Below are 72089 nucleotides of genomic sequence, written 5' to 3'. Positions count from 1 at the left end.
CAACATTCTCAACCTTATGGACCACAAAAAGCTTAACATGACTCTTCAGCTCCGCTATTCTACACATCTCAAGTGCATCTCTGTCTCCCGCAAATAACTTCAGATCCTTCTCTAATCATTCAGAACTTGGGTTCTTATACCACAAAGCTGAAATGTTTTCCTCTGTGTACCCAAACTGTCGCACCTCAACATATGCCTCAAAAACAGGCCAGAAATCATTCTCAACATCTTCAATCATTGTCCTTTGTCCCCTTATATACTCCAATGTCCCATTGTCATATCCAAATCGACCACCATGGTAGACAGTCGGGTTAAAGGTTCCCATCCTCTAAAATGAAAAAACAAAAAACTATAAATCACACCCAACCAGTTTTTGTAAACCAACAAAATCCATCACATATTATTAACTTCATGCTCCAAAAAACCGGAACCAATGCTGCACACATACCTAATTCGAGATGACTACCACGAGAACGAGCTCCTCTCACACTCTTTCCCACACAATCCAAATGTTGTGACGCTACTCCTCAGGCGACCACGAACCTTTGTTAGGGCATCATTGAAGGTGAAAGATCAGTTTCCCAGTGTGTAACGTTATTCAGACAATGAAGCCCTTTCGCGGGAATAAAAAACGAAGAATCAAAGTGTTCAGGGGAAAATTTGACATTAAATTTTGTTTAATGCAGTGGAGGACGATTTTAAAGTATTTTTGAGCGTTCGGGATGATTTTAATAACAAAAAAAGGTCGGGGACGAATTTGATTTTCACCCCAGACCTTAAGGACGAAATTAGTACTTAACCCTAAGTTAACTAGGCTCACAGTCTACTAGTGCAGTTTAACACCAACACTCTCTGATGAATTTAGCAATGTTAATGCCTCATCATATACCTTCAATTCTCATGTTACTAGTATCATCTATGCTAGTAGCTCAGATATTAATCTCTAGATGTGTTATTACTATAGCTTTAGTAATTACACACCTGGGATATTTTACCCAAACTAGCCAATCATAGATCTCCTCTCACCTCCAAGATCCTCCAAGCTGCTTCATTGTTTCCTTTGTGGCCAAGAATATAAAGGAGAAAAGGAGAGAAAAGTTCTTAGTTCTTAATCTTCAAAACTTGATTTCTTCTGAACTAAAACTCAAATCAAAATTTTAAACCGATTAAAGTGATCCTCTCTTATTTCTCTTCAAAAGCATGTGATTTATCAAGACTGGAATTCAGGTGAGATGGCTGCTCTCCCTTCCTCTTTCCTTTGGTTTCAAGAAAACATATATAAACATGTGTTTTTTTTTATATTCTTCCATAGATATCATGTTTAGCTTGACTTGTGGGTCAAAGAACTTTAATTTACAACAAGATTAAGGTGAGGAATCTCATCCTAACATGTGATTGAAAGTTCAGTCAGTTAGGGTTTCATGGATTTAAATTTGATCTTAATGTGATTTAGGAGGAAAAAGTGCCTTAAGAACATTTCAAGGAGCAACCGAATTTGGGGCAGCAAATCAAGGTAGGGTTTGGTGAAATTAATCTTGATTAGTTGTGTTTAAGTTGTGTAATTGTTATGGTTTAGTTTTGCTTGAAATTGATTGCTCATATGAGTGATTCTTGGTAAAAATTTTGATAAAATTTGATGATATTCAAGCTATGAATTTGTGTTCTTGAGTGTAGCTGGAAACTGAAATCCTAGCCCTTTAGTGAATGATGAATATGTGTTGAAATAAAGTGGAAATCATGGGATTATAGTAGCTGCAATTTTATTTTGAATTTTAGAAAAAATTGGTTATCGAAAAGATTGAAAAACATGTCAGAATTAAAGAAAGAATCTGAAGAATTTACGAAGAACACTTTGAGTTTACCAAGAACACTCAATGATGGGTTTGGAAAACTCCAAATTATCTTGATGATGATCAAACATTATTAAAAATAATTAATTAGAAAATTATTAAATTAAAATTGTAATTCAAACTAGCTGATTAATAATTTTGTTTTTGTGTAGATTTTTATTGGGCTACATGAATCATGGTCCAAGTAACTTTCAGTCTTTGATACAAAAATTATTTTATACTTTATGGCTGAATTATTATTTTGTTAGTTGGGCTAGAAAATAATGGAGCAGCCCAAAACCTTGTGTGGAAAGACCAATTTCCTCATGGTCCGAAATTAAAAAAGAAAAGAAAAGGGAGGAGTAGTGCTTGATTTGAGTTCGGTTACCTAACCCCACTAAGGAATGGAATTCAAATTCATTTAACTTGATTTAATGCCTTGGTAAATGGAAAGAGAAAGTTGAAATTGATATGATGGCATTAATTGATTACACGTTACTAGGCATGGGGAGTGTAAACTTAACTCATTTTAATTTCTTCCTTAATTCTATTGAAAGATTTTCTACATTCTCTCTCTTCTCTCTTCAGTTGTCACTTCAGCAGGAAAGAAGGAGATGCAAGCTATCAGTAAAAATTATAGAGAAGCTAGAAGCAAGGAAAGGGCTAAGGTGATGATGTCCTTAGCAAAAAGAAGATCCAAGTTTTGGCGTGGCTGAGATCTTTGCCACTTATGGTAAGATGTGGTGAAGAAGTCTCAGGATCACCACACCTAAAAATGGTGGAAGATCCACTTCGGTCAGAGAAGAAGATTCCTGGGGTATGGCTCGTCTCTACTTTGTACATCTATCACAGGAGGTAGCTACTATAGCTACATGGGAAAAAAGCAGAAGATAGAGCAGATGGAGCTGTCAAAGATCAAGGGTTCATCAAGGGTCAGAAATCCTTCTTGGGGACCAAGTCAAGATGGAAAGCTCAGATCGATGAAGCTTGATGAGATGGGATGAGAGTGAGGTAATTGCATGTTGGATTTTGAATTTGGTTTCCTCTTCTCTCTCTGGCCGAACCGGTTTTGTTGTTGAAGAAGAAGAAGATTAGCTCGGTTGAACCGTTTCAACCTTGGAGGCTTCCCCTTTTATAATAAGGGTGAACAGCCAAGGCTTGAGACAAGGAGAGGAGTGCAAAGCACAGAGGTCTCATAGCTACCCAAGCTAACAGAAGTTCTTCTCTTTCAATATTTTTCATGTTGTATTTTTCTGTTTAGTTTTGTCTGTCTTGAGTTTCATGGTGAAAAAGGCAAATAGTATGAGGTTTGTAAGAAAAAGCCAGTGAGCGAAAAAAGGTAGAGGATACAAAATTAAAAGAAAAAGTCATAGATGTCTTAGAGGTCCTTTGTACATCTGTGTTGTGTATCATGATTCTGTGGGAATCCCTTTGCAAGTTGGGTTAACACTTAGCAGTTGAAAGCTTGGTAGGTGACTAAGTCAAGTTCAGGATTGGGAATAGATTCTGGACTTGTCCCGGATAGGAAGGGTAGTTCCTAGGGAGAATTGGTGTCTGTAATCAAGATGATTATAGTGAAATTCCATCATTGTTGTGATAGAGACTGGATGTAGGCTGCACTGCACTTGGCAGCTGAACCAAGATACTTCTTGGTGTGATTCTCTCTTTCTCTTCTACTCCATTTCTGTTTCTGTTGCTAAGGAGACAAAATTGAAAAATATCTCCTGACTGGGTACGAGACAAAAAGAAAATATCTCGTGTCTGGTCAAGAGACAAAAATCGAAAAAATCTCCTGAAGTTGGTTTGAAAGGCAGTAAGTATTATTCAGCAAAAAGGGACTAAGATTCAACCCCTCTTCTCTTAGCTACTGATTACCATCAATTGGTATCAGAGCTTGGTCTCAAAGAGATCAAGCTTTGCAGCTTGGAGGAAAGATCCTGATGGCAGAAAACAGTGGCTCAAACCTGGTGGCCTACACTCTGACAGAAGGGCAATCAAGCAACAGACCTCCTCTCTTTAATGGAAAGAACTACACGTACCATAAGGAAAGAATGAAGATTTTTGTCCAATCGATAAACTACAGAGTCTGGAAGATAATCCTCGAAGGTCCTCAATTCCCAACCACCACAAGAGCTGATGGTGTGGTCTCTCTCAAGGGTGAAGCTAGCTGGACCGAAGAAGACAGAAAAAAGGTGGAACTCAACGCCAAAGCTATGAACTTGCTTAATTGTGCAATCAGATTCAAAGAATACCGACGGGTATCAAGATGCACAATAGCAAAGGAAATCTGGGACAAATTACAAGTTACTGATGAAGGCACAACCCTAGTGAAGAAGACCAGAATTGACATGCTAAACAGAAAGTATGAAATATTCACAATGAAGGAAGGGGAATCAATTGATGATCTGTTCAAAAGATTCAACATCATCATCAATGGCTTGGATGCTATGGGGATCACGTATCCTAAATCTGTGCTTGTGAGGAGAATTTTGAGAAGTCTCACAAAAGAGTGGGAAACTAAGGCTATAGTGATATGTGAGAGTAGTGGTCTTGATTCTATGACTTATGATGATTTGAGAGAAAATTTACTTGCCTTTGAAAATACATATTTGAAAAAAGATACTAAAAGAAAAGGAATAGCTCTCAAATCTGTTACTGACCCCCTGGATGATCAATCCAGTGATTATTCTTCCGAAAATGAATTTGTTTTGTTTGCAAAAAAATTCAGGAAAATGGTGAAGCTAAAGGAAAGGAGCAAAGGAAGCGGTTCAAGAAAACCAAGGAAAGATTCCAGCAAAGTGATATGCGACAACTGCAAAGAGGCTGGGCACTTCAAATCTGATTGTCCTAAACTGAAGAAGGAGGAGAAGCCAAAGAAGGGAAAGAAGAAAGGACTGATGGCCTCATAGGAAGACTTGGAGAACGATTCTGATGAAGATGAAGAATCAAAAACCAAGTCTCAAACTTGCCTTATGGCTGATCATGTTGAGCAAGTAGTATTTCATAACCCTGACACTGAAGATCTTCATCTCATGATCGATCATCTTTCTGAAAAAATTAGATGCTTCTTGCTTGAAAACCAAAATCTTGAGTCTCAAATCAAAATTCTTAAAGCTGAAAATGGTTTTCTAAAAGAAAATTTGAGAGAAGCTGAAACCGCTGTTGATCTTGTTAAAGAAAATAAGCGGTTGAAAGCAGAAATAAAAGGGTGTGAAAAATAACATTATGTGGCTGCATATCTTAACTGTTTTGAAGAAAATGAGAAGCTACTCAAAGAGGTAAAAAGACTTAAAGAGGACTTAGCCACATTTGCTCAAAGTTCAGAAAATTTAAATCAACTATTGGTTAGTCAAAAACCTCTTTATGACAAAGTTGGGTTGGGATTTCATAAAGCTTCAAAATCGGTTGAAAAACCTTATTTTACAAACATAGCATCATCTTCAAATGATGTAAGGTTTCAAAATCCAACAAGCTTTGTGAAAATAGCTACTCATAGATTTTGTAGATTATGCAACCGAAATGGCCACTTTCCTATTCAATGTTTCTTTGGTGAAAGAATGATTGGAAACAAAGCTTGTAAAATTGTTTTTTATTACAATGGATTGGGACAAAGAAGATGGTTTAATGTGAAATGATCCAAAAATATTTGGATACCTAAGGTCATTTGAGCTCATTTTGTACGTTTGCCTAGCATCCAAGCGAAAGGACAATATGTGGTATATGGATAGTGGATGTTCTAGGCACATGACCGGAAAGGCAACCTTCTTCATTAAGCTTGATGAATATGATAAAGGGTTTGTCACTTTTGGTGATAATGGAAAAGGAAAAATAGTGGCCATTGGAAAAGTTGGTAAAAATTTCTCTTCTTTTATAAATGATATTCTTCTTGTTGATAGTTTGAAACACAATTTACTAACCAATTATGCAATCTTGGGTATGAAGTCATTTTTAGAAAATTAGATTGCTTAGTTATTTGTGAAAAATCTGGTGAAACTTTGTTTCAAGCCAAAAGATGTAACAATGTGTATGGATTGACTTTTGAGGATTTAAAAGATCAAAAAATAACATGCTATACCTCACTTGAATCTGAAAAATGACTATGGCATAAGAAATTAGGTCATGCAAGCATGTACCAAATTTCTAAACTTGTTAAAAAGAACTTGGTGAGAGGAATTCCCAACATTAAATTTGATAAGGATATTACTTGTGATGCTTGTCAACTAGGCAAACAAGTAAAATCTTCTTTTAAACCTAAAGATGGAATTTCTACCAAGAGGCCATTAGAGATGTTGCATATTGATCTTTTTGGTCCAACAAGAACTCAAAGTTTAGGAGGTAAACATTATGGATTGGTGGTAGTGGATGACTACTCTAGATTCGGTTGGGTACTTTTCCTAACTCATAAGAATGATGCTTTCCATGCCTTTTCAACTCTTTGCAAAAGAATTCAAAATGAAAAATATTTGAAAATTGTCCACTTGAGAAGTGATCACGGAAAAGAATTTGAAAATCAAGATTTTGAAAAATTCTGTGATGATTTTAGAATTGCTCATAATTTTTCATGTCCTAGAACACCTCAACAAAATAGGATAGTTGAAAGAAGGAATAGAAGACTTCAAGAAATGACTAGGACTATGCTATGTGAAAATGAGGTTCCAAAATTTCTATGGGCTGAAGCTGTAAATATAGCTTGTTATATTTTGAATAGGACTATCATTAGAAAAGGGTTAAAGAAAACTCCTTATGAGCTATGGAAAGGAATCCCTCCTAATCTTAAGTATTTCCACATTTTTGGATGAAAATGTTTTGTGCTTAATAATAAAGAAAATCTTGGAAAGTTTGATCCAAAATCCTATGAGGGAATGTTTGTTGGATACTCCACCACTAGCAAAGCATATAAAATTTACCTCAAAGAACATAGAACCATAGAGGAATCCATACATGTGTCTTTTTGTGATACTAATTCAATTCCAGTGTTGTGGTAGAAGATGATGCAAGCTGTGAAGATATTGTCAACCAGGAAGTCAATGAAAAAAATCCCAAAACTATCCCTAGTGAAGAACCTGTCCATCCAGAAATGTCTCATCGGGATGGAAGAGACATTACCATTTTGTCTCCTGAGCCAGTAAGAGAAGCCGAAATAGATCAGATTACTGAAGCTCATCAAAGCAGATCCTTACCTCCAAAGCCAAGAGAATGAAAGTTTATGAAGGGTTACCCTCATGACTTTATCATTGGTGACCCTTCCCAAGGCGTGATCACTAGATCCTCAAGCAAGAAGCAAGTTGATCAAAGCAATGTTACTTTCTTATCCCAATTAGAGCCTCTCAATGTAAAGCAAGCCCTAGAAGACCCCTCATGGGTTAAAGCCATGGAAGAGGAGCTTGCTCAATTTGAAAAGAATGAGGTTTCGACACTTGTACCTAATCTGAATGGTAAGAAGGTAACGGGTACTAAGTGGATTTTTAAAAATAAATTGGATGAGGATGGTAGTGTTGTTCGTAACAAGGCTAGATTAGTGGTCCAAGGTTACGATCAAGAGGAAGGTATAGATTTTGATGAGTCTTTTACTCCGGTAGCAAGAATGGAAGTAATTAGGTTGCTCCTTGCCTATGCTGCCCACAAGGGGTTTAAAATGTTCCAAATGGATGTCAAATGTGCTTTCCTTAATGGATTTATAGATAGAGAAGTATTTGTGGCACAACCCCCCGGTTTTGAAAATAAAAAATTTTCAAATCATGTTTTCAAACTTTCAAAGGCTCTTTATGGGCTTAGGCAAGCTCTTAGAGCTTGGTATGAAAGGCTTAGTGCCTTCTTGTTGGAGAATCACTTTCAAAGGGGTACCACCGATACTACTTTATTTATCAAAGAATCTAATGATGATATTCTTCTTGTTCAAGTTTATGTGGATGACATAGTGTTTGGTTCGGCCAATGAATCCTTGTGTGAAGAGTTTGGAAAACTCATGACTAGTGAGTTTGAAATGAGTTTAATGGGAGAACTTTCTTTCTTGGTCTCCAAATTAAACAAACTCCTAGTGGCATTTTTATTCACCAAGGAAAATATGCTAAGGAATTAATCAAGAAATTTAGCCTAGAAAATTCCAAACCTATGGGAACACCAATGCATCCAAATACTAAACTTGAAAAGGATGAAAATGGCAAAGATGTGGATGAAACACGGTATAGAGGAATGATAGGCTCACTTATGTATCTTACGTCCTTTAAGCCTGATATTGTTCAAAGTGTGGGTGTATGTTCAAGGTTTCAATCTCATCCAAAAGAATCCCATCTTTCAGCCGTCAAAAGAATCATTAGATATAATAAGGGAACATGTGATTATGGCTTATGGTATCCTAGATCTAATGACTTTTGTGCAGTAGAGTTTTGTGATGCAGATTATGCGGGAGATCGGGTGGATAGAAGGAGCATTTCCAGAATGTGTTGCTTCCTTGGAAGCTCACTAAACATGTGGTCAAGCAAGAAACAAGTCACAGTAGCTCTATCCACAGCCGAAGCTGAATATATATCTGCCTCTGCATGTTGTTCACAATTAATTTGGTTGAAAACTCAGTTGGAGGATTATAAATTGAAAATCAATAGTATACCTTTGTTTTGTGATAATATGAGTGCAATAAACATCTCTAACAATCTTGTTCTGCACTCTAGAACTAAGCACATTGAGGTTAGATATCATTTCATTAGAGAACATGTGCAAAAAGGTACTATTGATATTCAATTTGTAAAATTCGAAGAACAGCTTGCTGATATTTTCACTAAACCCTTGTGTGAAGATAGATTCTGCTCATTGAGGAACATTTTGGGAATGTTAGAATTGAATTCTGTTGATAAATTGTGATGTTTTTTATTCTGTTTGTTTTTGTCTCGTAGGTAGGGAGGAGACAAATCTGGCTGTGCGGTGAACAAGCCATGAGACAGGGGGAGACTGAACTTGGCGTTAGTGAACATGGGCCCAATGATAAACCATTATTTTATGGTTTATATTATGTTTAATTGTGTGGTTTTATCAAATCTTTACCCACTTATTCATATGATAAGCATGTATCTACAATTCCTTCCCAAAATTACTCCATAGTTGAAAACTTGCTTCCTAAAGACCTTTTAATTATATATTTTTATTCTCCTTTGTACCATTCGATGCCATGATCTGTGTGTTTAGTGTTTCAGGCTTCATAGGGCAGGAACGACTTAGATAATAGAGAGGAAGCTGACCAAAAAGGAAGGAACACAAGAAATTGAGGAGATGACCAGCGAGAAGCGACGCGGACGCATGGACCACGCGACCGCGCGAAATGAAGAAAATCACAGCGACGCGCTCGCGTTCCTGACACGAACGCGTGGATTGGAAGCTGCACAAGTGACGCGAACGCGTGGACGACGCGATCTGCAGAATTTGCAGAAATCGCTGGGGGCGATTTTGGGCCATGTTTTGACCCAGTTTTCGGCCTAGAAACGCAGATTAGAGCCAGGGAACATGCAGAGACCAGAGGGGGAATTCATTGAGGATAATTTTTGAGTTTTTAGATCTGATTTTACTACTCCTCTAGGTTTTCTCTCTACGCATTCATAGTTCTTAGGATTTTGTTTTTATTGCTTTTCGGATTGGGATATTGAGAAGAGTTATTACCTCTGCCAAGACTTTGTTATTCTAGTTTGTTTTCCTTACTTGTCACTTACTCTTTCATATCCTTAATCTGTCCAGAGTTAACATTGGATTATTTTTAGAGTTTATTAATACAAAGACCATTTTTATTTTTAATTGATCTCTTTGATTATTGTTTATCATGTCTCTTTTTATTTATTTTTTTATTTATTGAAGTTTACATTTATGATGATGGAGTAGTTTTCCAACTTGATTGGGAGTTGATTAAAGGAGAACCTTGAGTTGGAATACTCAAGAGTTCAATTGTGATTGGTTCGTTGTTGGTTGGCTTGTTAGTCACTAACTCTAATCCTTCCCAAGGGAGAGGATTAGGACTTGTGAATAGAAGTTGACTTTTAACTTGACTTTCCTTCATTCGTCGAAGGTTAACTAAGTGGAAACAACTACTAATTATTAATTGATCTTGAGAAAATTCCAACAAGGATAGAACTTCCGATTAATCTTCTCCCAGTTAAGATCTTTATTTAAATTACATAAATTCTCTGATTTAATTTCCTGTTTATCAAACTCAAAACTATTTTGGAAAACCTCTGATTAATAAAATAGCACATCTTTCTACAACTCGTTGGGAGACGACCTGAGACTCATACTCCCAGTATTTTAATTCTAATTTTGTGACAACTCTTTTCTAAATTGATAAGCTGATTTTTGTGGGTTAAGAACTGTACTTGCAACGTATCTCTTATATTAATTTCTTAATCTACCAATTTCCGCCACGTCAATTTTTGGCGCCGTTGCCGGGGAGTTGTAATAGAGTGCTAAGTTATTGATTGGAATTTATTTATTTGCATTTTATTTTATTTTGCTACTATGAGCTGCATGTTTCTTTCATTGAATGACGCGTTCACTTCCTGATCCAAGCTTGCCAGTATTTGATCCTGAGATTGAAAGAACTATTTCACGTATAAGGCAAGCTCGGCATCGGTTAGTCCTCTCAGAGGACGAATCTGAAACATCACTTAAGGAAGAAACAAGCTCCCTTTCTACTGATTCAGTTGATTTACGTGCAGGTGACATGGCAGCACCTAGGAGAGTTCCTATCCAGGAGGCTGGAGCCCCTGATTTTACACTGCAACCGTATCAAGCGCATCACCCAGCGGTGGCTACAGATTTTGAAATAAAAACTCCACTACTCAACTTGATGCCTAAGTTTCATGGCTTACCTGCTCAAGAGCCTATCAAGCATCTTAGGGATTTCCAGGCAGCCTGTTCTACTGTCAAGCGTGATGGTACAGATGAAACTTCTATTCTGTTAAAAGCATTCCCGTTCTCTTTTGAGGGAAAGGCGAGAGAGTGGTACTACGCCCAACCTAGAGCAACTGTTGCTAGCTGGGATACGCTTAGAAGGGAATTTTTGGAAAAATTCTTTCCAGCTGAAGTTACTGATAAGCTGAGGAAAGACATTTCCATGATTGTTCAGGACGAATCCGAGACTCTCTACGAATACTGGGAGCACTTCAACAATCTTCTGGAAGCATGCCCCCACCATATAATTGACAAGATAGTGTTGCTCGGCTACTTCACACAGGACATGAAGCCTCAAGATAAGACCACATTGGAAGGTGCTAGCAATGGGTCTATAAAAAAGTATAAGACCACTGATGAAGCATGGCAATTGATCAGCGACTTAGCTGAATCTACTCGGAATCACAGACAGAAACAAAGCCGGTCAAAAGCTGTTGCAGAGGTATCCTCTAGCAAAGAGATTGCTGCTCTAACTCAGAGTATATGTGAAATGACCAACTTACTGAAGCAGATGCAGTTGAGTCAACAACAAGCTCAGCAAGCTCAGCCCTTTCCACCACAGCAAAGCCAACAGTTGGTTCCACAAAGAGTGTGCGAGATCTGTGCTGATTATAGTCATTATACTGATGAATGTCCGCAGCTCCAGCAGGAAGACAACACTGTGGCAGCCACTCATAACTTCTATGACCGCCCCAATCAAGGATACAATCAACAAGGAGGCAACTACAACCAAAGTGGGAACTATAACCAGAGTTGGCAAGACAACTCCAACCATGGCTGGAGAGATAATTCCAACCAAGGCTGGAGGGACAACAATAACAGAGGAGGCAGAGACAATCAGGGAAATCAGAGGTGGAAAAATAACAACAATAGGCAGCAGAACCAGAACCAGCCTTACAGAGAACCTCACCTGAGGCAATCCCAAGGACCACAGCACAACCAACAATAAGTTCCTCAGATCACTTATTCTAATTCCTCTCCGAATGACGAGATGTTTCAATCCATTGCGCAAGGACAAAAGAACATGGAAAGTTCACTTAACGGTCTGACATCCGCTATACAAGCTCTCATCTCTCAGATGGGATCATCCAATACTTCTAACACTCAACATGCAAGCTCCAGTGGAATTCCTTCTCAAACCTTACCCAATCCAAAGTGTGGCATCAATGCCATCACCCTAAGGTCCAAAACCACACTGCAAGAGAGGAATCAGGAGGAGCCAAACCCACCAAAATTGCCCCCAGCTGAAGAGGTAGTGGAGGTGGAAGATGCTAAAGAGGAAGAGGACGTACAAGACATGGTTGAAGAAGAAGAAGCTCAACCACAGAAGGAAGCACCAAAGGATGCAGATGCTGCAGAAAACACCCTTCCTATTCCATTTTCACAAATTGCAAGGAAGCCCAGAAAGCAGATGGAACTTGATCCCAAAATGGTAGAGATATTCAAAAAGGTTGAGGTAACTGTTCCCCTTTTTGATGTTATTCAGCAGGTACCTAAATATGCAAAATTTCTAAAAGATTTATGTATACATAAAGACAAAATTAATGAATTAGAAACTATTCCTTTAGGTAGTTCTATATCTGCTTTAATGAGAAATATACCTGTTCATACCTTGGGTCGAGCTATCCGACCTGGGATGATCGACGACAAAGCGACCAACCTCTTCAGGTCAAGCGGACCGACTTCTTCTTAAAGAACTCGGCCAAGTTGACAGGAAAGCCCATAAAGGGCCCAAGTAGAGAAATACGACCCAAGTCCAAAGGCCGTCCAAGCCTATAAGAAATAAGGGCGGTTCCCTTGAAGATAAGCTGACCTCAACTCAAAGATAAAGATAAGATAAGATAACTAACTTATCTTATCTAGAAAGGTCACTCTACAACTACTATAAATACACTAGAGCACCCAGGTATAACTCATACTCTAATTCTACTAAAAACCTGCTCAATACCCTTGCTAACTTAAGCATCGGAGTCTCTTGCAGGTACCCCCCACCCTTCGGTGACAAAGGATCAGCAGCGCAACCAGTCCAACAAGTCGGGCGCACCAGCTCCGGTCGCCATTCACGAACCGGACACCTCGGTTCCGACCAGCACATAAGATCTCGACCGAGATCGACCTACAAATTCAGGTAACCCTCGGAACATTGGCGCCGTTGCCGGGAAACCTGGAAGTCATCCCATCACCATGGCGGACAACCATGACAACGATCACGATTCAGGTCTGGAGGATCGAACACCGTACAAAAACGCGAACGTCACGCTACAAGACACTCCGGAGACCAACCAAGACAAAGACTCACCAAATTCAGGGGCCATAGAAGCACTCCTAGATCGCCTAAAACAACTGGAAAAATAAACCCACCAACAAAGGGAAATCGGAAGAGATCTACAAAGAGAGATGCGGCGACGTCGGGAGTTGGAAGAAAAACTGCAGCAATTGGAAGCCGATCTCAAATCAAAAGCCCATCGCGCTAATCTCGAGGAGAATTCACACAAAGAGCAAGACCCCTTCACTAGGGAAATCATGAAAACCAAAATTCCAAAAGACTTCAAACTCTCGGATATGGCTCTATATGACGGCACCACGGATCCTAACCACCATCTCAGTAACTTCAGAAGCAGAATGTATCTTACTGACGCCCCAAACGCTGTTCACTGTAAAGCCTTCCCAACAACTCTGACAAAGACAGCTATGTGGTGGTTCGACAACTTACCACCAAAATCCATCTCAAGTTTCGACGACTTAGCTAAGAAATTCTTAGCCAAATTTTCCATTCAAAAGGATAAAGCTAAGCACGCCCCCAGTTTATTAGGAATCAAACAAGGAGATCGGGAGAGCCTTCGCAACTACATGGAAAGATTCAACAAAACATGCATGGACATACAAAGTTTACCCACGGAAGCCGCAATCATGGGACTCATCAACGGCCTACGAGAGGGACCTTTCAGCCAATCTATATCAAAAAAGTACCCGACTACCCTCGACGAAGTTCAGGAGAGAGCAGAAAAATATATCAATATGGAAGAAAACGCTCGTCTAGGAGAGTCCTCGGAATCGGGAGCTTCCTACCGTGACAGAGACAAAGAATCCAAAAGGAAAGACGACAGACAAGGAGAGAAAATTAAGAAGTACCATAACTACACTCCTCTTAGGGCATCACTGGTCGAAATATATAAAGAAGTCTGCCACACGGAAAAAATCCCCCCAGCTCGGCCACTTAAAGGCAAAAAGGGAGGAGGAAACCGAAAAGAGTATTGTGAATATCATCGGGTCCGAGGACACTCCACTAACGAATGCTTCGATTTAAAAAACATCATAGAAAAATTGGTAAGGGAAGGAAAACTAGATCGATTCCTGGCCACCCGAGATGACGAGCAAAGAAAGAGACGAAGGGATGATGATACCGAACAAATGGAACGATCACCTCGGACGCCAGAAAGACATGTCCATATGATACATGGCGGTTTCGCAGCAGGAGGAATCTCCAAATCCTCTCGTAAGAGATACCTCAAAGAGATATACCATGTCGAAGGAGAGGAAGAAGCACTCAACATCCCAGCGATAACATTTACTAAGGAGGATGCAACCGGTATCATTACCGGACACGACGATCCCATGGTTATCACCATCATCTTGGCAAACGCCAACCTACACCGGACATTAATAGACCAAGGGAGTTCTGCCGACATCTTATTCAAAACAGCCTTCGATAAGCTCGGCCTAGAAGAAAAAGAACTTAAAGCATATCCAAACAGTCTGTTCGGGTTAGGAGACACTCCGGTTCGACCACTAGGATACATACCACTGCATACAACCTTTGGAAAAGGAGACCAATCAAGAACTCTCGAAATAGACTACATCGTAGTCAACGTAAGCTCAGCCTACAACGCTCTCATAGGTCGGACCATGCTCAACCAACTCGGTGCAATAGTCTCGACCCCACACCTGTGCATGAAATTCCCAACTCCAAAAGGAATAGCCACAATAAAAGCAGACCAGAGGATGGCACGTCGCTGTTACAACGAGAGCCTCAACCTCAGGGGCAAAGGAGAAGAGTTCCACACAATTGAGCTGGGCGGAGTTCAACGACGAAAGGAGTTCCGTCCCCAACCAGAGGGCGAGATAGAAAAAATTCAGATCGGAGACACCTCAGAAAAAACAACTAATATCGGCACAATCCTCAAAGGAGATCTAAAAGAACTGCTAATACAATTTTTGCGAGATAATGCCGACCTGTTTGCATGGAAAGCCGCAGACATGCCAGGTATAGACCCTAAGCTAATGTGTCACAAGTTGGCAGTCTATCCAGGATCTCGACCAGTACAACAGAGATGAAGAAAGCTCGGGCCAGAGCGATCCCAGGCTGTGGAAGAGCAAGTGCAGGCACTATTGGAAGCTGGATTTATAAGAGAAGTCAAATACCCACTATGGCTAGCCAACGTTGTCTTGGTGAAGAAATCAAACGGGAAGTGGCGAATGTGCACCGATTATACAGATCTCAACAAAGCTTGCCCAAAAGATCCATACCCACTCCCGAGTATCGACGCCCTGGTAGACGCTTCCTCTGGGTATAAATATCTCTCGTTTATGGATGCGTATTCGGGATACAACCAAATCCCCATGTACCCACCAGACCAGGAAAAGACTTCGTTCTTAACGCCAAAGGCAAACTACTGCTACATTGTAATGCCTTTCGGCCTTAAGAACGCAGGAGCCACTTATCAAAGATTGATGAATAAAGTCTTCTCAGAGCACATCGGGAAAATCATGGAAGTTTATGTGGACGACATGCTAATTAAAACGAAAAACGAACAGACACTGTTGACCGACCTAGCCCAAGTGTTCGACACCATCAGGAAACATGGTATGCGACTCAATCCAGCTAAATGCACCTTCGCGGTAGAAGCAGGAAAATTCTTAGGCTTCATGCTCACACAACGGGGATTGAAGCAAACCCAGATAAATGCCAGGCCATATTGAACATGAAGAGCCCAACTTGCGTGAAAGAAGTACAGCAACTCAACGGGAGGTTGGCCGCCCTATCCCGATTCTTAGCAGGAGCTGCAATAAGATCTCTCCCCTTCTATGCAACTTTAAGAAAAGGAAAACAGTTCGAATGGACGACAGAATGCGAACAAGCGTTCCAAGACTTTAAGAAGTTCTTAGGACAACCACCTATCCTATCCCGACCTCAAGAAGGAGAACCACTCATACTATATCTTGTAGTAGGAGAAAAGGCAGTAGCATCAGCATTGGTCCGAGAAAGCGAAAACGGGCAACAACCCATCTACTTCATTAGCAAAATACTACAGGGATCCGAGCTGAACTATCAGAAAATAGAAAAATTTGCCTACACCCTCGTCTTAACATCTCGGCGACTCCGCCCCTACTTCCAGGCCCACACTATCAAAGTTCGAACTAATCAGCCCTTAAAAGGAATACTACAGAAAACGGATTTAGCTGGCAGAATTCTACAATGGGCAGTTGAGCTGTCAGAATTCGACCTCCAATTTGAAGCTCGGACCGCCATCAAATCACAATACCTAGCCGATTTTATCGTCGAGTTCACAGATGCCCTAGAGGCCCCCATAGAGTGGAATTTGTATGTGGATGGATCTTCAAACAAAACAGGAAGTGGCGCAGGAGTGATAATAGAAAGCAACCAGGGAGCCCAAGTTGAGCTTTCCCTCAAGTTCGGATTCCCAGCTTCAAATAACCAGGCGGAATACGAAGCGTTGCTAGCTGGCCTGAAACTGGCTGAAGAAGTGGGAGCGCGAAAACTCAACATCTATAGTGATTCGCAAGTGGCCACATCACAGATAGCAGGGAGCTACCAAGCCAAAGATCCCATCATGAAAAGATACCTGGATAAAACCAAGCAACAGCTCGAACAAATCGGGGAATACAAGATCTGCCACATACCCCGCGAGCAAAATGCTCGAGCTGACGCACTCTCAAAGCTGGCTAGCACCAAACCAGGAGGCAATAATAGAAGCCTCATCCAGGAAATGCTACAAAACCCATCAATCTCGGAAACAGAGAAAGTCCTAAACATAACAGACCAGGACCAAGACTGGATGATCCCCATAATCAACTACCTCAAGTCAGGAACGCTCCCTGCAGAAGAAAAGGAAGCAAAGAAGCTAAAAAGGGAAGCACAATACTACACCATTATAAACAATACCCTATACAAAAGAGGGATATCGGTGCCATTATTAAAGTGCGTGCCGACCTCCCACACCAGGGAAGTGCTAGAAGAGGTACACAGCGGCATCTGCGACAGTCATCTCGGAGCGAGGGCTCTTGCCAAAAAGATACTCCGGGCAGGGTTTTACTGGCCAACTCTACAGAAAGAATCTACAGAATTCGTAAAGACATGTCCACCATGTCAGAAGCATGCCAACTTCCACATTGCCCCACCAGAAGAACTTATCAGTGTAACCGCACCTTGGCCTTTTGCGAAGTGGGGACTCGACCTTCTCGGCCCCTTTCCCCAGGGATCGGGGCAAGTTAAATTCCTCATAGTAGGGGTAGATTACTTCACAAAGTGGATCGAGGCAGAACCCTTAGCCAACGCCACTGCCCAAAGAAGCTGGAAGTTTTTATACAGAAACATTGTCACAAGATTTGGGGTCCCATATTCAATAACCACAGACAATGGCACCCAATTCACAGATGCCGGCTTCAGAAAACTAGTATCCGACTTGAATATAAAGCACCAGTTTACCTCTGTCGAACACCCTCAAGCCAACGGACAGGCCGAAGCCGCCAATAAAGTCATATTAGCAGGGTTAAAACGAAGACTACAAGATGCAAAGGGAGCTTGGGCAGAGGAGCTTCCACAAGTCCTATGGGCCTATCGAACGACGCCACATTCTACCACAAAGGAATCCCCATTTCGGTTAACATACGGAACGGAGGCAATGATTCCAGTAGAAATTGAGGAAGGATCGCACAGGGCAGTCCATTATAATGAGGGAGCAAACCCCCAACTTCAGAGGGAAGAACTCGACCTACTACCTGAGATCCAGGAAAGAGCTCGGATCAGGGAAGAAGCGCTAAAACGTCGAATGGCTTCCAGATATAACCAAAGGGTAGTACCAAGGAGTTTCGCTGAGAACGATCTCATCTTAATCCGAAACGACATAGGAACAACTCGACCCGGAGAGGGAAAACTGGCAGCCAATTGGAAAGGACCATACCGGGTCACAGAAGTACTCGGGAAGGGCTACTACAGAATATCCGAACTCGACAGACGGGAGCTTCCAAGGTCATGGCATGCCTACAACCTAAGAAGGTACTACAGTTAGAAAGGGTAAAGGATCTCACCAGTGGATGCGCTCTTTTTCCTGAAAAGGTTTTTTAATGAGGCACCAGGTCGAGACCCAGACCCAACTTAAGAGGATGAGAAAAATCCCACATGTATATATTTGCATTTTTCTTTGAATAAAATATTACCTAGGTATTCTACAAAGATTTCAAAACGCATTATTCTGAAGCATTCATCGTCCGATTATAAAGCTATAGGTCGGCAAAAAGTGAAAAACAATTTCACTGCACGACCACGATAAAGACAAATCGTCTAATAAAGGTGTAAACGCGATTCACCCAAAGGACGAGCTCGATATGCCAACCACTTTCTACAAATCGGCAAAAATGAACACAGAATAATGTAAGAAGTTATCGAAAGCAATCTAAAAAGAACCTGACGAGGTCTTACGGATAGCTAATATAAATAACTTAAAGAGACTGGCCGATATCAAAAATTCGGACCAAGTCAACCCAAGTTATCAGCGAATCCCTGGAAAGAGGTCTGGCCAACCCTATTAAAGAGGAATTGCTATAACTTAGAAGAGATCGACCTAACGAAGTCGGTCCCCTACAAAAACAAGTTATAAAAGTAATCCCTGAAAGAGACCTAACAAGGGTCCAAGAAAGAGGATTACGAAATAACTTAGAAGAGATCGACCTAACGAAGTTGACCTCCTACAAAAACAAGTTATAAAAGTAATCCCTGAAAGAGACCTAACAAGGGTCCAAGAAAGAGGATTACGAAATAACTTAGAAGAGATCGACCTAACGAAGTCGACCTCCTACAAAAACAAGTTATAAAAGTAATCCCTGAAAGAGACCTAACAAGGGTCCAAGAAAGAGGATTACGAAATAACTTAGAAGAGATCGACCTAACGAAGTCGACCTCCTACAAAAGACAAGTTATAAAAGTAATCCCTGAAAGAGACCTAACAAAGGTCCAAGAAAGAGGATTACGAAATAACTTAGAAGAGATCGACCTAACGAAGTCGACCTCCTACAAAGACAAGTTATAAAAATAATCCCTGAAAGAGACCTAACAAAGGTCCAAGAAAGAGGATTACGAAATAACTTAGAAGAAATCGACCCAACGAAGTCGATCCACTACAAAAATCCAAGCAATCCCTAAAAGAGACCTCACGAAGGTCCAAGAAAGAGGATTACAAAAAGGAGTCTATCAGGGGACCAACGCAAAGAAGTCGGTCACAAGGCACTAAAAAACACACGCAAAGCAAGAAAACCAAATTGGACCCCTACAGCTACAAAGAGTCAAAAACTCAAGAAGTTCGAATTGGGAGAGTTCAACATCAGCAGGTTTTATATAAAATTATAAAGGTCTCGAAGGACCACCAACACTTACTACCCAAAGGGTAGCAAGCTACTTGTCTGTTTCTAAAAGTAATAAAAGTTGCTAGGAAAGCAACTAAGAAGAGTCAACATCTAAATAAAGAGTTCAAAAGGCCAAAAAATCGGGCCATCTACACAAAAGTTATAAAAAGTTTGCACAAAACGCCCACAAGCCGGGCCAACTACAAATCAACAGGCATCAGAAGTTTTCTCGGCACCATCAGGAGCTTTCTTCGTGGCATCAAGACCAGGGGAAGGAGGGCAAGCTTGAATCGGCACCGCATCAACAGTCCCATCCTCCCGATTCAGGATCTGGCAATCCAAGTCAGGCACAGCAGGAGGAGCGGAAGAAGTCGGCGCCTTGGTGGAAGACACGAGGGGAGGAACAACTTCATCATCATCACCCTCATCATCAAGGACAATTTTGCCATCTCGGACAACATTATCCAAACTGAAAAGGGTGAGATCGGCCTCAGGAGCAATGATCCGGACTTGTTCTTTCAAGTTCTCGTAAGCAGCAGTTACGCTACCAACAAGATGACCCTGGAGGTCGACATAATCCTCCCGGGCGTTGTCCAGCTCTTCCCTCAAGTGCATCCCCTCCCTATAGGATGTCACATAGCTTTCCTTGTGCATCATGGCTGCATCCTCAGCCAACCTCAAGGAAGCAGCCAGCGACTCAGAGCTCGCCTTCTCATTCTCGAGGTCCTTTTCCAACTTGGCCACCTTCACCTCGAGCTCCTCCTTCAACCCCTTCATCCGGTCGAACTCCCGTTTCGCCTCCTCCATAAATGCCTTAGTAGCATGAAGAGGAAGGTTCTGGGCAGTTCGATGAATCGCAGCCGCCATATAGGCCATCCTCACATGATTCTGAGCCATAAACTCCAAATGATGAAGAATGGACACATCATCCATGGGAATGGTACCATATGGCCCAATCTGTTGATCTATAAATTCAATAGCGTTGAAGTTAGGAGCATTGAGATCAAAGGGCTCGGAAGTCTTTTGCTTTTTACTTGGAGGAACAATGGGTGGAACAGCAGAAGAAGAAGGAGGATCCACCAAACGGACCCGAGGTATCGGGATCGTCTTCTTCACCCCGGGAGAGCTCGGCACGGCCGGCTTCTCACGAGGCTGAGAAGACCCCTCCCCAGCAGCCCTGGCCGCAACATTCCTGGCAGCAGTCGCCTTCTGTGCCCTTTTAAAAGCTTTCATAGACTCATTGTTCTTCATTGCCTCTGCAAAATAAAATAGAAATCAAGCTACAAATCAAACAAGTCGAAAATACAGCTACAAGCATCATAAGACAAACAGCAAAGGAAACACAAGATACCCAGTTCAGATTGAAGAAGAGAAGGATTGGTTAGAAATTTCTTTGTGTCAAGATGGGGAGGCTGACCCCAACGCTCCTCTAAAACAGTCACAAAGGCTCGCTCAGCCTCATCCAACATGTCCCAAGAGTACCTAGAGACCCTAACATCCTTCTGCCACTCTAGGGAAAAGGCGGGCTCATCATTTTCATCCAAGAAAAAGGGCCGAGATCCTTCAACAGCTCGGACCTTGAAGAAATAGTTTTTAAAATCCCGAAACGATTCGTCAAACATGGAAAAAACTTTCTTTCCTTGGGTAGAACGGAAGGAGACCCAAGCTGACTTCTTTTTCACCACATCAGGCTTAGTCAAGACAAACAAATAGAAAAAGAGAGATTGGAAAGCAGGAATACCAAAACTATTACACAACAATTGGAAGATTTTAATAAAACCCCAGGAGTTGGGGTGAAGTTGAGAAGGGGCAACATTACAAGACCATAACAGGTCGATTTCAAATGGAGTAAAGGGAAGAGTAACTCCGAGTTGACCAAAGAAAAAATCGTAAGCATAAAAGAAAGGCCGATTGTCAACAACTCGAGTCGAGAAACAGACTCTCTCGTCAGAGGAAGGAGGAACAAGCTCATAATTCTTCTCATCACCAGAGTTACTACAGACGCTGTGAAACTGCCTAAGCTGAGAACAAAACTCAGAATCAACCAGCGAGACACACATGAGAACCACGGAGTCCACCCAATCGGCCATACCCGCAGGGACCTGGGAAGGTGTCGCTACGACGTTATTTCGGGAAGACATGAGGTCAACTAAGATCCTACAAAAGAAAAGAAGAGCGGATTACTCAAAAAACATCTCGGGCACGGGTCAAAACATCTCGACGGGCGGATAAACAAAAGGAAAACCCCAAGACTAAAGCCAAAAAGTCCTGGGGCATCCTTTGGAGGCAATAACAAAGCAAGATTTCTAGGAAAAACCTACACCCCAGTATCTCTCAAAACAAGGAAAGAAGACCTAAAGCAGCAAGCATTTCGTCCATCAACTTAAAAAACGCAAAGTCATCAAAGCAACTATCTTTCTACAGTCTACCAGCGAAAGCACTGTCAACGTCAACAATGCCAAACAGAAAACCATCAAAAGCAGAGAAACAGCAAAGATGCAAACTTTTTCGAAATTAAGCAAAAAATCATCAGCAGAGAACAAGCACCAACATCGAACACTCCCAAAATTGTCAAAGGAGCAACCTTTTTCAGAATCAAATAAAGTCATCATTCCAAAGCTTCAAATACAAAAGCATTCACAAAACATGCAAAGTTCTTAAAGTATCAAGCAACAGAGGGAGAAACTACAAGACACACAATGATCAGCAAAAAGATAGAAAAACCCAAACTTTCTCAAAACAGACACAAAATGGCATAGAGAAAGGTAGAAAGAAAAATCGAACCTAGAGAAATAGAAGAAAGACTGTAAAAGAAAGCCGAAGAGCAGAAGCAAAACCACCCCCTTGAAGCAGAAATTACGAAGATAGAAGGAGAAATCTGGAAATCGCCCCTTTCCCACAGAAAGTAGTAACAAAACAGACGTTGCAGGAGAAATTGCGAAAGAAACAGAAAATGAGATAGTAAAGGGAGAAGTTACGAAGAGGAGCAAAGAAGAGAAACCGTTTTTTGATTGAGAATTTCAAAATAAAAGCCAAGAGAGAACGAGGGCAATTAATAACCAATTAATGAAAGCATTAAACCCTCTCACGTTCCCAAGAACAAAGCGCTGATATAAAAGCGCGCGTTTTTAGAGGAAAACGTGCTACATTCAAAAGCTCTACGTAGAAAGGAATCGACAAAAGTGCTCGAGTTCGGCTTCGCTGTAAAAAAGTTCGAAGTCAAAAAACTCGACTTTAAAGCAGAAGACCGAGCTCAAGCAGGGGCACTGTTCATACCCTGGGTCGAGCTATCCGACCTGGGATGATCGACGACAAAGCGACCGACCTCTTCAGGTCAAGCGGACCGACTTCTTCTTAAAGAACTCGGCCAAGTTGACAGGAAAGCCCATAAAGGGCCCAAGTAGAGGAATACGACCCAAGTCCAAAGGCCGTCCAAGCCTATAAGAAATAAGGACGGTTCCCTTGAAGATAAGCTGACCTCAACTCAAAGATAAAGATAAGATAACTAACTTATCTTATCTAGAAAGGTCACTCTACAACTACTATAAATACGCTGGAGCACCCAGGTATAACTCATACTCTGATTCTACTAAAAACCTGCTCAATACCCTTGCTAACTTAAGCATCGGAGTCTCTTGCAGGTACCCTCCACCCTTCGGTGACAAAGGATCAGCAGCGCAACCAGTCCAACAAGTCGGGCGCACCAGCTCCGGTCGCCATTCACGAACCGGACACCTCGGTTCCGACCAGCACATAAGATCTCGACCGAGATCGACCTACAAATTCAGGTAACCCTCGGAACAATACCTGAAAAGTGTAGTGATCCAGGTCCATGTATGGTTAACTGTACCATTGGAGGTGTGATATTTTCCGACTGCATGTGTGATTTAGGAGCGTGTGTTAGTATAATGCCTTTGTCTATATATGATACTTTGAGGCTCCCTCCCTTAAAAAGGTCGGCAGCTCATTTTGTGTTAGCAGATAAAAGCATTATTACAGTGGTTGGAATTGTTGAAGATGTATTAGTGAGCATTAAGGGGCTCACATTTTCCATTGACTTCTATATCCTGGAAATGCCCCCTAATGACTCAGGAAGGCCATCATCAATCCTACTTGGAAGACCATTCCTGAAAACTTCAAAGTTCAAGCTGGATGCCTTTTTGGAAACCTATTCTTTTGAGGTAGATGGCAGAACAGTGAGCTTTAATCTGGATGAAGCTATGAAGCATCCCCCAGAAGATCACTCCATATTCCAATATGACATCATTGATGAGATTATAGCTGCAACTCACCAGGAAGAAATGGAAGAGAGTCACATGGAGCAAGATCCAAGTGTGGGGACACCTTCTGAACATACTGAAGATCCGTTACCATTTACACCAGCCCCAGATGATCTAGAGCCAAACCATGAGCAGAAAATAGAATTAAAGCCCCTTCCTCCACACCTCAAGTATGCTTACCTTGAGGACAAGCAGAAGTTTCCAGTTATCATTGCAAGGGAGCTCACTTCCCAACAAGAAGAACAATTGCTTAGTGTATTGAGGACGCATAAGAAAGCAATTGGATGGAGCTTGGCGGATATAGTAGGGATTAGCTCTCAAGTTTGTGAACACAGAATATTCTTAGAAGAATGAGCAAAGCCTGTCCGTCAACCTCAGAGAAGATTGAATCCAACCATCTTAGAATTTGTCAAGAAAGAAGTGACCAGACTGCTTGAAGCAGATATCATTTATCCCATCTCAGATAGCGAATGGGTTAGTCTAGTACAAGTGGTGCCCAAGAAGTCTGGAATGAGTGGAATCACAACAGTAAGAAATGAGCATGGAGAGCTTCTGACAACTAGAGTGCAGAATTCATGGAGAGTTTGCATTGACTACAGGCGTCTCAACCAAGCCACTGGCAAGGATTATTACCCCTTGCCATTCATTGATCAGATGCTTGATTGCCTATCAGGTAAATCTTATTACTGCTTTTTAGACGGTTATACAGGTTACTTTCAAATCCATATAGCTCCTGAAGATCAGGAAAAGACTACTTTTACATGTCCTTTTGGGACTTATGCTTATAAGATAATGCCCTTTGGCTTATGCAATGCACCAGCTACTTTCCAAAGGTGTATGATGAGTCTTTTCTCTGACCTTATTGAGAACTGTATGGAGGTTTTTATGGATGATTTTAGCGTTTATGGTTATTCATTTAGCCTTTGCTTGGATAGTTTATCTAGAGTGTTAGATAGATGTGTTAGTACAAACCTTGTATTGAATTTTGAAAAATGTCACTTTATGGTAAAACAAGGGATTGTACTAGGACATGTTGTGTCTAATACAGGCATTTCTGTAGATCCAGCAAAGGTGGATGTTATTTCTAGTTTACCTTACCCCTACTCTGTGAGGGAAGTCCATTCGTTCCTTGGCTATTCAGGTTTTTACAGGAGATTCATTAAGGACTTCAGTAAGGTAGCACTACCCTTATCCAGACTACTGTAGAAAGATATTGAGTTCGAGTTCAGTGAGGATTGCAAACAAGCGTTTGATAAGCTGAAGACCGCCCTGACTCAAGCTCCGATTGTGAGAGGACCAGACTGGAGTCAACCATTTGAAATTATGTGTGATGCCTCCAATCATGCAGTAGAAGCAACACTAGCTCAGCATAAAGGTAACAATCCTTTTGTAATTGCTTATGCATCTAAGACTTTAGATGCTGCTCAATTTAATTACACTACTACTGAAAAAGAGCTTCTAGCTATTATTTTTTCTCTGGATAAATTCCAAGCCTATTTACTTGGTACTAAGGTAGTAGTGTACTCAGACCATATAGCTCTAAAATATTTATTAGCAAAAAAAGAGTCTAAACCAAGGCTAATACGTTGGATGCTACTGCTGCAAGAATTTGATTTGGAAATTAAAGATAGGAGTGGTAACCAAAATTTAGTGGCAGACCACTTGAGTCGCCTTGAGCACATTAAAGATGACTCCATTCCTATCAATGATAATTTCCCATTTGATAGCTTACAGGCAGTATCTGATGTAGCTTCTTGGTATGCACCTGTAGCTAATTATCTAGTTAGCCACACTTTTCCTCCCGATTTTACTAAGCATCAGAGAGACAAGCTGAAAAGCGAGTCCAAATATTATGTATGGGATGACCCATATCTATGGAGGTGTGGTGCTGACCAGGTAATTAGACGGTGTGTACCTCAATCAAAATTCCAGTCCATTTTAGAGGCCTGTCACTCATCTGAGAGTGGAGGACATTTTGGTCCTCAAAGAACAGCAAGAAAAATTTTAGACTGGGGATTCTGGTGGCCTACTATTTTTAGAGACGCTGCTGAATTTTGTAAATCTTGTTCCCCATGCCAAAGGTTTGGTAATATATCCAAGAGGGATGAGATGCCTCAACAGATTATGCTTTTTTGTGAAATTTTTTATGTTTGGGGCATTGACTTCATGGGTCCATTTCCAAATTCTAATGGTCATTGTTATATATTGTTAGCTGTAGATTACGTTTCTAAATGGGTGGAAGCAATTCTTACCCGCACTGATGATGCTAACACTGTTGTTTCCTTTGTTAGAAACCATATTATTTGTCGCTTTGGATCACCACGAGCAATCGTGAGCGATCAAGGCACTCACTTTTGTAACAGAAGACTAACAGGATTACTGAAGAGGCATGGGATAATTCATAAAGTATCAACAGCCTATCACCCCCAGACTAATGGGCAAGTCGAGGTGTCTAACAGAGAGATAAAGCGCATACTGCAAAAGATAGTCAAGCCTCATAGAAAGGACTGGAGCACCAAGCTCCAAGATGCGCTTTGGGCATATCGGACAGCATACAAAACACCAATTGGGATGAGTCCTTTCCGCTTAGTTTATGGAAAGGCCTGTCATCTCCCAATTGAGTTAGAACACAAAGCCTTCTGGGCGGTGAAGGAGTGCAACATGGACTATGAGAAAGCCGGAGCTGGACGGAGCTTGCAACTACAAGAATTAGAGACCCTTCGCCTAGAAGCTTATGAAAACTCCAGGCTATATAAAGAGAAGGCGAAAGCTGTGCATGATAAGCACATCAAGAGGGGAGAGTTCCAATCGGGGGACTTAGTCCTCCTTTACAACTCCAGAATGCGGCTCATGCCAGGCAAGCTGAGATCCAGATGGGATGGTCCCTATCGAGTAGAGAAGGCGTAGCCATACGGAGTCTTTCACTTGAGCCATCCTTCAAGCCCTGAACTTATAAAGGTCAATGGACATCGCTTGAAGTTATTTCATGGCAAAAAGATGACGAAAAACCAGGAGCTAGAGATCTTCCTCTTGGAGGATCCACCCACAGCAGCAGACTGAGCTAGTGGAGCATCCAACTTAAGGACGTTAAAGCAAAGTGCTGGGTGGGAGACAACCCACCATGGTACGATCGTTCCTTTCTCTTTTATTAGTTTTCTTTTTCAATCATTCTTCTCATTATTAGCACATATAGTTTGCATCTTCATTTGCATAAAAAAAAAAATTCGCACGCGACGCAACAGCATCGACGACGCGTCCGCGTCACAGGTGCGTGAGGAAGTAAAAGAAATCGAACAGAGAGTCATGCAAAAGCGTGGCTGGAGGCGTGCCTTTGCACAGATTGATCCACGTGATCGCGTCGATGATGCGTCCGCGTCACCCACGCAAACGCGTGACCTGAAATCGACGTAAAAAAGGGGTGTAAGGCAGTAAGTTGGGCTGGAATGGGGATGGACCCGTGCTAAAAGCACCAGCCCTATCACACGACCGCGTAACCCACGCGTCCGCGTTAGTTTTCAAAGTCTGGCGATTCACGCGATCACGTCACCCACGCGACCGCGTCACCCAAAAATTTGGCAAAATGAGTTTCAAACAGAGAGTTGCGCGAACGCGAGGCTGCACTCGCGCCAATCGCACAAATTAGGTCACGTGAACGCATGACCCACGCGCCCGCGTCACCTGACCCTATCGCACGCCACGCGACTGCGTCACTCACGCATCCGCGTCGCCTGCACCGCACAGCTTATCCAGATCAGCCAGATATCATATCTTTTCTTCCCAAATCCTAATTTTTCTTTTCCCTTCTTCTTTCTTTCTCCCCCTTCCTCCTTCTTCCTTCTCTCTCACTTTCTACCCCCTCCATTCTTTTTCACATTCATCATCAAGGTTCTTTTCTTTTCCCTCTTCCCTCCTTACTTTTCTATTCTTCTTTTTATTTTTATGTTTTCTTCTTCCTTTCTTTTTCTTTTTATTTTTATTATCCATGTTTTCTTTTTCTTTTTAAATTTTTTTTATTGATGTTGGAAATTTATTTGGGTCATTATTTCTTATATTTTGCTTGCGGATTGTTGAGGATTTGTTTGATAATTATATATTATTTTTATAGGGTTGCTTGCATGTTCAATTTAATACTCTCTATACCTTATTTACCATGCATGCTATGTGTTTGTGAAAACGCCCATATGGTATTGTGCACTATTTTTAGATTTCTTTTAATCTACTACTCTACATGCTTGCTTTTCACAAAAACCCTTTTTATATTTTATTCATTAAATATAATTGTTATTACAAACAGACTGTTAGTTTTGAAGACTTGGTAATCAAATTGGACATTGAATGCTTAATCTATGCTACTCATGTCCTTGCCGGCATGCCAATAAACATCTTGCATTTAATTGCCATCACATGCACTTGCTATATTTCCATTGATGGACTTTTCACATGTAGTAGCAACCATGTGTTAACGATATTCTTCTTTACCGTGCACTGATTATCAACTGTTATGTTCCATTCCTTGCTCTAACCCTTAAATTTCACAAGTACTCTCCTTTTCCCTTTTCAGGATGGCCACCAAGAAGGGTAAAGAGAAAGCTACTCCCAAACCACCAGCAAGGAGAGGAACAAAAAGAGCATTAGTGGCAGAGCCATCTTCAACAGTAGTAAAGCCCTCAACAAAGAGAATCAAGAGGATCATCAAGGTCGACGAAAAGGAAAAAGCTTTCCCAGCAAAGGACACTGCGCAGTTTCCTAACCGCTACTGTGAGCAGATGTTCCCTATCCTGGCAGAGAGAAATTACAACAATGAACACCTTCTTATCCTCTCGACCAACATTGCTACCTTTGTTGAGGCACAAATTGAACGAAGACAATGGGGATTCCTACGGAGACAGTCACGGCAGGTTAATCTTTCTTGGGTAGTTGAATTCTACTCCAATTTTCACATGCCATCCATGCAGTCTGTCTATGTCCGTCAGAAACAAGTCTCCATTACAGAAGAGGCCATTCAACAAGCCTTAGATCTTCCCCCTGCTCCAGAAGGATTGGACGCATTTCAAGAAGCCGCACTCAAGCGCCAGATGTACCAATTTGACTGGGACGCCGTTCTCAGAGTTATCGCACAACCTGGCAGCAGATGGATCTACGGGTACCATCGATCCCGACCTAAGGGAATATCGGCTTCAGCACTTACCTTGGAGGCTCGAGTATGGGCACAGATTATGTCCCATTATGTCTTTTCGAGCACTCACGAGTCCTCTTTCACTGCAGACATGGCTGTTCTACTATGGTGTATCCTTACAGACCAGCACCTAAACTTACCAAGACACATCCGAAATGCAATGGGACACGTAAAAATTGCGAGCAACTTACCTTTTTCCGCCTTGGTTTCAGATCTCGTCTCAGCAGCCGGAGTCTCCTACAGAGCTGGGGACACCAAAGCCATGCTTCCACGGGATGATCAGTACATCCCTAATGGAAAATATATCAGACCTCTAGCAGCCACTATAAGCCAGCCTACTAAACCGGCTGAAGACATTCCTCCTTCAACACCACAAGCACCTTCAACAAGTCAGCTGCTCCATCAAATACTGGAGAGGTTAGACCGGCAAGAACAGAAGGCGAAGCTACGAGAGCGCCGCAACCAGCACCGATTCCTATACCTCAAGGAGCTACTCACAGGCAACCACAGACCTGACAAAGACCCAAGCACTCCGGACTCCACTTTATTTACTAGCACAGGGAGCCATGACGGTCCCGATGGTGGAGATACTGCTACCAGCCCCCCTCTGTTCCTGACAGATGGCACCGAGAACGGTGTAAATCCTTAAGTGTGGGGAGGTCGGTCAGTACCTAACCCCCGGAGGTAATTTCTCTCCCTTAACACCAATAAAATAGGATATTTAGTTAGTTTTTCTTTTGTAGAATAGGATAAATTGCATAGTAATAGGTTAATTGCATGCATGTTCTACTTGATTGAAAAACTAATAAGTTTCTTCTAAGACCCTATTTTTTTGAACAAAATTTCACTAATTTTAATCAAAACTTTTATGTTAAATTTGCTTGAAGTTGTATTTGGAACATAGTTTAAAAAGCTAAGAACACACAACCCGTATGATTTGAGCTTAATTACATGGTTACATTATTTAACCATAAATATTTTATTTTTGTGTGTTTACTTCTCTATGATTGTAATCTATATTTTGTTTCATCCTATATGTCCAATGTTTAATATATTTATATGCTTGCATATGATTGAGGCCATTATTTGTTTAGCTCACTTATCCCAATTAAGCCTACCCCTTAAGTTACCTTTGTTAGCCACTTTGAGCCTGTAAATCCCATTTGTTCTGTATTTTACCACATTACTAGCCTTAAGCGGAAAAACAATTATATATCCCAGTTGAATCTTTGGTTAGCTTAAGATAGAATTGTGTGTTAATTAAGTATGGGAAGATTGTGGGAACAAAAGATAATAAGGGAATCTGTCGTGATAATATAATGGGAAATTGGGTACCTACTCATGTGAAACTATAAAAACTAAAAATCCATGTGCATTGATAAGCTATGTTTATTTTTCATGTTTAAAAAAAATTCAATAAATAAGTAAATAAATAAGGGGACAAAATTATCCCAATGTTAAGTTAAAGGAAAATCAATGCATATGTGATAAAATTAATAGAAAAGTTGATACATGAGTATGGGAATCATACAAAAGTGGGAAAGATGGGTAGCTAGGCATGAATTTAAAAGTATATAGAGTATATGTATGTTAGGTGAGAGCTTAGGTTAGTCAAAGATTAAATTTATAAGCTTACTTAGCCATATATGTACCCTTACCCTTACCTTAGCCCCATTACAACCTTGAAAAGACCTCATGATGTTTGCATTGGTACATTAAATGTTGCTGATTCGTTAGGTGTAGAACAAAATTTTAGAAAGCATGATTAGAGAAGAGTAGAGTGATTACCCTATACACTTGAGAGACTAGAGTGTACATACATCATCAGTGAGGGTTCAATGCTTAAACTCTATGTTCCCTGCTTTCATGAGCTGCTTTCTTGCATTTTTATCTGCTCTTACTGTATAAGGATTGAATTAGTGGAATTTGATTTGTGATTGTCTTGAAGAGCTTATTTACTTTTAACCAAGTGGACAAGAATTATATAGTTGCATTTATATATATAGGTTGCATTGCATTGCATTGCATGAGTTTCACATGTTCCTAATCATTTATTTTGTCTCCTTCAACTAAGCATGAGGACATGCTAATGTTTAAGTGTAGGGAGGTTGATAAACCATTATTTTATGGTTTATATTGTGTTTAATTGTGTGGTTTTATCAAATCTTTACCCACTTATTCATATGATAAGCATGTATCTACAATTCCTTCCCAAAATTACTCCATAGTTGAAAACATGCTTCCTAAAGACCTTTTAATTATATATTTTTATTCTCCTTTATACCATTCGATGCCGTGATCTGTGTGTTCAGTGTTTCAGGCTTCATAGGGCAGGAACGGCTTAGAAAATGGAGAGGAAGCTGACAAAAACGGAAGGAACACAAGAAATTGAGGAGATGACCAGCGAGAAGCGACGCAGACGCATGGACCACGCGACCGCGCGAAATGAAGAAAATCACAGCGACGCGCTCGCGTGCCTAACGCGAACGCGTGGATTGAAAGCTGCATAAGTGACGCGAACGTGTGGACGACGCGATCGCGTGACGTGCGCGATCTGCAGAATTTGCAGAAATCGCTGGGGGCGATTTTGGGCCATGTTTTGACCCAGTTTTCGGCCCAGAAACGCAGATTAGAGCCAGGAAACATGCAGAGACCAGAGGAGGAATTCATTGAGGATAATTTTTTAGTTTTTAGATCTGATTTTACTACTCCTCTAGGTTTTCTCTCTACGCATTCATAGTTCTTAGGATTTTGTTTTTATTTCTTTTTGGATTGGGATATTGAGAAGAGTTATTACCTCCGCCAAGACTTCGTCATTCTAGTTTGTTTTCCTTACTTGTCACTTACTCTTTCATATCCTTAATCTGTCCAGAGTTAACATTGGATTATTTTTAGAGTTTATTAATACAAAGACCATTTTTATTTTTAATTGATCTCTTTGATTATTGTTTATCATATCTCTTTTTATTTCTTTTTTTTATGTATTGAAGTTTACATTTATGATGATGGAGTAGTTTTCCAACTTGATTGGGAGTTGATTAAAGGAGAACCTTGAGTTGGAATATCAAGAGTTCAATTGTGATTGGTTCGCTGTTGGTTGGCTTGTTAGTCACTAACTCTAATCCTTCCCAAGGGAGAGGATTAGGACTTGTGAATAGAAGTTGACTTTTAACTTGACTTTCCTTCATTCGTCGAAGGTTAACTAAGTGGAAACAACTACTAATTATTAATTGATCTTGAAAAAATTCCAACAAGGATAGAACTTCCGATTAATCTTCTCCCGATCAAGATCTTTATTTAAATTACATAAATTCTCTGATTTAATTTCCTGTTTATCAAACTCAAAACTATTTTGGAAAACCTCTGATTAATAAAATAGCACATCTTTCTGCAACTCGTTGGGAGACGACCTGGGACTCCTACTCCCAGTATTTTAATTCTAATTTTGTAACAACTCTTTTCTAAATTGATAAGTGGATTTTTGTGGGTTAAGAACTGTACTTGCAACGTATCTCTTATATTAATTTCTTAATCTGCCAATTTCCGCCACGTCACCCAACCAATTCTTCTTGACCCACTCCTTGACTCTGAACAGATTGAGATTTTTTTTAATTAATTCTTTTTTGGTAGTTGTCACATCATATCTGGTTAGGAGGAGTTCTTGTCACATCATAATCTTTTCCCATACCTTCTTCCCTTGATTCAAGGAAAAGAACCTTCAGTTACTTGCTTATTTTCTTAAAAAAAATTTCTTGTTGATAACCGCACCACTAAATGCTCATTAAATCTAATTAACCTCTCTCTACTCAACATTTATTGCAGCCTCTCCCTCTCTCCACTCTAACCCATTCGGCCATCTCTTTAGATTCTCACCATCCAATTCTTCTTCTCTCATTATGAAAAAGAAGGTAGCGCCTAGGAGAAGCAACCGAACCCCACATACCAAAGTTCCTCCATCTTTCTCTACTCCTCACACTCACACGCATATCCATATCCACTCTGCTTCATCTTCTTCAGCTTCTTCTCAGTCAACCGAAGCCATGAGGAGAAAAAGTCATTGCCAGAAAACCTCTTCTAGTAAGAAGATTGGAAAGGAAAAGGAACCTGTAATAGAAGAAGAAGAGTCGCAATCCTCTCCACCACCATCACCACCAAAGAAATCCACTCCACATGCTTCCGGCCGCAGTTCCCAGCGTGGAAAGGGTTATGTTCTTCGTAACACAAGAGAACCTCCAAACTTGGACTCTCTTGATTTCAAAAACAAGTTCAACAAGGGTCATTCTCACTTCGATCCGGCCAGATTCAACTCATGTGCTGCCTATGAGTTCCACAATCAAGTTCTAGCTAAACGTCACTTGTGTGCCTTTCACATAGTGAATCTGGAGACACTGACTGCAAAAGGCATAAACTTTTCTACTCTGTTTGATAATCTGAAGTGGACTCCATTGTTCAACATTCAAAAGCCTGTTTATCCATCCCTGGTTCGCGAGTTCTATGCGAACATGATGTACTATGACGGAGCAATTCACTCCTATGTCAAGAAGGTTCACTTAACTCTGAATAGAGAAATCATCAGCGCTGCATTAGGATATACTGATGAAGGAGCAATTGCATACATGACTGGAAAGTGGGATTTTCAAGTTGGGATCTCCTATCATATTGCTCTAACTCAAACTTGTGAAAATTTCTCTGCACTTGATGGGACGATTCTGACGCATAAGACTCTTGGTCCTGTAAGAGCGCTACTTCACCAAATTATCAATCATATTTTGATGCCTCAGAGTGGTTCCTATCAAAGAGTAACTATTTGTGATACCTTAGTCCTTTTTGCTATTATTACTTCTTCTCCTATTTCATTTGCTTACTTAATGGTGCGTCACATGTGAGAATGTGTACGCAGTGATAAGAAGGCAAATCTGCCTTATGGCATTTTTCTTACATGCATATTTGAACATTTTCATGTTGATTTAATAAATGAGCATGTAGAAAATAAGGTTTTCACCATCAAAGGAGGAGGAGTTTCTACACCCATGAAAAGTAACAAAGGAAAGAGCTCAATGCCCTCTATATCTTCAGATAGTGATCTTGAGAGCCATCCTTCTGAGCCATCAAAGCTTGCTGAATCCATCAAGGACGTTTTAACCGAATTCTCAAATATGTCAAATCTGATGGTACGTTCATACAAGGAAGATCGCAAGCAGGCATATGAAAATGAGAAAGCTTAGATTAAATGTAATGAAAGAGTTAACCTGCTGCTCAAGAGCTTTGAAAATGATATGGCTCATTCTGATGATCTTCTTGACTCTGATGAAAATTTGTCTGATGCTTAGACTATCTGCTGCCCTCTTATGACTGAACAATTTTTAATTTTCTGTCCTTTTGGTTTGAGTATTTTGTATAACTGTTAGTTAGCTGTTCTTGGATACTCTGAACCGTTGTGTTTTGGTGAAAAATAAATATTCTGCCTTTTGCTAGTTGCTCTCATTTGTTTTGCAGGACTCCCATTAATGACAAAAGGGGGAGGAAAGTTAAGAAAAATTGAAAAAAGGGGCCTGATCCAACAAATGAATTGAAAATTGAAAAACAGGGGATGAAATCTGAATGATTAATGATTACCACTATGCTTGTGCTTCAATTGTTTACTTTTCTCTATGATGTATGCTCTGATTTCTGGTTTATGCTCTGAATTACGTGTTATCATGATATGAATTTGCTTGTACTCTGATATCTTTCTGATGTATTTTTCTGCCAATTTTTATTTTTGCTTGATTGAATAGTTTGGCAGGAATCCTATTAACAGGAATTGTTTGTACATGTTAATTTAAAGTATGTTAAGTCTTGGTTATATGTTGAAATATACTCTGAAGGTACTCAAGCATGCTTTAATTTGGTTGTTTTATTGAGCAGAAAATCATTTAGATGATAACAAATCAAGTTTTGATTATCATATTTCATCTGCTCAGAAATCAAGCTGTTCAACATTTATTTAATATTCCATATGTTGAAGACATTGTGGCTGTAAGTTTGGTTTTAAGAATATTACAGGTAAAGCTTCCTTTAATAAAATGGCACATATTAAGGGGGAGCTATGTAACAGATGGAAAGGGGGAGGATTCCAAACCTTCAAAAGGGATTACTCTTAAACCTTACCCTTTTTCAATTCAATTTTTAGTAATGTTTGTCATTAAAGAGGAGATTGATGAGTTTGAAAAACTCCAAATTATCTTGATGATGATCAAAATATTATTAAAAATAATTAATTGTAAAATTATTAAATTAAAATTGTAATTCAAACTAGCTGATTAATAATTTTATTTTTGTGTAGATTTTTATTGGGCTAAATGAATTATGGTCCAAGTAACTTTCAGTCTTTGATACAAAAATTGTTTTATACTTTATGGCTGAATTATTATTTTGTTAGTTGGGCCAGAAAATAATGGAGCAGCCCAAAATCTTGTGTGGAAAGACCAATTTTCTCATTGTCCGAAATTAAAAAAAAAAAGAAAAGGAAGGAGTAGTGCTTGATTTGAGTTCGGTTACCTAACCCCACTAAGGAATGAAATTCAAATTCATTTAACTTGATTTAATGCCTTGGTAAATAGAAAGAGAAAGTTGAAATTGATATGATGGCATTAATTGATTACACGTTACTAGGCATGGGGAGTGTAAACTTAACTCATTTTAATTTCTTCCTTAATTCCATTGAAAGCTTTTCTGCATTCTCTCTCTTCTCTCTTTGGTTGTCACTTCAGTGGGAAAGAAGGAGATGCAAGCTATTAGTAAAAATTACAGAGAAGCTAGAAGTAAGGAAATGGCTAAGGTGATGATGTCCTTAGCAAAAAGAAGATCCAAGTTTTGGCGTGTCTGAGATCTTTGCCACTTATGGTAAGATGTGGTGAAGAAGTCTCAAGACCACCATGCCTAAAAATGGTGGAAAATCCACTTCGGTCAGAGAAGAAGATCCCTGGGATATGGCTCATCTCTACTTTGTACATCCATCACAGGAGGTAGCTACTGTAGCTACGTGGGGAAGAAGCAGAAGATAGAGCAGATGGAGCTGTCAAAGATCAAGGGTTCATTAAGGGTCAGAAATCCTTCTTGGGGACTAAGTCAAGATGAAAGGCTCAGATCGATGAAGCTTGATGAGATGGGATGAGAGTAAGGTAATTACATGTTGGATTTTACATTCGGTTTCCTCCTCTCTCTCTCTCTGGCCGAACCGGTTTTGTTGTTGAAGAAAAAGAAGATTAGCTCGGTTGAATCGTTTCAACCTTGGAGGCTTTTCCTTCTATAATAAGGGTGAACATCCAAGGCTTGAGATAAGGAGAGGAGTGCAAAGCACAGAGTTCTCATAGCTACCCAAGCTAACAGAAGTTCTTCTCCTTCAATATTTTTTATGTTGTATTTTTCTGTTTAGTTTTGTCTGTCTTGAGTCTCATGGTGAAAAAGGCAAACAGTGTGAGGTTTGTAAGAAAAAACCAGTGAGCGGAAAAAGGCAGAGGATACAAAATTAAAAGAAAAAGCCATAGATGTCTTAGAGGTCCTTTGTACATCTGTGTTGTGTATCATGATTCTGTGGGAATCCCCTTGCAAGTTGGGTTAACACTTAGCAGTTGAAAGCTTGGTAGGTGACCAAGTCAAGTTCAGGATTGGGAATAGATTCTGGACTTGTCCCGGATAGGAAGGGTAGTTCCTAGGGAGAATTGGTGTCTGTAATCAAGATGATTATAGTGAAATTCCATCATTGTTGTGATAGAGACTGGATGTAGGCTGTATTGCACTTGGCAGCTGAACCAGGATACTTCTTGGTGTGATTCTCTCTTTCTCTTCTACTCCATTTCTGTTTCTGTTGCTAAGGAGACAAAATTAAAAAATATCTCCTGACTGGGTACGAGACAAAAAGAAAATATCTCATGTCTGGTCAAGAGTCAAAAATCGAAAAAATCTCCTGAAGTTGGTTTGAAAGGCAGCAAGTATTATTCAGCAAAAAGGGGCTAAGATTCAATCCCCCCCTCCTCTTCTCTTAGCCACTGATTACCATCACTCAAGAATAGCTCTTGATCCATTTTGGGGTCAAAGTGTAAATATTATTATGTTTTGTAAAAAAGGACAAATACTAAAAGTTTAGGGGATTAAAGTATAAATATCAAAAGTTAAGAGGGTTAAAATATATTTTTTATAAAATTTTGGAGGTCAAACTATAATTTTCGAAAATTTGAATAAAATATTATTAAAAATATTTAATAATAAAATATTAAATAATATTATTTTATAAAAAATAAAATAATGACAAAAAGGCAATTTTTCTTAAAATTCTTAGGAAAATAACTTCAAGCTCGGAATATCATAATTACCTTTATAAAATATCTAGGAAGTGATAAGAACATGTTAAGGAGACAAAGATGAAAGAAAGATAAAATATTAAAGAAAAGACAAACGTCAAAGAAAAAGAAAGTAAAACTCTAAAGTAAAGATGAAAATCACTTAGAAAAGTGAACTAGAGGCAGTATAGTTACAGTTTAGCATTGCGTTTAGGGTTAAGCAAAGAATGAAAAGTTAAACTGGTTCAGTATAAACTTAATGAACTTATGCTTGGAACAGGTTGATTATTCATACCAAAACTGAAACAATTCACAAAGTAAAAGTCAAAGAGACAAAGAAAGAAAGAATAAAGAAGTAAAGGAGTAAAGAGGAACAGAAAAAGAAAAGAGGCAATAATCAAGAATATGAAAATAATGATGATAACGAGAATGATTATGTGATGATCTGCTGCAAGGAGGCAGTCAGATAGATGGTGGTACAACTAACAAGAATGCTTTCCTGTGATACCTAGCTATAATGCTATTCTGTAAGACAAAAGTTGCTTACAGAGGTATTGAGATATGCACAGTTAAAGTATACTCCTATAAGACAAAGGTTGCTTGCAGTAAGTGTGTTGGGCATATATAGGCTAACAAGTACCGCACTGCAAGACAAAGGTTATTTGCAGTGGGTATTGCCAATAGGAAAGCCTTATTTAGACAAAAGTTGCTGGGTAACGTCAGGAGTGGGTTAGTAACTGACAGATGAACTCATTACCTATACTAGGACTAGACATGCATCATTCTTGTGTGCGCATCATTTTCTATTGTATATTCTCTGTGTTGTGCTTTATTTTTTGTATTTCTTTGTTTGTATTCTGTTATTTATTTTCTCTATTTTCTCTGTTTATTGTATGAATATGCCTTGAAATATTTTACTGTCTGACACAATAGCGGAAGCGATTAACATGACTAATTAGCCCGACTCTACTAAGAACTTCTTAGTTCTTACCCCTTCTCTCCCCCTTCATATGGAAGCAGGAGTACCCTTCCGTAATCTGCTGATGATCGTTCCGCAAAGAAGATTCTGCTCTAAGTAGTCTTCAGAGTCTAGGGTAAATTTCATTATCTGTTTATATGTATATACCATAAGACCCGCCAATGTCTACACCCTATCTATTTACGAACTTTATCCTAGATCCTTCGTATGAGGTTCCTGTTATGTGGGTACTTAATAAAACATCAGAGAGTTGCTCTTTAACGTCGTATGATCGTCCAGAGGAGTAGTAGATGATATTCCGCCTTTTGATGATGTTTCACCTAACTCGAGTTTTGAAGACTTAAAATGTACTTTTTCTCGCTTTTGTAGTTTAGAGGGATTAGGTGAGTATAGAGTCTAGGCTAGTATGGGCGCCAACTTAGGGACTTTTTGAACAGGTCAGGGTCTGAGATGTCGTATGTATATATATGTATATAGTTATTATCTAGCAAATTTTAGGGGTGTTCTAACTGAGATCTATACTCTAATAAAGGCTGGATGACTGTATGTTGTTAACTGCTTGAGATATATATAAAGATGGTTGTTTATAACTATTTTATCTATTAGTATTCGTACATTTATCTGTGTATGTGCTACTTGTTATACCAAACGTTTTCAAAAAAAGTTTACTCGTAAAAACGACAACGCTCTAACAAGGCACATGCTCATATAATAAATAATAGATAATAATTAAGAAGATAAGTTGATAGCACTCAGTTTCCGGTATAATCTACACATACTGAAAATTGGGTCGTTACATTCTCCGACACTCAAGTCAGTAATAATTCAAAGAAGAGAGTGAGAGTGACTTAAGTGAGTATAGGCTTTTAGCCTCCTTTTACCTTGACCTAATGTTGCCTAATATAGACTGAAAAGAGACTAAGCACTTTGAATATACTCGGTTAGCGAATCATAAGCTATGATTATGGTGAGAATTGCAATGTACCGTGATATTCCCAATATGTATTTTAACTATTTTATTGAGTTGTTGGTGATGATGTATCATCATGTTTTTGAGTTATGGGTCGAGTTATAATTTCTTTGGGTCGAGGTATAGGTTTTATTAGCCAAGTTATAGGTAATGGATCAAAACTTGTTTTTTCAGTAATATGTGACAATTATCGAATAATACGGAATTAACTAGATTGTAACGGCCGAATTATAGATATAACGATCGAGTTATGTGTTAGTAATTTATGAGTCATAAAAATTCTAATATTCTTTTGACCTAATCTCCAAATTATAGCTTGTAGTTGTCGAGTTATAATGTCCAAATCAAAATCTATTGCAAGAAATTAATGAGGTAGTAAGTGATTGTGTACCAAAAATCTAAATTTTTTGTACATAAATAATTTTAAAATGACCCAAAAATATGGTAAAAAATAATCAAGTTTCTCCTAAAGGTGTTGGGTAAAATGATGGAACCAAAGGAATATTTTGAGGAGTTGAATTTCTCTTTAGTGAGAACTAAATTGGTGGAAGTGGATTGGTAGAATTTGGAGTGTAGAGTGTCATCTAGTTAAAAGAAAATCAAACTAGATGTCCCTTCACTAATGTCACATGTCGTGAACACTCCTTTTACCCATATACCTCCTTGTCATTGACACCCTGCAGAACTTTAGTTTAACTTGTAAGAATCAACTTCCTCTATTTCTAGTTAAAAAGATTTGAAGTAATGAAAACACCTAAAAATATTTTCTGTTAACTACCTTATTCAGTAACAAATTTTGGGATAAAAGAAGTAGACAAAATATCATATTGTAACCATTGGATAATGGACTCCTTCTCAAAATGGTCTTACACTATAAAAAAACCTCAAACTATCTCTTTAAAAGACCCTTTTTTCTGATACTTAGAAACTCATGTTCATCTTTTTTTTTTCTCAAATTTTTCTCATTATTCTTCATTTTATTCATCAATTTTACAAGTAAAATTGGCATTCGGATGTTCCACCAGAACACTCGACAACAAGATTAATTAATCCTTGTCCAATCTAACAAAGTTTATTCATTTTCATCATTAGTTTTTGTATTACTTATTTGTCATTAATAAAAATATTTTTTTTATAAATTTATTTATCTTAAATCTCTCGTCTTAATCAATTTTTATTTAATCTATTTTTCATAAAACTCACCCGAAATCAGTAAGTTTATTTGAAAGCCGTGGATCAACAAGCCAATAATGTGCCTTCCAAAGATAGAAAACACCTGTTTCAACCATGTAGGATATAAGATCGTAATTTTAGATATTATTACTCGAGGAATAATCCCCATTTTCAAACCCGTAATCTATGTTGCCTTGTTGAGCATCAAGTCACCAACACCAATAAAATAATGACGCTTTCCGATCCGCTCCTCCAACCACCCCACGGTCTCTCTTTCTATTTAAGAATTCATCAGATAGTAATAAGTTATCAAGTGCATTACATAATATATATCTTCACATATTTATTTTTCCTCGAACAAAACTATATAATATGTATTATTATTACGAAACACCATGCTAACTAAATTAGCACTATTATATACCACCGGATAAATGAAGCCTAATCCATTGAAAACTTACCGCAAATGAGTAAAACAAATAGTTCCATAAAACTTGTTAAGGGAGAAGAAGTCAGAAACTTGGGTAACAAGTTACCTGGAGTTAGTTAGAATTCTGTTATGAGAAGAATTCTATTAGAGGCTGTTACAGCTAGTTAGAGGTTGTTAGTGGAGCTTCTGTTATGCTATGAATAAAAGTTAGTTGGGTGCTTTTGTGTTAACACACTAATAACACTTTCTCTCTTCTCTTTGCATTCTCAATCATTCTCGATCATTACTTTCTCTCTTCTCTTTGCATTGTTGTTCTTTTCAATTGGTGCAAGATCACTCATAAAAATATTGTTTCAAATAAAACAGTCTCTCATGTATACTAGGGTCAAAATGATCCAAGATGAGGCGTGAAGTTCACGCACCTATATTAGAAGGTGAAATAAAGAGGACTTGTGAAGCGCACAAACAATGTCCAACCGGTTACGAGGAAAGGAGAAGGAAGACGGTGACGCGCTTTTGTAGGGCTATCACCTACAAATGAGTGTCACAGTGAGTGAGAGGACCCCAAAATTTAAGTAGAGGCGTCAAGTATAATAGAAGATGCATGACATTGCATGTGCACTTCGTATTTGTGGAGCTCAGCTCACTAACTAGAGAAATTATTGAGTATTTTTAACTATTCATATTAAAATAGTAATTTTTTATTTAATAATAAAATATATCTTAAAAATAATATTTATATAAAATATAATACATTTACATAATATTGCATGAATATACAATGGCCAATGAGTAATAACTCGCCAATGAATAATATCTCAAATAACATAGTATTCTCATACTCAATTAAGAGGTTGCGGGTTTGAGTCTTCTATCTTTGGTAATAAATAAAAAAAATGAGTAATAACTCAAATGGCATAGGCTCCCAATACTCAATTAAGAGGTTGCGGATTCGAGTCTCCTATCTTTCCAAATTTTAAGCCAATGAGTAATAGCTCAAATGGCATAGACTCCCCATACTCAATTTACTCAATTAAGAGGTTGCGGGTTCGAGTCTCCTATCTTTCCAAATTTGCCAATGAGTAATAACTCAAATGGCATAGTCTCACTCAATTAAGAGGTTACGGGTTCGAATCTCCTATCTTTGATAAAAAAAATAAAAAAAATACAATGATGTTTAGATAAAATACTTGAGTACGATTTTTTTAGTCAAAAATTAATAAAAAATTTTAAAGTCATACTTATATGATTTATAGTTTTAAGATTTTAAAATTTAGATATTTAAAAATATTCAAAAATTAAATTTAAAATCATATTTTTTTAAATCACACAATTTTTTTACCATGTTTTAAAATAATAAAATAAAAAAGAAAAAGAAAAAAATATTTAATAGAAAGATAAATCATGAGGATGACAAGTGTTTGGATCCATGTCACAGTATTAATCATCCAACCAACATTCAACTTACTACACTATTCTGCATGCATATGTGTCACCTGCCGTCTCCCTCAAGTCTAAATATGAATTTGGTTCAGATGCATCCCAAACAATATAATGTATAATGTACCACTATCTAAATTATGGTAGACAACTTGCATGATTCAAAATTATATTATATAAAATTAAAATATAAATAAATTGATAATGAAATGCTAATAATAATACTAATTATTTATAGTATTATACTCCTTTTAAATAAAAAAATATTATGTTAGATAACTAATGATTTTCTTGAACAACATAAATAACGAATTTTAAAATGACCCAATTTAAATAAAATATACTACACTCTAAAATACTCATCTAAATCTAAATATTAGAATAACCATTCACACACCTAATAAATTGACCATCCGATATATTCATTATTCATATTGTTTAATATTTTTATTATCTACCTATACTTTTTATAAAAAAAATATGGCCAACAATTTTAATAAAAAAATAAAAAATAAATAAATATTATACTTAACGCGATGAGATAAGAGGAGCTAAAAAATTTAGATATGAAAGTAAGATGAGTATTATATTTAACATTGTAATTTTTTGTGTTTTTTAAAACTATGGAAAGTACACAAATTAGATCCTCTGATTTGTGTTTAAAAAATTTTAAAAATTTTGGATACCCTCTGATCTGTGTTTAAAAAATTAAAAAAATTTGGAGTACACAAATCGGATCGTCCGATTTGTGTACTCCAAATTTTTTTTAATTTTTTAAATACAAATAAGACGATCCAAATACAAAAAACGGACCCTTAAAAATCCAGCGATCCAATTTATATTTTATAAATTAAATTATTTCATATTTTAAAAAAAATATCTTAATAGATTATAATTTAAAAAAACATCATTATTAACCTAATATTAAAAATAAAAATGTGGATAGGAGGTGTGGATTGAAAGAACGACCCCTCGTAAGGTTAGAAGCCGGCACAGTATGGAAAAAAAAGCGTGACCGCTTGTCTCGAATTTGCCGCATGACACGTAACCTCCCTTTTAAAACACCGCTATCCTTTTTAGGCGGCGCCTCTTCCCAGTTCTCCACAGTCAAACACTCCCTTCACTTCCCTTCCCTTCCTTTCAGTAGTTATACTACTACTATTATCACATTTGCAGTAATTTTTATATCCTTTTTTTTCATTCTCTGATCTCTAATTTTAATAAATAATTTATTTGCACTTTCCTCCTTCGCCAACTGTGTATATAAACCCAACACAGCTCCAAAACGAACTAGGCACATAACTGAATACAATACACATATCATTGAACGTTGTGGTGTATTTGGATTTGGAAATGCGAAACCCATTATCGTCGATGACTATCAAGAAAAAGCATCCCGCTAGCAAGAAGGAGCCAAACAATAATATTGCCAAGGAGGTTCATTACAGGGGTGTAAGGAAGAGGCCATGGGGTCGTTATGCCGCCGAGATCCGCGATCCTGGAAAGAAGAGTCGCGTCTGGCTCGGAACATTCGACACAGCTGAGGAAGCCGCCATGGCCTACGACGCCGCCGCCAGGCAGTTCCGCGGCGCCAAGGCCAAGACCAATTTCCCTTGCGCTTCCCACCACGAAAACGACGACATCTTCGCCGTCGCCGGCAGAAAATGCGGCATCGTTGAGTCTTATCCGATTGATTCTGCGTCTGAGCGTGACGTGACACGGTGGACAGAAGTAGATCGGTTTTTTCCGTTTGTTCCATACTGTGGCGGTGAGGGCGTAGTTGCACCGGTGGGTCCGGTTTTTTTGCCTGAACCGGTTGGTAGAGTTGAGTTCGTTGGCAAGCAGAGTTGTTGTCCTTTTCGGTTCGAGCCGGTAAGGATGGATGGGTTTAGTGCACGATCTGGAAGTGGGGCCCAGAGTAACTCGGATTCAACATTAGCCGTCGATTGCAAACCAAATGGAGTTCTTAATCTTGATCTGAACCTCGCTCTACCCATTGGCCATTGATGCTTGACCTTCACCTTCGTTTTACATCGTTTTTACCCTACTAATAATACAGGCTTCTTTTTCTTTTTTTATTTTCCAATTTCACTTTCCCTTTTAACATCATGTTGAGGATATAAGGTGCTGATGTAGATATTTTCTTTCTTCTTTTATAGTCTTATTATTGTTGTTATAGTTATATTAATTAATAACAAGCTTAACAAGTTATATTAGTTATCTGGATCGAATATCTCTTATATATGATTTTATGCCAACAAAATTTATTTGATCTAGCATTTTAATTTGGAAAACGTTAAATTTTTTCTAATTATTTTTTTAATAACGAATTAATTTCTTAAACCTATAAAGTTAAGAGAGTTACATCTTGTCAAAAATAAGGGTAAGAATAAACTGGGCGAAAGCAACATGTTTATTAATTTTTTTTTTTGGTGACTACATGTTTATTAATTATACACGTTAAATTAAGTAGTAATAATAAGAAGAAGAAGAAAAAGAAAAAAAAAAAAAACAAGGTAGGATGAGTCAACACTCAACCACAAAGTTAAAACGTTTATTATATCGTCTTGTTTTAGCTCACTTAAATATTATAAGTTTACTGGGTTAGGATATGTAATGGATACCATGTTTATCTATTTTATATTGGATATTCGTACTTTTGTGATCGTATATATAAATGTCCAATTATATATATTTTAACTATTGTTGGAGCAGAAGAGAAAAGTTTGTTTGAATTTTTTTGTCATTTTTATGTTTGGTAAAGTTTTTATTACGTAAATATAGAAATAATTTTTGTTTTCAACCTAGTTTATTAAAAGCTAAAAATTCTAATTTTTTCGTTTACTTTTTCATGTTGGATTGAACTTTATGTTTTATGTATCAATTATGTACTTTATTATTTATATGTTTATTGTTTATTTTTATAATACTTTTTTTTAATACTCTCTCATGCATATTATTATTTTTTATAAAACTTCTGTTTTTTTATATGAGTTCTTCTATTGTTATTGTTTTTTTTTGTGAAATATTTTTTTTTACTTTGTATTATGATTTTATTAATTTTTATTAGAGTACCAAAGAATATTGAGAGTATTTAAAAAATATTAAAATTTATTTAAATATTTAAAATAAATATTATAAGATAACATAAAATAATTATTTAAATTTATGTTTTTTTCTGTAATTTTTCATCTAAAAATGATTTTGAATAATGTAATCTAAACAATATTTAGTTTACTATAGTCCATTTTAAATAAAAATTATCAAACATAAACTACATTAATACTAACTCATTTTTTATCAAAACCAATTTTACAAAATTAATTTTATACAAATATCCAGTTATAAACGATAATCCAAACACACGTTTAACCAATACTTATTTGTTAATTAAAAAGGAACAACAGTGCCAATAATAATGTATAGGAAGGCTTTAGTATTACATTACATACAATCAATCAATTAATTATTAGCCTTTGGTTTTAATAAAGAATGAATCGAACCAACACACACACAAAATAAAATATATAAACACACACATACACACAATAATAATCCTCCTATAATTATTCTATGCCACTTTTAAATTTTACAGTGTATACTTTCTACATGCCAGAAATAATATATATTTGTTAATGAGTTTATCTAACTTATATTCCAAAGATGCATGTTAAGATAATAAATTAAATTTTTTTAAATATAAAAATTTAAATTTTTAATATATTTTTTTATTTATTAAATAAAAATATTTAAAATATTTTATTAATAATAATTTTATTATGTGTTCTTATGATATATGTTAGTTAAACTCTTGTTAAATTATATATATATATATATATATATATATATATATATATATATATATATATGTGTGTGTGTTAATGGCAGTATTAAAAAAAATAGCCAAAATTTAATTTATTTTATAATCATTAATTAGTGTAATAATTAATAAATATTAAATAAAATAAATTTAAATTATTTTAATATTTTCGATACGTTAAATATTCAAATTTTATGAAATTTAGTACACTTAAATGATAATATAACTTAATTCAACAATTGATCCATGCGGTTACGATAATTTAACAGTTGGATCGGATGCAATCGTAAATAAAAGAAAAAATTATTTAATTATATAAGTTAAATAAAAATGGACTCCTCTATGTATGTAATCATTACAAATTTGTAACAATCTAGGACCTCATATAAGAAAAAGAATGTTAAATTCTAGTTGTTGCTATCTCACCCCAACTCTAAAACAAAGGATTTTATGTTTTACAGAGGAACCAATTAAGAATCTTACTATGGAGTATTTATATAATGTGTACAATGAATTATTTATTTAGTTCAATATGAGTTAGAGAATGAATATCTAGAATAAAATATTAATTATTTCTCAAACACAATATATCCATATTATCCAGAATAACCATCCAAATACTATACAGAGATAATAAATATCTAATATCCTATTAAATCGAACATTCCTAAATACACATATACTCTCTATATACTCATTTTGGGTATCAAACTCTTGACCTTTTAGATCTAGAACTCTGATACCATGTCATGATACCACTAATTCTAAAAGTTTCAACTGATGGAAATAGATAACACTAATGATTATATCTAGACATTCATAAACTTCTATTGTATACATTGTACAAATATTCTATTAACTCTCTATACTTTCTCTATAAATATATATAAAATATTATGAAAAATGCAAAGGTATCAGTATAAATGTCCTAATTGATCTATCCTAAATTCCTAATCCACTAGTTAAGTCGAAAAAAAGGTACTAAATTGAATAGTTGATATAGACTTATATCAATAAATTGGGCTGCTATTATAATAATAATAATAATAATAATAATAATAATAATATATTTTATTTAATATTTATTAATTATATTATTAATTATTATAATAATTAATAAATATTAAATAAAATAATTTTTTATTATTTTTTATTAAACATTTTCAATAATAATAATAATGGTTAGTTTGGATTTTGGGGAGTTTAATTTACACTGATGACAAAATCAAAGAAAAAAGAAGAGCAAATGTGACCCACAGAAAGATAAGTGGGTCAAGAATGCAGGATGAGGAGGGAATTGAGGGAATTGTATTTGGGTATGGTAGGGTACAGTGTGGAGGGGTGGAGGTACAGAGTGGAAGGCACGTGTATTGATTTTGCCGTCCAAATAAATAAGTGTTGTAATAATACGTGAATGTGTGCTAGTTTTGGAAATTGGGGGAGGGAAAGAAACAAAGAGAGGGACATGGGATTGAGTGAAGAAGAAGAGAACCTTGTACATGTGGAGTGGTGCCGTCACCTGCCGCTTTCTCTGGTGGGCCTTTACCGCTGTGTGTGCGTCGGCGCGGAATCTGTGGACACTCCATTCCATTCCGCATCACACCACACACAGTTGCTTGTCGCTTTCGCCCTTTGCATTTCTAACCATTTCTTTTGCCAAATTAGCTAAATTATATTCATCACATTAAAATCAACCTAAATTTTAGCTATATTTGGGGGACCATTTTTAATTGCTTAATGAGTACACCTTTTAAAGAGAAAATTATATTAACTATGTTTAAGTAAAATAAAATTTATCAAGACTAATCTAAGTAGATTCGTCAAATAATATCTCAGTTATTTGAGAAATTGATATTATTAAAATGATTAAATTCTAAAATCATATGAATAGAATTTAATTAAATGTTTTTTTTTTTTGAATTTATGTAAATCAAACCAACCAAATTTAATTTACATATCTTTATATAAATAATTAGAAAATTCAATTTATGCAAAAAAAAAACTTCAATCGAATTAACGCAATTGAATTTAGTAGTATAAGAGAGAGTGTTTTAATTTTGTACCACTCAAAATAAATTGAATTAGATAAATTCGATTTACTTAAAATAATTAATTCACAACATACTCACACAATTTTTTTTTTCAAAAATAATAGGTTATATTTAAAATATATAATACAACGAAAATATATTGTCAATACAAGAAGGATGTATCGTATTGTTTTCATAATTTTAAAAAAATACCCTAAAATTTAATAATTGAGTATTATACCAAAATTATATTAATATGTTAAAAAATAAACGCTTTCCTAGGGCTAAAAAAATATATTAGAAAGACGTAAAGTTATTGAGAAAGGCCTGTGATGAAAAATAGAATTTGGCAGCAATGTCAACATCTTCCCTGACCCTTAGCTCTCTCACCCTCATCCATTCTTACTGTCATGTAACACTGCAACTGTTGATTTGGCAATTCCCCTGCTATGGGTCAAGGATCTGTTTAGCCGAAACAAAACATGGAACAATCAGCTTATCAATAGGGTGTTTTCTTAGGACATAGCTCAACGTATCACTGAAGTAAAAACCGAGAATGAAAAATATATATTTATCTAGGCTTATAATAGTGATTAATATAACTATTATTTTAAAAATTTATTAAAAATATAATTATCAATTAATTTTTTTCATTCTTTTTATAGTTAACTTTTTGTTTTACACATAATTTTTATCTATATTATTTTTTTTATTTTATAGAGTACATGTAGTACTCATTTTTTATCTTTCTTTCACTTAATTAAAAAAAATAATGATAAAGATGTGTATGAAAAATGATAAAAAATAATAAAAATAAAAAATTTAAAAAATAATAAAATTAAAGATGATTTAAGATATTAAATATAAAAATAAAAATAAAATATTTTTAGTAAGTAAAATTAAGCGAGAAAAAAGAGTTTCTTAAATTTAAATTTTTATATCTACTTTAAATTAAATAAGATTGAAAAAATAAATAAATTCAAAAATATTTATAAATTTTTATTTTGATTATTACATATGGTAACAACCTAATGATTTTAGTATTATATTTAAATTAATTCACATTTCATTATTCTATACATTAAAAAAATTAAATAACTTATAAAATTTTTATTTTTATTTTTATTTATTAATAATTTATTATTTATTAAAATTTTATTTAATAAATAACCAGAAAACTACGGAGTATAGTTCCGTAAATTTATTTATTTATTCATTGAAAAAATAATTTTTAAAGGATTAAAATAATAAAAAATAGTTTAAAAGATTTGTATAATATGATAAAAATTTAATATTAACTATATATATTTTAAAACATTTTAAAGATGAAATTTTTATGCGACTGTTTGATAGTATAATTGGAAAAAAAATAGTTTTCATCTTTAAAATTTTATAATTTTACATTAATTTTTTTGTTTTTATATTTTTTTGTAAATGACAAAAAAATTAAAAAGAGTTTAGACATTGAATTTTATTCTAATATTTTGCATGGATCTTTTAAATAATTATCTAAATTCTTACCAAAATTTAGAGTAAATTTATAATTTATTGATTAAATATAAAATAATTTAAAATTTTGCTATTCTATACCGTAATGAGTAATAGCTCAAATGGCATAGTCTCCCATACTCAATTAAGAGGTTGCGGGTTCGAGATCAATTAAATCTCAATACAAGTCTACGTAATCTGCATGGCTGAGACAACGAGGGATGAAGATCGGATCGAGAAAGACAACCTGAAAGGAGGTAGGAATATGATTTTACTGGAAGAGGCAGACATATCAGTGACAAAGGGGATAATTCCTTCAAATTCTTTTTTAATAAAGAAGTGGATGTCTTGCGTGTTGAACGTGGTTCTCCATGGCTATTCAAAGATTATGTGCTCCATGTCAAGAGATGGAAGGAAGATCAGATCTGTGATGAAGAGATTATTTCCAATTTTCCAGTTTGGGTTCAATTTTGGGGTTTGCCAGAATCGTTTAAAACCCTCGAAGTTGGACGTAAATTGGGAGAGAATCTGGGCACAGTGTTGGAGGTAGGTAAATTTCAGATGCGAGGCAGAGAAACTAGGATTGTGAAAAGCCAAAATCAATATCGATGCTACCAGGCAAGTGAGAGATCAGTTAATAGTGGCAGGACCTAATAAAAAGGAGGTAGAAGTGGCACTGCGCTACGAGAGACTTGGAAAGTTCTGTACCTATTGCGCAAAATTGGGGCACGAGGTGAAAAACTGCCATGATCTGCTGAAGGACACAGAGAGTGAGATGGTAAAAGAGGATGACATTGGCGAATGGGTTAAAGCTAGCCAAGTGGGAACGCGAATCTACTCTGAAGGAGAAAGAACATTCAACAACTCAACCCAAAACCAGAATAAGGCCACTCAACGTAAGAAAAAACCGGTTTTAAACTGCTTATTGAAAGAATTTGCAGGGATGTCAATGCAAGAAGGGAAACAAAGTTTGAAACCACAAGACACTGGTAACAGGGCAGCACCTGAGTCACCTCAATCAGCCAATTCTAGAACAGAATGCATGGAGGTTATCATAGCTGGTCAGTCCAATACCAAGGAGGATGAAGGGCAGCTTATGCAATTCGCTATTGGGGAGTGTCTCACCACAGAAAAAGGTAGGAAGTGGAAAAGGTTAGCAAGACAAGGTGCTGCAGAGTCAGATACTAAAAGTGAACCCAAAAAAAGGTTGATGAGTGGTATAGCTGAAGTAACTACAAAGAAAGCAAGAACAGAGGATGAAAATGCAGTTGAACATATGGTGGAGGGTGCCAGCCTACAAATGGCACCCAAGGCGCCATAAGAACTATAGTTTGGAATTGTCGGGGTTTGGGGAGACCCCTGACAATTCACACCTTAAAAGGGATCTGTAAATCCCACTCCCCCGAGATTGTGTTTATAAGTGAAACAAAGAACCAATCTCGACAGGTGGAAGTAAAACTTCGGGTATGCGGCTACGAAAACTGGCATATTGTTAACCCGGCAGGAGTGGCAGGAGGACTTGTGCTAGCTTGGAAGGACAGCATCAATGTTCAAATTATTAGCAGTGGAGAATTTTTTGTGGCAGCCGAAATTAAGGAAGTCGGAAGCAGTGAGGTATGGGCGTTCATTGGTGTCCATTTGAGTTGTTCAGAACAAATTCGATCCTTACAGTTTGAGGAGCTTATAACAATGAGCCAACACATGGAAGGAAAAGTGGTAATAGCAGGCGATTTTAATGCTATAACAAGCCAAGCGAAAAAGGAGGGTGGAGGCCAAAAATCAGCAACCACCATTGCAACATTCACTAATTTTATTGACAGTAACGAATTGGTGGATATTGGAATGGTGGGGCACCCTTTCATGTGGACAAATCGAAGACAAGGAGAGGATTTGGTGAAGGAGAGGCTTGACCGCTATTTAGTTGGGATGGAATGGAAGTTGAAGTTTCCGAATGCAGTGGTGCACAGGCTCACAGAGTCAGGCTCGGATCATGCTCCAATTTTGATGGAAACCGAACCTCAATCCTGGCATAGTAAAAGGCGGTTTAAATACCAGGAACGTTGGTGTGGAGAAGAGGATGTCAAGAGAATTGTCAGTGAAGTGTGGAGAATGGAAGTTGTAGGCTCGGCTATGTTCTCCTTGGCCCAAAAGTTGAAAGTTTGTAGACATAGACTAGTTCAATGGCAGAAAACTCACAAAGCAAACTCCCAGAAAGAAATTGAGGACCTTCAAGCTAAACTAGAGGAGTTGCGGGTGGCTGGAATCAATGGGGGAGAGGAGGTTACCAGTTTGGAAGAGAAGTTGGAGCTGGCATATTTGAAAGAAGAGAGCTATTGGCGAGAAAAATCTAGAATCAAGTGGCTAAAAGAAGGAGATCAGAACACTAGATTCTTTCACCAAAAATTTCAATCAAGGATGCGAAGGAACAGAATTTGGAGATTAGTGGGGAGGGACAATGAGATTGCATCGAAACCGGAGGATATTGCAAAGGTAGCTGAGGACTACTTTTGCGATATTTTTACTTCTTCTTGTTCGGCTGATCCGAATCCATACTTAGAGGATTTGGAGTCTAAGGTTACAGCTTCCATGAACCGTAGGCTCCAAAGGCCAGTAACTATGGACGAGGTCAAAAGAGCTACATTTAGTGTTCATGCTCAGAGTGCTCCTGGTGATGACGGGTTTACAGCTAAGTTTTTTCACTTTTTCTGGGATATAGTTGGAGGTGACGTTTTTAAGGCAGTGAGAAGTTTCTTTCACAGTGGCAGAATTTTAAAAAGCTTCAATCATACTCAAATTTGTTTGATTCCAAAGGTGCCAGATGCCAGTGACATGACTCAGGTACGACCGATCAGTTTGTCTTCAGTTATGTATAAAATTATTTCTAAAATTATGGTGCACCGATTACAAGGTATTATGAATAAAATTATAAGTCCAAATCAGAGTGCGTTTCTCAAAGGAAGACTCATTTCAGATAATATTCTAATTGCCCATGAATGTATGCACTATTTGAAAAATAAGAGAAGTGGGGCAGAGCATGAGATGGCTATTAAACTAGACATGAGCAAGGCTTATGATAGGGTTGAATGGCATTTTTTATGGTATATTATGGATAAGCTGGGGTTTGATGCTAAATGGATTAACTGGACTAAGGAATTGGTAACGACTGTTTCTTACTCTGTTGTTGTGGAAGGTCAACCATTTGGCTATTTTAGGCCAAATAGGGGCATCCGACAGGGTGACCCCCTATCTCCATATCTCTTTCTTTTTTGTGCAGAAGGACTTTCCTTCTTGCTACACAAGGCAGAGCAAAACAGATTAATTCAAGGAGTTCAAGTTAATCGGAGATGCCAAACAATTAATCACCTTTTGTTTGCTGATGATTCAATCCTTTTTTGCAAGAGCGCACCTAATACAAGCCAAAGCATTCTAGAATTGCTAGAGACCTATGAGGGTTTTAGTGGGCAAAAAGTCAATTTGAATAAGTCGGCTATCTTTTTCAGTCACAACACTCCTCAGAACACAAGACTAGCAGTTGCTCAGACACTAAATATTGAACATATCGGAGCACAAGACAAATACCTGGGACTGCCCTCTATAGTTCAAAAATCAAAGAAAGCAACCTTTGGAGCTATCAAGGATAAAGTTCAGAAGAGGATTATGGGTTGGAAAAGAAGTATATTGTCATCAGGTGGCAGGCACACGCTATTGAGAGCGGTGGGGGAGGCGATTCCTATTTATACACTCTCTTGTTTCAAGCTCCCGGACACGCTGTTGACTGAGATTCATAGCATGCTCTCGCAATTTTGGTGGGGTCAAAAAGGCGCAGAACGAAGAATGGTTTGGATTAAATGGGACACAATGACGAGACCAAAGAAAGATGGAGGGCTGGGGATCAAGGATCTAAGGGCGCAAAATTTGGCTTTATTGGGCAAGCAATGTTGGCGTCTAATGAAATACCCTAATTCTACTATATCAAGAATGCTCAAAGCTAAATATTTCAGATATACAGATTTCCTACATGCAGAGATAGGAAGCGTACCGTCGTGGGGTTGGAGAAGTGTTCTTGAAGGGCGCAAGGTGATCGAGAAAGGCTTGTTATGGAAAATAGGCTCTGGCACTAATTTTCACATCTTCCATGACCCCTGGCTCCCACCACCAGTGCCCCTTAATGTCCCTCAAAATGCACTCACAATCCCGCCAAATATGCAAGTGTATTACGTTAGTGCATTACTAAATCCTAATAGAAGTTGGAATAAAAATCTGATTGAGTCGATTTTTTCAGTTGATATATGCAATAAAATTTTTTTAATCAAACCAACAGAGGAGGAGGATGAAGTTAATTGGTGCTGGACAAAATCTGGTATATATGAAGTTGGGTCAGGATACAAAATTGCTTATGGATTCTTTCATTCTCCTATTTCATTGAGGTCCCAGAACATACACAACAGAGTCTGGAATAGCATTTGGGAGTTGAAATTACCACATAAAATTAAGATTTTCTATGGAAAAGTCTTCATGAAAAGCTTCCGGTGTTGCAACAAGTTCACAGCCGGTTCGCATCCACTCCTGCCACTTGTCCAAGATGCATGTTGAAGGCTGAATCAATTTCTCATGCTTTGTTCCAATGCCCCCTGTCTTCAATAATATGGAGCCTAAGCTTAATAATCCCTGACCTATGGATGAGAGAAGAAGAAACTTTTTTCAATTGGTGGCAACGAGTCTTATCCTGGGCAGTGGCTCAATTCGACGGTAGACAAAAGACCCTCCTCATAGCGGCGTTGTGTTAGAGCACTTGGAAAGCGAGGAATCGGTGTGTTTTTGAGAAGGTAATAAGCCCAGCACCAGAGATAGTGAAAGAAGCTAGCAATTTAGTGCGTGAACTCGTGAACCATACCTGATAGATGCTACTTTTTCTTTACTCTTACTTTACTCTTCTTTAAGCTCTTAGTCTTTCAGTCACAGCTGATGATAAATGGGAATACCCAATTCTTTTGTACTTCCTTATGGAAACACTTTTATTTTATATTAATAAAATAATATTTATCTTTAAAAAAAAATCTTAAAAAATTAAAAATAATTAAAAATGTTTAAGCTAAAATTGAAAAAATATATTTTTTATCTATTAGAATTATGGATGAAAATAAAGAATATTTTGAATATAAATTTTTAAATTTATTTTTAATTAAATAAAATTAAAAAAATAAATAAATTTAATAATATTTATAAATAACTAATATTTAAATAATATTAATAAATTTTTATATTAATTTTGTTATATATAATAATAATTTAATATTTTTTTAATGTTATTTTTTAATTTAAATTTAAATATTTTATATATTTTAAATTTAAATAATTTAAAATATTTTATCTTTTTATAATTTATTTTTAATTATTAATATTTAATTTATAATTTTAAAATAAAAATATAAAATTAATTTTTTAAACTCAATAAAAAAATGGCTAGACAGACATTATAGTGGCTAGTGAACCGCTTGTTCCTTTAATGAGTTTGGAAATTTTTACTTCATTTACGTGCTTCCAAATTTAGACAGCTGCATCTTTTTTTTTTTTTTTTGTGATGAAATAAATTTTTTTTTAGAAAAAAAAATCGAGTCTCTCCGCTTCGATTTATGAAGAGAATGAAAAAACAAGTGATGGCCAGTTATAATTTTGTGTTTTTGGGATAGAAAAGTGGTTTGAAAAAAGAAGGAAAAAAAATTTCACATATTGATTTAATTTTCGAATTTAGTAATGAGATTCTATGCATAGCTGAAGAAATCAGGAGACAGAAACACACGTTTAAGCCCATAATTTTAAATTCAGAGTTAATTATTTTATTAACAAATTACTATTAATAAAGTATAATAGACTATTAGTAACACTCCTAATAATATTAGTCAAGAATTTTCTTTCAAAAAAGTTGTATTGGGAAAAAAATAAGAATACTCAAAATTTGTTATATAAAAATAATAATTTTAAAAAATTATCTTATTTTAAAAAATTAGTATTTTATTTCTTTCCGAAAAACACATAAAGTTTATTATTTATGTATTTTTAATAAAATATTTTTTTTAATAGAATATCCTTGTAACTAGAATATAAATTGTAGCGGAAATATAATTCTTTTTTATATCTTAAAAAAAATAGAATATTTATTTGCATGCTCTAATTATGAAATAAATCTATCCTATTAAATTTTGTATATATCAATAATCAATTTATCCAAAGTAAAATTGAAGACGACAAAGAACAAATCATGCTCTTATATAAAATGGCGTTAATGTTTTGCTTTTGGTCATTATAGTGGGGTTAATTTTATATAAGTTTATTCTTAAAATACTTAGAAGGCTTTATCGCTTTTGGTTGAATTTTATTCACTGCATTATTAAAATTAAATAGAGTATTGTTCTTGCACATATTTGATAGTACGATAAAGTGGAAGTGTGTTAATTCTCCTGCGAATAGATAATCTATATGAATTGCTTTTTACACTTGTCCTGACATTCTCTTCATAAATCAAAATGGAGAGACTCGATTTATATAGCGATACAAAATATTTTTGGATGATTTATCCTGATAAAGTAAATTGAATTTTTTTTAATTGGATTTATTTTGAAAGGTACAAAATTGAAGTTAAAGCACGCTCTTCTGTATTATCAAATTGAATTGAGTTAATAATTTAATTTATATTAATTAAAATTGTTGTGTATAAATCGAAATTTTTTTATTTGACTTGTGCGAAAATATTCAAATTGAATTTAGCTGATTTAATTTATATAAATTCAAATAGGATAAACATATAACCAAATTTTAATCAGGACATTTGTCTAATTTTAGATTTTAATTATTTTATTAAGATAAATTTTAGTAGTTATTTTTTTATAAAATATTTAATTAGATTTTTATAAAAAATTTAACATTTATGGAAAATCAATGTTAAATTTTAAATATTTATTCTCAACTTTTTATTTATTTTAAATTTAGTTATTGATACATATCAAAATTATTATTAATTAAAAATTTTAATTTTGATTTTAATGAAATATATTTTTCATGAATTTTTAATCAGCAATATATGTCCTGAAATATATGTGTTAATTTTTTTATTATTAATGCCCCTTTCTCTTGCTCTTTTCTTGTTTATGCATGCAAGTTGAATGAACATTGATGACCCTTTTATGGCGTTACTACTTGTCTTTTCTACCCATTTAAGTCATAGCCATACATAAAATGCGCGCGTTGGGGTCTCCCGTGAACAGTGCATTGAAGCAGCTACGCATAATTGTGATTTATGACGTGGTTTGATTGAGAAGTTGTCGCCACTCGCGGTTATTAAATTAAGTGGGAAGTGGGATCTATCAACTCATATATTAGCATGCTATGTGGCTCACTCATGCAAAAATTTTCGATTATTGATTATTGATTAAAATAGGCTACTTCAACCCCAAGTTCCTAATGGATTTTGGCGGCTAATGCTCGAGTAAATAATTCGAATCACGATTTCTTTCTTATAAAATGCCTAAAAGTAGTGGTTAATTAATATTTTTATTCATAATAATATTATGAAAATATAAATTTTTTAAAATTATGATCCACTTTGTTCTAATAATAAAGATTATACATGATATAAAAAATATATAGAATCAAACTTTTTTTACAAAAGAAAAGTCGTAAAATGACAAAAGTCTTTAGACTAAAAAGACTAGGATCTTTGTAGATAAAAAATCAAATAATAAGATTTTTAGTTATTATTTTTATATGAAAAAAGGTCTAATTTTTTTATTAATAATTAATTTTAACATTCGTTATCTAAAATTTACAACAATTTAACGTATATATTTTTATATTTAATTAGGTATTAAGTCTATTGTACAAATAGAAATAATTAATTTTTATATTTATTATTTAAAAATAATATTTTTTCTCTTTTTGTATATAAAAATATAATTAGATATTAACATAAAAAAATTATATTGATAGTTATAAAATTAACTTAAATTTTTTTTTTTTAAACAATTGAATCTTGATTCTAACTTTTAATTATAACATTAGTATTCTTTTCAAATTATATGTAATAAATATTTAAAAGAAAAAAAATAAAAATATAGATTAAAAAGATAAATGGTAAAAATTTAAAACTAAATAGAAAACTAAAAAATATGTATATAATAATAATAATATTTTTTATTTAGATTATATTATTTTGTTAATTTTATGTTCTGTATAACAGAAAGGTAGAAAAAAAATAGAGAATGAAAGAAAAGAGAGAGAAAGATAAAGATGAAGAATGAGAGTGAGAATTTGTTAATTTTGGAAGAAAAAAATTATTTTAATTGTAATTAAAAAATATTGTATGATATATTTTGATTTGTCAAATTACTAATATAAAATATAAATTATACATAGAGTGAAAATGATAGAGAGAAATAAAAAAATGGATAGAAGTAGATGTGAGAATTTAAGAAGGGAGTTTAATAATTTTGGATGAAAATATTTTCTCTCGATTTTAATAAATAAAAGAGCGTTATGTGATACATTTGGTTATTAAATTATACTAATATATGATTTCGTACTCTTTACAGAATAATATATAAAATTATATAAAAATTTTTATTAAAAAAAATTAAATAAAAATATATATAAAATAATAATTATAAATATTTTACAAAATTATTATTAAAATTTAAAATTGTTGTGTATAAATCGAATTTTTTTTATTTGACTTATGTGAAAATATTCAAATTGAATTTAACTGATTTAATTTATATAAATTCAAATAGGATAAATATATAACCAAATTTTAATCAGGATATTTGTCTAATTTTAGATTTCAATTATTTTATTAAGATAAATTCTAGTAGTTATTTTTTTTATAAAATATTTAATTAGATACTTTTATAAAAAATTTAACATTTATAGAAAATCAATGTTAAATTTTAAATGTTTATTCTCGACTTTTTATTTCTTTTAAATTTAGTTATTGATACATATCAAAATTATTATTAATTAAAAATTTTAATTTTAATTTTAATGGAATATATTTTTCATGAATTTTTAATCAGCAATATATGTTCTGAAATATGTGTGTTAATTTTTTAATTATTAATATCCTTTTCTTTTGCACTTTTCTTGTTCATGCATGCAAGTTGAATGAACATTGATGACTTTTTTATGGCGTTACCATTTTCCCTTTTTGACCCATTTAAGCCATAGCCATACATAAAATGCGCGCGTTGGGTCTCCTGTGACCGGCGTATTGAAGCAGCTATGCATAATTGTGATTTATGACGTGGTTTGATTGAGAAGTTGTCGCCACTCGCGGCTATTAAATTAAGTGGGAAGTGGGATCTATCAGCTCATATATTAGCATGCCATGTGGCTCACTCATACAAAAATCTCCTATTATTGATAATTGATTAAAATGGGCTACTTCAACCCCAAGTTCCTAATAGATTTTGGCGGCTAATGCTCGAGTAAATAATTTGAATCACGATTTCTTTCTTATAAAATGCCTAAAAGTAGTGGTTAATTAGTATTTTTATTCGTAATAATATAATGAAAATATAAATTTTTTAAAATTATGATCCACTTTGTTCTAATAATATAGATTATACATGATATAAAAATATATAGAATCAAACTATTTTTACAAAAAAAAGTCGTAAAATGACAAAAGTCTTTAGACTAAAAAGACTAGGATCTTTGTAGATAAAAATTCAAATAATAAGATTTTTAGTTATTATTTTTATATGAAAAGTCTAATTTTTTTATTAATAATTAATTTTAACATTCGTTATCTAAAATTTATAACAATTTAACGTATATATTTTATATTTAATTAGGTATTAAGTCTATTGTACAAATAGAAATAATTAATTTTTATATTTGCTATTTAAAAAATATTTTTTCTCTTTATGTATATAAAAATATAATTAGATATTAACATAAAAAAATTATATTGATAGTTATAAAATTAACTTAAAATTTTTTTTAAACAATTGAATCTTGATTCACTACAGGAAAAAGGCGTATTTGTAACAAAAAATATTGTTACAAAACGTCAAAATTTTGAAACAAAAGTTTTTTGTAACAAAAAAAGGGTCCATTGCAGTAAGTCCCGTTACAAAAAGTTTTTGTAACGAAAAATGGAACTATTACAATTCAGTACCATATTTTGTAACAATTTTTTCTGATACAAAAAATCAGAAACCGTTACAAAAGTGATAACAAATTTTTATTTTGAAAGTATTTTTTGTGACAGTCAATTTTTTTCCTATCAAAAAATTTTGTTACAAAATGTAACATGATTTTGTAACATTTTTTTCATTAGTTACGAAAGCAAATTAATTATTTTGTAACTTTTTTATTACAAATTACATACATAATTTACTAAATTATTTTTTAAATTAACTAATATATTAACGATTTTAATAAACAAGTTTACATGTATATAATATGCAAAAACATACATAAGTCAAACAAGATCCTTTTAGCTAAAATTGTCTTGAAACAAAATAACATTAGCTAGTGAGTACATTGATTAGTTCAACCAAAACATAAAAGTTCAACCAAAACATAAAAGTTCTAACATAGATTAGTGTCTCTATGCATCAAAACATTCTTGAGCCCTCAAGGAAGCATATGGTCACTATTTCAGCACTCCTGTAAATAAGAAAAACCGAAACAAAAAAGTTAGAAACAAGATATAACACTAATTATAATTTTTTCACTAAATTTTTTCCACTAACTTACAGGAATGGTGATTAATTTGCCTTCAGGGCTCCATACAGCCTGCAAGTTTTTCCTTTCTTTTTGCAAAGAATGCAAATCTCTCTTGTATTTCCCCAATCTCAATCTATGCTGCACCAACAGAAAATTTAATATAGTATCAAACTTATATTTTATCCTTTAACTCCCCTCCCTATAAACTCCTATATACCGCATATTGCAGTAATTTATCCCTCAAGAAACCCAGTCCAACATTTTTCCTCCAAAAAAAATAGATAAACCCAATCATAACATTACAAAAATTCTGCTCCATGACACCATGAACACAAGATCAAACATGCAAAATAACATAATGTAAACTCTAATAATGCTTTTTATGCTTTTACACTCACAAAGTTCCATACAAAGAAAGTGAGATTCATGTCAAAACACCAAATTATAGCATAAAAGACAAAGCACCATATCTCTTTTACTTTATTTGGCATTTTTAGTTCTAGCCATGTTTCAAAACATGACAAAGCATTCCTAACCATAGCCACACCAGACTTTTTCTCCTTCAACGCTGCTCCCAAAATACTCTATGAAATCTTGCATCTGAAAAAAGAGACAGTGGACAGTTTTTATGACCTCTCCACACAAAACACAATTTGAGAACTCTTCCAAAATAATGTCAAGTCTAACCAACTTTTTCCTTGTACTGATTTTTTCATGCAAAACAAAATATATATACTAGACTTTATTCAAAGTTAAAAATATGTAGATAAATTAGGGACAAGATGTGAAAGATAATATTACAAACTATCAAAAGAAAAATAACATGTTATTCTCAGTAACAATTATTTATCATAAAGCAGCATAATATAGGGACAAGATGCAAAGCTTCATAGTGCACACTTAATAAAGGAAAAGAAAGCTAAGAAACACACAAGTCAACATGTTTGCAATATCAAAGTCCTTTCAGGTAAACAAATAATGTAAATCATCCCCCTCCCTCAAACAAAAGCTCTTTATTACTTGGTGCAAAGCAGCCAAAGTGGGATGGTTGACAGAAACATAAATGAGAATAGAAATAAGAATAAGATGAACCACAAAATTTGATTCTTCTCATATTTTTATAGAATCATACTATAAAGTTTCATAAGACAGATTTGACATGTGATGACAACAAAATCGATCATCTAACAATTATAACAATATATAATATATGCTGATTACTTATCAAGTAACTTAATAATAAATTTGAAATTCAAGATCATCTTTAGAGTTAGGACAAAAGAAAAAGAAAAACTCTGACAACAAGATAATAGCTCACTTCCTACACGCACAGATGCACTAGGCCAAATCTGATCAAGCAAAACACAACACTGAATAATTAAATAAACACAATACTAAATAAACACAACAAGAACAATTTCATAATTAAATAAAAAAAATACAACATGTGAACAACAAGAACAATTCCATAATTACTGTACAATAAAATAATCTAAATTACTCATAACAGAAAAACCTAAAAAAATTATTACTCATAATAATAACAGTTCAATAATCTTCAATAATGTTCACTATTCATCATCAGTAATAAACTCATTCTTCAGAATGGCATGAATTAGAGCTTGTAGCCAAAAATTTCAGAAGAAATCAAAGTTATGGTCTTTAAATCACAAAAGAAATTTCATCCCCAAAAATAAAAAATAATAAGAAACTTGATATTAAAATGGAAAAGAAAGGGTTATTGGGGTTTACACACTCAAAGGCTGCTTCTCCCTGCTGGTGCAGAGACGGCATCACGGCTTCGACAACGGCGGTTGGGCGGTGGCGGAGCCTCGGCGACAACGGTCTCATCCTTCGCGGCACGATTTTTCTATCACGGTGTCTCCTCTCTCAACGGCGCTCTCTCCCCTGGCTCGGCAAGACAACGGTGAAACGGGAAGCTCCTTGCATGCGGCAGTCTGGCGGCTTGAACAGCGACGATGGTGGCTGGGCGCGACGACGACGACTCTAACAGCAAGCTCGCGACAGGCACGACGCGCTCTCTCTCTCTCCTTGGCACTTGTCTGACGGCACCTTCTCTCCTCTGGGTGTGACACGACGGTGCGGCGACAATGATGTCCGCCGGCGTCGTCCTCCCCTCCTTCCCCCTCTCCTTCTCTTCTTTCTCTTTCCCAGTTTTTCCTATTTCTGTTTCCCTTTCTCTTACTTTCCTTTTCGCTGGGCAAATGTGTTTTGGGAAGGGGGGATTGGCGGCTAGGTTTAGGGGGTGGAGTGAGAGAGAGTTGTATTAGGATTAATGTTTAGATAATTTAAGTATTTTTAATAAAAATGGGGGTAGTATAGTAATTAAAAATTAATTTTAATTTAATAATAATTATATAAAAATATTATTTAACTATAAAATCTCAAAGTATTTTTAACACTAATTTTAAGAATTAGAGAAAATTAAATTAATTATTTTTAAACTATTATTTTGTTATTAATTTATAAATTTTTTAAATAAATATTAATTAAGATAAAATTAGAGATAATCAAATTAAATTTTTTTATTTATAAAAATTAAAGTATTGAATTCAAAAATTTTAAATATTTAAATTAAATTATATAAAATTTTTATATTTTTTAAAATATTAACATTTTAAATTATAAATAAAAAATATCCCGTTTAATATAAAAATATCTAAAAATTCATTTTGAATAAATATAATAAATCATTATTTAATTTTTAAAATATTTTTAAACTCAAAGTATCATTAATTTGACTTAAATATTTGGGTAAAGTATACTTTTTGTCCCTGAAGTTTGATAAAAGTTTTAAAAATACCCCTAAGTTTTATTTTGTTTCAATTTTGTCCCAAAAGTTTTCGATTTGCATCGAATATACCCTTAGCGGCTAATTTTTCAAAAAATTTAAGACCAATTCAACAATAATTTCATAAGAACAACCCTCAACACAAGCAAATTAAGCATAATTTTCATGCATTATTGTTAGATTGGTCTTAAATTTTTTGAAAATTTAGCCGTCGGGGGTATATTTGATGCAAATCGAAAACTTCTGGGACAAAATTGAAACAAAATAAAACTTAAGGATATTTTTGAAACTTTTACCAAACTTAAGGGACAAAACATATACTTTACCCTAAATATTTTTAGTAAAATAAATTTTTAAATATAAAATCTTAAATAAATATAATAAATCATAAATAACTCATTATGTTAATTTTTAAAAATTTGAAATCTTACTTTTAATATGTTGAAACAAAAATTTTATTAATTATAAAATCTTTGAATTTTGTGACAAATAAATAACTTGTTACAAAAATATTGTATTTTGTGACAAATTATTTTCTTGTTACAAAATATTTAGAATTTTTGAGACAAATAGATATTTTGTTACAAAATATTTTAAATTTTTGCAACAATATAATCTTTTATTACAAAACATTATAACAATTTGCAACAAAACAACGATTCGATACGAAAGCCAACATAATTTGTAACAAAAAGAATCACGTTGTTACAAAATATTGAAATGTTTTGTAACAATTTTTTTTGTTGTTACAAAATATTCTTATTTTGTAACAATAACTAATTATTGTTACAAAAAAAAAATCATAATTTGTAACAATTTTAAATTTGATACAAATTTTTTGTTACAAATGTTTCATTTTCTTGTAGTGATTCTAACTTTTAATTATAACATTAGTATTCTCTCCAAATTATATGTAATAAATATTTAAAAAAAATAAAAATATAGATTAAAAAGATAAGTGGTAAAAATTTAAAATTAAATAGAAAACTAAAAAATATGTATAATAATAATATTTTTTATTTAAATTATATTATTTTGTTATTTTATGTTCTGTATAACAGGAAAGTAGAAAAAAAATAGAGAATGAAAGAAGAGAGAGAGAAAGATAAAGATGAAGAATGAGAGTGAGAATTTGTTAATTTTGGAAGAAAAAATTTATTTTAGTTGTAATAAAAAAATAATGTATGATATATTTTGATTTGTCAAATTACTAATATAAAATATAAATTATACATAGAGTGAAAATGATAGAAAGAAATAGAAAATGGATAGAAGTAGATGTGAGAATTTAAGAAAGGAGTTTATTAATTTTGGATGAAAATATTTTTTCTCGATTTTAATAAATAAAAGAGTGTCATGTGACACATTTGATTATTAAATTATACTAGCGTATGATTTCATACTCTGTACAAAATAATATATAAAATTATATAAAGATTTTTATTAAAAAAATTAAATAAAAATATATATAATAATAATAATTATAAATATTTTACAAAGTTATGATTAAAATTTATAATTGTTGTGTATAAATTGAATTCTTTTTATTTGACTTATGTGAAAATATTCAAATTGAATTTTGCTGATTTAATTTATATAAATTCAAATAGGATAAATATATAACCAAATTTTAATCAGACATTTGTCTAATTTTAGATTTCAATTATTTTATTAAGATAAATTCTAGTAGTTGTTTTTTTTATAAAATATTTAATTAGATACTTTTTAAAAAAATTTAACATTTATGGAAAATCAATGTTAAATTTTAAATATTTATTCTTGATTTTTTATTTCTTTTAAATTTAGTTATTGATACATATCAAAATTATTATTAATTAAAAATTTTAATTTTGATTTTAATGAAATATATTTTTCATGAATTTTTAATCAGCAATATATGTCCTGAACTATATGTGTTAATTTTTTAATTATTAATGCCCATTTCTCTTGCTCCTTCCTTGTTTATGCATGCAAGTTGAATGAACATTGATGATCCTTTTATGGCGTTACCACTTGCCCTTTCTGACCCATTTAAGCCATAGCCATACATAAAATGCGCGCGTTGGGGTCTCCCGTGAACGGCACATTGAAGCAGCTACGCATAATTATGATTTATGATGTGGTTTGATTGAGAAGTTGTCGCCACTCGCGGCTATTAAATTAAGTGGAAAATGGAATCTATCAGCTCATATATTAGCATGCCATATGGCTCACTAATGCAAAAGTATCCTATTATTGATTATTGATTAAAATAGGCTACTTCAACCCCAAGTTCCTAATGGATTTTGGCGGTTAATGCTTGAGTAAATAATTCAAATCACGATTTCTTTCTTATAAAATGCCTAAAAGTAGTGGTTAATTAGTATTTTTATTCGTAATAATATTATAAAAATATAATTTTTTTTAAATTATAATCCACTTTGTTCTAATAATATAGATTATACATGACATAAAAAAATTATAGAATTAAACTATTTTTACAAAAAAAGTCGTAGATTGACAAAAGTCTCTGGACTAAAAAGACTAAGGTCTTTGTAGATAAAAAATCAAATAATAAGATTTTTAGTTATTATGTTTATATGAAAAAGTTTAATTTTTTTATTGATAATTAATTTTAATATTCGTTATCTAAAATTTACAACAATTTAACGTATATATTTTTATATTTAATTAGGTATTAAGTTTATTGTACAAATAGAAATAATTAATTTTTATATTTGCTATTTAAAAATAATATTTTTTTCTTTATGTATATAAAAATATAATTAGATATTAACATAAAACAAATTATATTGATAGTTATAAAATTAACTTAAAATTATTTTTTTTAAACAATTGAATCTTGATTTTAACTTTTAATTATAACATTAATATTCTCTCCAAATTATATGTAATAAATATTTAAAAGAAGAAAAATAAAAATATAGATTTAAAAGATAAGTGGTAAAAATTTAAAACTAAATAAAAAACTAAAAAATATGTATATAATAATAATATTTTTTCTTTAAATTATATTATTTTGCTAATTTTATGTTCTGTATAACAGAAAGGTAGAAAAAAAAATAGAGAATGAAAGAAAAGAGAGAAAGATAAAGACGAAGAATGAGAGTGAGAATTTGTTAATTTTGGAAGAAAAAAATTATTTTAATTGTAATAAAAAATATCGTATAATATATTTTGATTTGTCAAATTACTAAGATAAAATATAAATTATACATAGAGTGAAAATAATAGAGAGAAATAGAAAAATTAAGAGAAGTAGATGTGAGAATTTAAGAAGAAAATTTATTAATTTTGGAAGAAAATATTTTCTCAGAATTTTAATAAATAAAAGAGTGTCATGTGACACATTTGGTTATTAAATTATACTAGTGTATGATCCCATAACCTGTACAGAATAATATATAAAATTATATAAAGATTTTTATTAAAGAAAATTAAATAAAAATATATATAATAATAAGTATTATAAACATTTTACAAAGTTGTGATTAAAATCAAACTCTAAGAATTTTTAATATTAAAAATAATTAATATTTACCTTAATCAATTTGAGTTTATTGAGTGACTATCTCAATCATATGCTTAAACAAGTATTAGGATGTTCGAATCTCTCGTTTTGCGTGCGTAGTAATCCGTTGACAAGCAACTGACCCTTAATATATGGAGTTTCAATACATGGTTAGATTTTGCAGGAGTACCGAAACCCGTGAGTACCCAACCCGTTCCTACCCGATCAAGACGAATAATAACTCGACCCAAGGCGAGACAGGTTTCCTTCAGGGCGAGTGTTCGAGCGGGGTAGAACAGGGTTGGGTTTAAGGTATACCCGCCCCAAGGTATATACATATAAACACCTTTTATGGATTAGAATTTGTCTTACATCACAGATTCAATGATTAGTTTGAGTCCATACTTCATAGCCTCGTCAGAGAGACTCAGTCATCCTCACCCAAAGTCTTCTTCTTCTCGACTTCTCTACAGAAAACCTCACAGCTCTCATTGTCGTCACAACTTCCGTCGTCTCGCTACTGAGTCCGTCACTGCCTACCTTCACAGCTCTCGTCGTCGCCGCTGTTGAGTCTGTCACCGTCGTTGTTGAGCCCGTCGCTACCTACCTGTTGAGTCCCTTTTTCCCTAGGTAAATTCCTTAAACCCATCACCGTCTTCCTTTTGTTGAGCCCCTTTTCTCTAGGTAAATTCCTCTCCCCCTCTCTCTCTCTCTCTCCCATCACATTGTGAGTCTGTTAAGTTCTTTTTTCTTCTTCTTCCATAGACTCATCACTTGATCGTCGCTGCAGCTTTGTGTGAGTCTGTCACCGAAGCCCCTTTCTCCTTATGGTGTCGCTGTCTTTCTCCTCTAATTATCTGTCCGTAGATAAATTTTTCTCTCTCTCTCTCACATTATGAATGACTGAATCTGTATTTCATTGAATCTCTACTTCGTGAAGTTGTGAGTTTGTGTTGTAATTTTATTGAAGTTATGAATTTCTGTTGCAATTTTATTTATATATGTGCAGTGGGTCTAATCTACATTTCAATAATTTCTGTCCATATTATGTACTAATATTTTTCATGATTGATTCTAAGATTATTTTATATAAAAATAAATATGTTTCATGATTGATTCTTCATTGAAGTGTGAATCTTCTCATTACATAAAGTTCATTTTGTATTTTTCATTTTAAATCGTTATTGACTTTAGGTTCTAATTACTGATGTTGGCATGTTGCAATAACTTATATATGTTGATCGAGAATTAGAACTTTTGTGATTTTGGTTGATTTATATATGTGCAATGAATCTAATTATTGATGTTGTAATGGTTTGCTTAGTTTTTTCAATAAGTACTTTATATATGGTTTGTTTAGATTTTTTAATTTTTTCAATATAAGTACTTTAAGATTATTTCATGGCTAGTAATCTTAGAGAGGACGCACAAAACAATAGTGTTGTTCCTAATAATATTGAGATTGACATTTAGAATAATGCTAATATACTTTATGTTAAATTTGTAGTGATCAGACATTAATTTTTTTATTTCACTTTAAGTTTAATTTTTTAAGTTTAATTTATGTCTAAATTTTAATTTTTTTTATCTTAATTTATGTATGAATATGTAAATCTTAAAGTATTATTTAATTATTATAGGATGGGTAAGAGTGGGGAGGGTACCCGCAGAAAAGGATCAGGGTACAACATTTTACTACCCACAGGAAAGGGTTAGGGTACAATATTTTACTATCCGCAGGTATAGGTGGAGCGAGTAGCTGAGAAGTTTAAGGACGGCGAGCAGGGCCGGCTAAGGCAAAAATCTGCCTCACTGCCAACCCTATACGTAGTGGATTAGTTCTCGATCTATCCAGTTAAAAAAACACCATAAAAAATATTTTTTTTAAGTAGAATAATTTTTCATTGATAACAATATTTATGGATATTTGTTTTTGTTGAAATTTATCTGTGACAATTTTATGTGTTAGCATTATATTCATTCTTGAAGTGAAAACAATATCATCAATATTGTTACCCGTTAAAATTTCACATTTTATGACATGATTTTCAAGTTTTCAAACTCAGACTTATGCCATTACAAAAGCTATTAAGTTAGTTGATATTCCTTAATAACATTACTGGAACACCATCGTTGAGTATTAGTTTGTGGGAAGAGAAACTAATAATAATTTTTGTTATTCTATATATAATTTATTCTATTGTAAAATGAATTATTATTTGTTAAATTGCTAAATACATTTTCTTTTAATTTCTTACACCATTTTATTTCGCAATGTTCTCATGCAATGCATGGAATAATTAATATAAAAATATATGAAGTTTTTATTAAAAAATTAAACAAAAATATATATAACAATTATTACTATAAAATAATTTATAAAGTTATAATTAAAAGCAAAGGTTAACTATTTTTAATGTTAAAAATATTAAAAATAATTAGTATTTATTTTAATTAATTTGAGTTGGTTGAATAGTTATCTCATTCGTCTACTTACGGAAGTATTTTCGAATCTCGCTTGTGTATATAACAATTAACAATTCATTAGCTAGCGACAGACCCTTAATACATAGAACTTCAATCCATAGTGGATTAGTTCTTGACTTGCCGAGTTGAAAAATACGGTGGAAAAAATAGTATTTGTCTTAAAAGTAGAACAATTATCATTGATAGCAATACTTGTGGATATTTGTCTTTGTTAAAATTTAAATGTGACAACTTTATTTATTAGTAACATATTCATTCATAAAGTCAAAACAATATGATCAACGTTGTTACCGGTTAATATTTCACATTTTATGACATAATTTTCAAGTTTTCAAACCTATATATAGACTTATTTCTTTACAAAACTATTAGATTGATTAATATTCCTTAGTAATATTACTAAAATACTATTGTCGAGTATTAATTTGTGTGAAAAAAACATAATAACTTTGGTATTCAATATATATATAATTTATTCTATTGAAAAAATATTATTCCTAAATTAGTAAATGTATTTTCCTCCCATTTTTATACCAGTTTATTTGGTAATAATTACCATTAAAAAAATGAATGACTAAGCTATCTTATAATATGATATATAAAATAATTTTTTATTTTAAAATTAATTTTGGTCAATAAAATAAAATTAAAAATAATTTTTTACACAAATTTAAATTTGACTATAAAATTGATTAACAACTCACCTTTTTTAAATTTTAATAACAAAAACAAAATTAGTTAAGTGCAAAATATTCGATATTTAATAATTTCAATAATTTAAATTTCAATTAACGAAAATTGGGTTAGAAATTAATTATAACTTAATAATCGATAATATATATATTAACAATAGAAGAATAAGGTCATTATTTTCACATACTACAATGTTTATAAAAAAATTTGGATAATAAATCAATCTTCAATAAATTATACATTAATCTTTTCAAAAAAATAAATAAATTATAATGTATAATTTATTGAGGATTGATTTATTATCCAAATTTTTTTTATAAATATTGTAGTATGTAAAAATAGTGGTCTTATTCTTCTATTATTATTTAAAAAATTATTCATACTTTTTTTTATTATGTAATTAACTTAATTAATAATCTTTATATTTATTTTTTCACAAAAAAAAGTATATTTATACTATTTATATATTTTTTAATACTAATAAATAAGTGGATATTTATATTATATTTATTGTCCTAGATAATGGCTTGAGTTGCTTATTTTGTATATTAATAATATAAATTATATTTTGTATATTAATTTCATTAATTTACTCATATTAAGAGAAAAAATTATGTAATAAATCATATGTTATAAAAATTAAGTAATTTACACATAAATTAATTTTATTAAAAATAATTTTTTTTATATATAATCATCTTTAATATATGTAATATCATGTATATATTAGGATGACATTTTAATTATTATATGAGTGATTATTATTATTATTATTATTTATTTGTTTGTTTTATTACGTTAGTAAATAATATTTAGACTAAAAGAAAAAATATAATTAAAATTTTTTAGTTTGATTAAAAAATCTCTTGTAAGTATATCTACTTTATATATATTAAATGTAATAATATTTAATAGTATAGTATGTTTTGTAACAATGACTCAAAATATTAACTCAAGTGAGTAAGATCAACCTAGGTCCATTGTTCGGATTCCAAATCTAAATTAGGTTCATTATCTTAGGACTCAATGCAGATGAAGTTCATGTGTCCCATTTCAAATTGGCTCAAATTGAATTTCCGTTGTTAGTTAGAGATGGTAATAGATGCTCATGTAGCGCGACAGACTTCCATTCCCGTCCTTCGCTCCTATTTTTTTAAAAAAATACCCTCTGTCCTCTATCTATTTTCATTGTAAGTCCCTCTTTAATTATCCTCTTAAGGAATGCAGATACCCACAGTTATCTATAGATATTTTTTGAATTTTTTTAAATAAAAAAATTATAATATAATACTCATAAAATAATTAATTCAATATAATTCAACACAATTCATAATATATTCATTATAATAAATAACATTTCAAAAAGAATATAAAAACATCTTCCAACAAATTACATAATATAATTTTTTGAACGAAACTGAGCGATGTAATGACAAATTTAAGAGGCAAAAAAAGTGAGTTAGAGAGAGATGAAAAATCAAGACTAAGAATGTGTCTAAAAAAAAGTGTTCGAATTGGCGGCAAGAATTAAGGTTACTAAATTCAAAAATATATATATTAGAAAAAATCGGTAATTTTATATTCGCGGTTGTTTTAACAGGTCTTATGGAGAGGGTAACTATGTCCTTGTTCCCATCCATTTCATGTGGATAGGTTCCCACAATTCCACCCATGAAAATTTGACATATTTTCATTAAGTCCCAAATTGCGATTAATCCCTACGAGTATCTATTTGGCTTTTTTTTTATCGTTCCAATTGCTAGCATTCGTCGGTTCGTGACGTGGAATGATACCAGCTAGCCACTTAGTCAATTCTTAGATAACCAAAGTCCAGATTATATCATTCTCATAAAATTATATGTATCTTATTATAATAATATTAATAAAAAATAAATATTTAAATACTAAATGAGTCACATTTTTCATATATATAACAATGACTAATATCACATTTTATAACTTGTGAAATCATATTATAAACTATTGATAAGTTTGGATTATAAATATAAATTGAAAAATTTTTAAATATAAATTTAAATGGCCTTATTTTTAAATGGTATAATTTAATAATTTTTTTAATTTCTATACTAATAATATTAATTCTTCTAACTTTTTTAGTCTATGTTCCCCAATATATTGTTTCTTTAGAAATATTCAATTACATAAATACTATCTACTTCGTTATACAACAGTCTAGAATTTTAATTATTTGGCTTCTAAGGCAAAGATCTCTACATTTTTAAGAATATGATGAAATTTCTTTATCTATATCACCATGTTACAGCAAAATACACCAACCTCTAAATGGAGATCGAAATCAATAACTAAATAGAAAAAAAAGAAGAAAAAAGCCAAAT

General features: G+C 34.3%; 1 protein-coding gene across 1 annotated transcript; it reads left to right on the top strand.

The window, feature by feature from the left end:
* Positions 1–43160: 43160 nt before the first annotated feature.
* LOC112772907 (ethylene-responsive transcription factor 9) lies at positions 43161–44382 on the top strand. Its single transcript, XM_025817919.3, has one exon. The coding sequence runs from the start codon at positions 43520–43522 to the stop codon at positions 44171–44173; it is 654 nt and encodes a 217-aa protein (XP_025673704.1). The 5' UTR covers positions 43161–43519; the 3' UTR covers positions 44174–44382.
* The last annotated feature ends 27707 nt before the right edge of the window (positions 44383–72089 follow it).

This window comes from Arachis hypogaea, chromosome 18, assembly GCF_003086295.3.
Source record: "Arachis hypogaea cultivar Tifrunner chromosome 18, arahy.Tifrunner.gnm2.J5K5, whole genome shotgun sequence".
Taxonomy (NCBI): Eukaryota; Viridiplantae; Streptophyta; class Magnoliopsida; order Fabales; family Fabaceae; genus Arachis; species Arachis hypogaea.
The sequence above is the reverse complement of the archived record's forward strand: the minus strand, read 5'-3'. Positions and strand labels throughout refer to the sequence as shown.

Excerpts from the sequence above, each read along its gene's own strand:
- LOC112772907 (XM_025817919.3), top strand. The coding sequence starts at position 43,520 with ATGCGAAACCCATTATCGTCGATGACTATCAAGAAAAAGCATCCCGCT.